Source organism: Rana temporaria, chromosome 5, assembly GCF_905171775.1.
Source record: "Rana temporaria chromosome 5, aRanTem1.1, whole genome shotgun sequence".
NCBI classification, from domain to species: Eukaryota; Metazoa; Chordata; class Amphibia; order Anura; family Ranidae; genus Rana; species Rana temporaria.
The window spans coordinates 429172986-429233933 of record NC_053493.1 but is presented as its reverse complement, the minus strand read 5'-3'; the positions used below and the strand labels follow the sequence as shown (position 1 = coordinate 429233933).

General features: G+C 52.1%; 1 protein-coding gene across 1 annotated transcript; it reads right to left on the bottom strand.

Moving 5' to 3' along the window:
- Positions 1-658: 658 nt before the first annotated feature.
- LOC120941784 (tyrosinase-like) lies at positions 659-28867 on the bottom strand. The gene is made up of 5 exons (XM_040355465.1): positions 28748-28867; positions 7035-7826; positions 3423-3636; positions 1775-1913; positions 659-947 (listed from the first exon to the last, which is right to left on the bottom strand). The coding sequence occupies exons 1-5, from the start codon at positions 28850-28852 to the stop codon at positions 740-742; spliced, it is 1458 nt and encodes a 485-aa protein (XP_040211399.1). The 5' UTR covers positions 28853-28867; the 3' UTR covers positions 659-739.
- Positions 28868-60948: the final 32081 nt, after the last annotated feature.

Sequence of the window (60948 nt, the reverse complement as noted above, 5' to 3'; positions counted from 1 at the left end):
GAGGTGAAGATGGAAGTGAAGATGGAAGTGAAGATGGAGGTGAAGAAGGAGGTGAAGAAGGAGGTGAAGATAGAGGTGAAGAAGGAGGTGAAGATGGAAGTGAAGATGGAGGTGAAGAAGGAGGTGAAGAAGGAGGTGAAGATGGAGGTGAAGAAGGAGGTGAAGATGGAGGTGAAGATGGAGGTGAAGAAGGAGGTGGAGATGGAGGTGAAGATGGAGGAGAAGATGGAGGTGAAGAAGGAGGTGAAGAAGGAGGTGAAGAAGGAGGTGAAGATGGAGGTGAAGAAGGAGGTGAAGATGGAGGTGAAGATGGAGGTGAAGATGGAGGTGAAGATGGAGATGAAGAGGAAGATGGAGGTGAAGAGGAAGATGGAGGTGAAGATGGAGGTGAAGAAGGAGGTGAAGATGGAGGTGAAGATGGAGGTGAAGATGGAAGTGAAGGTGGAGGTGAAGATGGAGGTGAAGATGGAGGTGAAGATGGAAGTGAAGATGGAGGTGAAGATGAGGAAGATGGCTCCAGGCTCCACCATTGGGTAGGTTACATAGTAGGTGAGGTTGAAAAAAGACACAAGTCCATCCTCTGTGAAACCGATGTGTAGGTGTTGAGATGATGATGTTCCTGTCAGAGTCTCGGTGGCAGTTCACGTAACACATTATATATATTATATCAGTTTATTTCCAGCACCGTCGGAGGTAGATGACATAGATCAAGCATACAACATGGAACAAAATCTTCTGCTCATTGATAATTACGGCGCCCCATGGGCGGCTTCCTGAGGAATGAGGAATACTGATAGCCAAACTTAGTTGAGCTATGTATGAAGTCTTTGTTCTTGTAACAAGGGAAATATGGCGTCGCACAATCATTTGGCCCCTGACCCATCAGATTGTTTTCAGGGAAGTCATCAGGAGATTTGTTGTACTTCGTTATCCACGTTTCAAAGATCCTGCACAGAAGATATTACTAGTTTTATTACAGAACCAGATATAGTCTAGTAAGCTCATCCTCTCTCCTGCCTCCCAGTGTATGAACTAATTGAACCCCTTCAGGCCAACAGTACACAAACCTCTCAAAGGGTGGGCCTTGGTGCCGATTGGCCGTATATTTGTGTACCACATAGCAAATACAGCTGTGCTGAGAGCACACGCACTCCTGGCACAGGTACCGGCGGCTAACTGAAAGCTCCCGATCGCTGTTTGTAATATTTTACGGTCATGTGACCGCCATGACAGCCAATCACAGCGATCACATGATCATAAGCCCCACTTCCCGGCATCAGAAACCCCATAAAGGGCCAGGAGGTGCCAGTGCAAAGGGGCAGGGCAGACTCTGATGTAAGGGGTGCTCTGTGTATTGTGATTTAAGGGAGCAGGGGCGGGAGTTGCTGGAGATATGCACAGCAAGCACAGAGTAAACGGGTGCACTTAAAAGAAGGGGGGGCATGATTGCTAGGGGCACTGTAATGTAAAGGGGCACTGTAGTCATTCTCAGTGCCCCTTTACATTACAGTGTGGAGGATCAATTCTGTGAATATCCTTTCACCAACTGCCCCCATAAACACCCCCCCCCCCCCCCCCCACCTTCCCGGGACCTGGAAAAATTGGCTGCTCAGTCTAAAATGCCTGAGCCTATTTTTCTGTCTCCGTCCGGAGTGCTACCACCATTGCAGGTCAGTTTTGTGATTGAAGGGTGTTAAGGGCGGCTGGGAGTGTCTGGAAATGACTTTTATTGCTGTTTCTTTATATGAGTCCCCTGGACATTTCTAATACTTACTTATCGATAAAGCTGTGATGTAGGATGAAGATGGGGTCATTGCTGGAGATGGGGATCTGAGACATGGTGCCCCCCAGATATATGTGGACCAGGTTGTGTAAACTTCTTTTCAGTGTCACCCCATCTGGTGATAAGAACCCTAAAAAAATTGATGGAACGTCTGTAAGTACATTGTATCTTGAGAGGACATTAAAGTGTTAACAAATGAAGCTTACATAAATACATTGTTACAAAGTTATTTAGGTTTAAAAATATCACAAATCCATGGCTGGGAAAGGCTGCAGAGTAACTGGTGCCTAAATGTCAATATTAGCTAGCTATCATTGGGGCCCTTCTATAAGTTGGTGCACAAGAAGCTGCCCCTTTAATTCTGTACACAATAAATGGCTGATGGGTTAGGTAAGAATCTGTCTCTATTGGCATTAACTGTATATAGCACAGGATTAAACTTGGCAGTTCTGCTCACCACTCCTGGAAACAAGCTGCTTGGTGGTCAGTTGTCTCAGAAATCTCAGCCTTCATGATTAGGTCCTTATGATCAGGTCTCCCACAAAGCTCAGTCCTAGCTTTTCAGACTCTCCCCTGGTTCTCCCTCACTATAGGCACACATGACAATGGGTCTCTGCAGTTTTGGGTCCCAGCATGGCAGGAGAGCAATCAGTGTCACAGTCCTCAGCTCCTATCCTCTCACTCTCCGGTAATTTTCCCTCCCCTATATGTAGAGAATCTTGAATATTAAAGTGCACAGCCCAGAGCCTCCAGTGCACAGATCTCATTTTTGGACTACATATCCCATGATCCTCAGTGGCTGCACAGCAAGTCCTCTCTCCTGCTGTTGATTGGCTTAAGCTGCTGCTGCCAAAATGGAGGGGGATCAGGATGGAGGGGGACTTCACACAGCCCACTCTAACAGCATCGAAGCCAGGGGTGAGAGGCGACTGCTACACACAGATCCCAGCGGGGCGAATGAGGGAGATCAAAGCCACACAGAGCAACTCCATCAACAAGCAGCTCTGCTCATGTCTTCAGTAGCGGAGGGGAAAGGAAGGAGAAGAGTGGGTACAGAAGTGCTCAGCTGCTCCTCCTGCTGGCTGACAGTGACGGAGAGAAGGTGACAAAGACTGGCACATACTGCCAGGACAAGGTCATCCAGTGCCCAGGGCAAAAATGTGAAACTGCGCCCCCCTCCCCACCTATCACCCCACCAACCCCTGCTCCCTGTTGGATATATAAAAGGGCGTGGCCAATATATTGGCATGCAACAAAATGTTTGTGGCTTGTAATTAAATAGCACCAATATTTAAAGGTCTAACATATGGGACTAATTGTCAGAATACAACATAATGAGAGGATTTCCCCATCCACATCAAATGTGTGGATGGGTTAATCTGGCTAAACTTCTCTATGGCCAGCTTAAGATGAGTATTCCGATAAGGTCAGTTTTTCCATGAATCCCAAGGGACAGGCTGATGTAAATAGACTCTTGTCTTTTTACACCCCTATCTCCGAATCCATCCAGGTCTGGAAAAAAAATGGAAAAAATACTTTTGTGAACCTAAACGTGACACATCGGAGGTAGCCTGACAGACACCATTATTTATTATCCTGTGGAGGCCTGATATATAACCCCATGAGATATTGGCCATACCTTCCAGGGAATTCCGAAAGCTGCGTCGCGATGTCTCATTAAAGGGAGGAGTATCCATTTCTTCCAGCTTCAACGCATTGTCTACATCCTCGTAGGTGGGCAGGTTGGGCGCGTAGGGCGTGGTTCCCGGTTTTCGGTGTAGTCTTTCCAATTTATATTCTTCATCAGCCAAAGGACAGTATTCATCAGGGAAATCAAAGCCACTGCAAATAGCCTTCAATAATAGAAGATACAGAAAATATGGCAGATATTATTGAGGTCAAGGTGCTTCATTTCATTCAAAGTGCGTGTATGAAAAATGTGACTGAGGACAAGTTTCTCACTCTTGGTGAATGTGTCCCCACGGAGGAGATTCACCCTCTATATGTGCACTGGTGACTACTATCACTGGAGAAGACATTATTAGGTCACCTACAATCTGAAGGTTGTCCCCAGAACAAGAGGTAAGGGTAAGAGCCGGTTCACACTGGGGCGACTTGCGATCCGACTTCATGTCGCCTCAAGTCGTCCCAAGTCGCGCTGTAGAGAAAAACAATGGAAGTGAATGGGAGCGGTGTTAATACACACGACTCAAGGCGATCCGGCTTCAGAAAAGGTTCCTGTACTACTTCAATCCGACTTGTAGGCGATTTGTACCCATTGATTTCAATGGAAGTCGCCTCAGAAGTCTGATCACTGTCTTAACTGAAGCGACTTTCCAGGAAGATAACATACATTTCTCAGGCAAACCTCCCCCTCCCTCTCCCTCTCCCAGAGCTGATTGTTGTTTGATTGGCCACTGGAAAGTCTCCTGTCCTGGAGACGACTTCAAGTCGTGTTGTAAATCGCCCCAGATCGCCCTGTGGTTCATGCTCAAGTTATGTCGGAGTCGCCTCTGAAAGTCGCGCTGGAAGTCGTGTCGCCCTAGTGTGAACCGAATCTTCTGTTGGGGATACTTGTTCCAGGGACAAGAGAGGAACTCCACTCACGTTGGGAGATTTCCTCTAACTTCTTCTTGTATCTCTGTGACAAAAAGTGAATGGAAATCTCCACAATGGTACACAGCACAACATGACCTGCCATGAAATCAGAAGCACTTCCTATTCCAAACTTTAAAGTACCAAATAAAGGAAAGAAGATACAATAGACATGGACTATACATAAGTACAGTATGTTCCTAAACCCATGGACACCCCCACATTCAACTCTTTTGGGTTGATGCCAAGGAGCCATTTGTTTGGGTTCCAGAGTGTTCTTGAGATCCCCCATCACCAAATCTATGCCCTGCACCACAGTCCCACAGAGAAGATCATGGTGAACCCGGAGGTATAATCCAATTAGGAACGACATTTACCAAAGTGGGGCCTTGGGCTCTCTCTCACCCCCCTCACAGTCACCGGCACACCTATGGCTGCTTAGCTGCTGTCCCTCCATCTAGCCTAAGCTTCTTCCAGCTCTCTCCTGCACTTTGTGTGCACCTCTCCATGGTAAGGTGACCAGATTTTTAAAATGAAATCCAGGGACATATTTTTTCTTTACTAGTAATGGCGACAATCAGCGACTCTCTGCCCGTCGCGGCCGCCTCACAGCCTCTCAAGTCTTACTCTTCGGGCCCCGGCTACTACTGGATGGGGAGCGGAGGAAGATCACTCCGCCAGGGAAGGCAAGGAGATAGGCAGGTGGGTGGCCGGGATTTGAGCCAAGGCAGAGGAACATGCGAGCGAAGCTGAATGGGCATGCACCCGAAACTGAAGAAATATTCCCTCCACTCCGACCAGCACATGATCATCAGAAAGGGGCACAGATAATGGGAAAATACAACCCCCCTATGCGAGCAGGCACGGAGGAGTGGGGGGGATGTAATTAAAAAAAATATATTTTAATTCTGCACTGACTGTCTTTGAAATTGCCCCTGCCCCCTATTAAATCCAATCTGGGGACAAAACCAGGGACAGACTTGGTCCGGGGACAGTGTCCTCAATCAGGGGACTGTCCCCTGAAACTGGGGATGTCTGGTCACCCTACTCCATGGTATCTATACAACGTAGGTTTGCTGAAGCATTCGGGGGAGAGTCCTCTGGGTCACTGAGGATGACATGATCTGCAGCCACCTCATCCCAGCCACGTAAAAGTCCACGTGTTCCTTGGGACTGTAAATGATCCCTTGAAGACTGCTGCTGATGCTGAATGATAGGCTCCACCTCCATGCTGACACAATCCTCCTCCTCCTCCTCCTCTTCCTGTGTTCCAGGTGGGCAAGCAGGAACACGGTCTGGATAAAGGGGGCCTTGAGAGGTAAGGAAGTCCTCCTCTTCCTCCCTCTGTTCTGCCTCAAGGACCCTGTCCATTATTCCACGTAGGGTGTGCTCCAACATGTGAATAAGCGGGACAGTCTCACTGATGCATGCACTGTCACTGCTCACCATCCTCGTGGCCTCCTCAAATGGTGACAGGACAGTGCATGCATCCCTGATCAAGGCCCACTGGCGTGGGGGGAAAAAGCTCCTCTGAGCCAGTTCTGCTGCCATATTGGCACAGGTACTCATTGATGGCCCTCTGCTGCGTGTGCAGCCGCCTGCTTGTTCTATCTACCTAGAAAAAAGACACTCTCTTTCTCTCTCTCTGTCTCTAACCGCAACACAGTACACAAGGCCGACCTGCAGGCGGCCTTTTATAGTGCGGGGCGTGTACTAAACCCCCTGAGCCATAATTGGCCAAAGCCACCCTGGCTTTGGCCAATTATGGCTCTTCGTTTTTTTGCGCGCTGTGATTGGCCAAGCATGCGGGTCATAGTGTATGCTTGGCCAATCATCAGCCAGCAATGCTCTGCGATGCCGCAGTGAATTATGGTCCGTGACGCGCCACTCGAATTTGGCGCGAACGGCCCGTAACGTTGGTATTTCGATGAATGGTCGAACATACAATGTTCGAGTCGAACATGGATTCGACTCAAACACAAAGCTCATCCCTACACAGGAGTATTTCCTGTTTACACGGCAGCCTCTGTAATATGAGAGTCCCCTCTCCGGCGCTGCCATTGGACGACTGTTCTGTCCAAAGGAGGCAGGACTTTTTTATTAAAGAGGCTTGCAGAGAAAACAGGAGTTTCTCCTGTATGTTATATCTTTTGGCGTTCGTCCCACCCCCTCCAAGGCTGCAGATTTATGGGCATCAATCAGGCTGCACTGTTGGCAATGGTGGGTGCTGCATTCCTGGTAGTGGTGGGTGCTGCATTCCTGGCAATGGTGAGTCTGCATTCCTGACAATACTGGGTTATGCATTCCTGACAATACTGGGTTATGCATTCCTGACAATACTAATAAATAGTATTAATTAATAATACATTTTAATGGTTCAAAGAATGTCAGGCAAAAATGGTCGGCCCTCATGCATTTTCACTTTATCAAATCTGGCCCTCTTTGAAAAAAGTTTGGACACCCCTGCTCTACAACCTCAACTAGTAAGGCAAAAGCAATAATACAATTTTTAAAAAGACTGGAATGTTTTCTTGTAGCTAATAATATCCAAAAGTTGAATGGCTAAAGATGAAAGATATATTTTGGTCCAGGGGATTGAGCCGAAGTACCTTGGAGGGTCATAAAGTTGAAGGTGGAACTTGAAGATACGACTTACCTTCCAGAAAGAGAAGTGGGAATACGGACTCAGCACCCCCTGAGCATCATTGGTGCCCAGCAGTTCATCTGTACAGATGGAGCAGTTCTTCTCTCCTCGCCAGTCATAATATGGAATAGCGAAATCTTCATCTCCCGTCATCAGCTGAATTTGTCTCTCCAGGAAGAGGAGATTGAGGCGATGCCACCCTGGAAATATTGGGCCTTGGTGGGCAAAGTTTTTATGAGGGTTAAATGTACCATTTATAAGGATGGGTTTCATGGAATAATAATGCATCCATGCAAACACATTATACAGAGAGGCATCTACAAAGCGGTAAGTCTCCTGGTGGAAGCGGTCTCCGGTGCTCAGGATAACAAAGTCACGGCATTTGGTGGTCTTTGCTAGAGCCAAGTAACTGAATAATCTTTTCTGCTCTAGAAAGGTCAGTTCCCGGAGCTCCCGCCGCACCACCACTTTTTTCCGGTCACATTTCTCTCCATGATGGCCAAATTTACAGTCTCCACAGTCAAAGCCGCTGTAGTTTCCATGGCACTCACACGTATTTTCATAGTAGTACCTTGGCCAGTCTAGACGATCATCGTTATTCAGGGGAATCTTATTTCCATATAAAGTCGACCAGTTTCTACATCTTCCTCGGCCTGACAAAGAACCGCACGGGCTTTTGTCCCTCCAAAGAGGACAGCAAGTCTTGGTGTGAAAGGCGGCTTCCGTAGAGCAGACTCGTGGGAACTGTCCGTCCACAGCAGAGAGGCAGAACGCCAGGAGGACGAGGAGGATCACCATGACTTCCTATGAATGGAGGACAAAGATTAGAAGGTTTAACAGAAGAATGGCTATTATTTCAGGGTTCTACATATATTATGGGGATCATTAAGTTTATTTGTGGACTTATCCATAAATTTATAAAAGAGCCACGCACATGCCCACACGTGCCATCAGTATGGCAATTCCCAGCATACCTTAACATTGCACAGAAAACACATTTTCCATGCCATAGCGAAATATCCTTTCATGGTAAACCTTAGTGCATCTAAACTGAAGAACAAAAGTTTATATATTGCAGCTTAACAGTCCTTAGATGTGGTGGTTGCTTTTTTTAATTTACTTTATTTTCACCTCGTGACCCGGCAAGTAATACATTTACTGTCTTAGGGAGTCCCCACTCACTTTTCCACTGTATCTCTGGAGGAGCAGGGCAGCCACTCTTCAACATCAGCATTGTCAGATAGACTTTACTAGGTGGTGCCTCTGCTGTTCCTGAGGAGTGATAGTGAAGCCCCATTGGGTTACTGTATTGGGAAGTTATGCCGCCATCCTATGGGTACTAAATGTCAGGAGTGGAGTCATCCAGGTCCTGAGCTCAGGTCTCCCACAGACTGGAGCATGACTTCTGTGTTCTGCCACGTCAGCCTCTGAATCAATAATTGGAATCGTCAAAGTTCTGCAGAACTGAATTGCATTAAGTCTCACCTGAATCTGATCAAAAGGCCAATCAGGGTGATAGACCAGCTATATAAGTCCTCCCTGTAACGGACGTATGAACTATTCTGCCGGGACATCCTATAATACTCCTACAGTGAGGTCTACAAAGAACTGCATGGCTCGTTACAATTGGATTTACCACATTTTATTCTGAGCTCAAAGGGTTAATTATACAAGGGACTTTTTCACTGCTGAATGCTAATATTCCCTTTGCATAGCTAATGGACTCTCCTTTGTGAGTGTGTAATTGTTTTAAAGGTTAATTGAATTCTATTGTCTGATCAAGTCATGTTAAATGTCAGCTTGGAGCCAAAAACGTCTAGAGACTGATTGATTCAAGGGAATGTCATTATTTCAAAGTATGTGTGTGAAGGGGGGGGCGGAGAGTGTCATTGTTCATGTAAGCTTGTAACCATATAAAAAGTGAGGTGAAATGTGCAATAAAAGTCAGTCTTGTTTGACCCTTCAACACGCAGCCTTGTCTCGTTCGGGAAGGGGAACCCTCTCTCTCTCTCTGGATCTATTGGACGGGGATACCGGCGGTACTTGCATATTGCAGCTTGCCAGGGAAAAGGACGTCTCCAACGGCTGAGACCCTCTCCCTAGCTGGGTAGACGTTACATTGGTTGGCAGCGGTGGGATGGTCCTTTTATCCAAAGAGCAAGTGCTGAATGGAGTCGCAGTACGCCAGGCTGAAAATATCCACACTAAAAGATCTATTGGAGAGTCGTGGTAGGAGCGCCAGCAACAGACCACGGAGGGAGCTGATAGCTGACCTGCTGGAGATGGACGAAATGAATGGATCCATGGAAGGAACTGAGCCCCTTGCACCGGTCAGCGGGGAAGATGTAATTACTGGGATTGTACAGCGGAGATTATCCTTGTATCCAGAAACGTCCGTGGAACTAATCAACCAGCTGTTCCGGGAAGCAAGGGAGGAGATACAAACGAAGAGGGGACAAGAACTGGAACTGGTAAGAGCGAGACAGCCCATTACACATGCAGTTCCTACTCCCCCACCCGTGGCTACAGGAAAGAAAATACCGTTCACTGCATTTAAAGCTTTTGTAGAAAGTGAGGAGGAAATCGATGGATATTTGGCGGATTTTGAGAGGCAGTGCTCACTACACCAGGTACCACCAGACCAATGGGTCACTATTTTGTCGGGGGAATTGTCGGGCAAAGCCAATAAAGCCTTTCGGGCTCTCGCTCCAGAGGATATTTTACAATATCAGCAAGTTAAAAAGGCGCTGCTAACCCGATATGCCGTAACGCCAGAAGCCTACCGCCGGCGCTTCCGGGAGTCCTAGAAGAAGGCTGTGGACTCCCACATGGAATGGGCCAACCAGTTACAAAGGGTGGCATCCCTTTGGGTCCAAGGGTGCAAGGCCAACACCGGGGAGGAAGTATTGCAGCTGTTCCTAATGGAACATTTCTTCCAAGACCTGGCCGCAGACATACAAGACTGGGTACGAGATCGCCGTCCCGCTAACTTAAACAAGGCGGCTTGGCTAGCAGATGAGTACACGGAGACAAGGAAAGTAAGCCAGGGTACTACGCGGCTGGCTCAGAAGGTAGAACCGCGTACTCCAACCGTCACCCCACGCCCAGAGTTTCGGGCTCCAGTCCCACCACGTCCTCAGGGGCCTAGCAACTACCCCCGGGATTCGCCTAGGGTGACGTGCCATCACTGCAGCGACACGGGACATATTGCTCGTTATTGCCATTTGGGAGCTACAAATAACAACTGGAGACGCACAACACCCAACACAGAGGTCACTCCATCACGTCCCTCTGCGGCCCACTGCCTGGAGACCGAGGGGGGCCCTGAGGAATGTCTGGGAATTTGGTATGAGGCAGACCCAATACAAGCTGCCTCTCCGGATAACCGTCAGCATCACCGTCAGGAGGTACGGGTGAATGGACAAGTAGCACAAGGCCTAAGAGACACTGGGACTACAATCACGTTGATTCAAAAACATCTGGTAAAGCCAGAGAACGTGTCCACTCGCACAGTTGCCGTCCGGGTCGCAGGGGGTGCTGTATTTCGCGTACCCACCGCCCGGGTGCACTTAGACTGGGGAGCCGGGTCAGGAAAGACCACAGTTGATATCATGGACAACCTACCTGCCGAGGTGGTGCTGGGCAACAACATTGGCCCTCTGACTTCGGCTTATTTACATACACCTGCTGCTGCTTGGCCCGGGACCACCCGCGTTGCTGGAATCAACTCGCTTGCTGCTGAGAACCGGGTAAGACTACCTTCCCCGACATGTACTGTAGATCCGGCACAATATCAAAGTCTAAAATGGGAATGTGACAAGTTGGCCAGCGAGAAATCAGAGATGCAACGACACTATGTCATGTATTATGAGATGTCCCGTGGCTTGAACATTGAAATACACAAACAGGCGGAAATTGTCAAAAGATTAAATGGGCTTTGCATCCAGGTGGTGCCCTATCTCTCCCAAGAGCATCAGCAACAGGTTTTGGGAGCCATTGAGAGAGCAAAGCAAGTGACTGTTCCAGAACTGAATGCTATTATTCACCGTCACCATCAGCTACCGACCTGGTAAGCCAATGGGAAGGCCGACGGACTGTCCAGGCAAACGGAACTTTTACCCTAACAGCAGACCGGACATCCCCAAGTTGACCCGAAAAGGATCAATCCGGGTCTGCCGGAGTGTTCCACAAAAGGGGAGCAGTGTAACGGACGTATGAACTATTCTGCCGGGACATCCTATAATACTCCTACAGTGAGGTCTACAAAGAACTGCATGGCTCGTTACAATTGGATTTGCCACATTGTATTCTGAGCTCAAAGGGTTAATTATACAAGGGACTTTTTCACTGCTGAATGCTAATATTACCTGCATAGCTAATGGACTCTCCCTTGTGAGTGTGTAATTGTTTTAAAGGTTAATTGAATTCTATTGTCTGATCAAGTCATGTTAAATGTCAGCTTGGAGCCAAAAACGTCTAGAGACTGATTGATTCAAGGGAATGTCATTATTTCAAAGTATGTGTGTGAAGGGGGGGGGGGGGGGGCGGAGAGTGTCATTGTTCATGTAAGCTTGTAACCATATAAAAAGTGAGGTGAAATGTGCAATAAAAGTCTGTCTTGTTTGACCCTTCAACACGCAGCCTTGTCTCGTTCGGGAAGGGGAACCCTCTCTCTCTCTCTGGATCTATTGGACGGGGATACCGGCGGTACTTGCATATCGCAGCTTGCCAGGGAAAAGGACGTCTCCAACGGCTGAGACCCTCTCCCTAGCTGGGTAGCCGGTACACTCCCTCTTTCTGTGCCACACGTAATCCTGCTTGCTGTCTTGTGATACCTCTATTGCTACTTGTAACCGACCTCATCTTATGACCCCAATGCTAATTCTTTGCTGCCTGAAGCGACCCTTTCTTGTGACCTTAACGCCAACTGTATTGCCGACTCTCTGCCGCCTGAAATGACCCCAGATTGTGATCTGGATGCTGACTCTTTTCCCCTGAACCCACTCTGGATTGTGACCTCAACGTTGACTTTACCCTCCAAACCCACTCTGGATTGTGACCTCAATGTGGACTTTTCCCCCCGAACCCACTCTGCATTGTGACCTCAACGTTGACTTTACCCCCTGAACCCACTCTGGATTGTGACCTCAAAGTTGACTTTACCCCCTGAACCCACTCTGGATTGTGACCTCAAAGTTGACTTTACCCCCTGAACCCACTCTGGATTGTGACCTCAACGTTGACTTTACCCTCCAAACCCACTGTCAGGACCTGGACTTGAACCTGGGACCTCATCTGTGTCTGGCAGTGAACCTTCTCACTGAGCTATCTGTGATGCTGGACAGCTCCCTGTCTGATCTGCTGGACAAACCCATCTGATCCATTGAACATTCCTGCCTTGTGTCTTGATTGCATTGAACCTTGAACCCCTTGCTCCTCCCACAGACTTCCTATAAAAGCCTTGTCTCTGCACTTCCTCTTTGCCAGGTTATTGTGCCTTCCCAGCCAGTGCCTTGCGATTTGTCTGCTCTGCTGCCATTGTATCTGCAACCACCTGTGTTTGACCCTCGGCCTGTTCCTGGACTTCTCTATTGCCTGATCCCAATCTGCAACCACCTGTGTTTGACCCTCGGCCTGTTCCTGGACTTCTCTATTGCCTGATCCCAATCTGCAACCACCTGTCTTTGACCCTCGGCCTGTTCCTGGACTTCTCTACTGCCTGATCCCAATCTGCAACCACCTGTGTTTGACCCTCGGCCTGTTCCTGGACTTCTCTATTGCCTAATCCCAATCTGCAACCACCTGTGTTTGACCCTCGGCCTGTTCCTGGACTACTCTACTGCCTGTATACCTGTTCTGTCACTGCTATAGCAATTGGCCTCTGAGCCTGACTCCAGACCGTGACAGAATAACCTGGCCTAAAACATGGAGGCCGCTATAGCAGGCCTGTGGCTCCTCTCAGGCACCAACTTTTGGAGCTCCAGCAAGAAGTTCTGTTACTGAAAGGTACAGTAGGCCCAGCCCTGGAACCAGCATGCCCTGAGCCATTTGTGGTGATGCCAGAGAGGTTTGATGGTAGCCGTGCATCATTCTTGTGCTTCAAGGTGGATTGCGAGCTGTTGTTTGCTCTTAAGCCTAGGACCTATGCCACCGATTATATAAAGGTTCGCGCTACTATCAACCTGCTCACTGGACCAATCAAAGCATGGGCTCATCAGGTACTACAGGAAAGGAGTCCAGTCTTGGACAGCTGGGAAGCATTTATGTTAGCTCTGGACTCTCACTGTACTGTTGCCAAGAAAACCAGGGTTCCCAAGTCTGCTCCTAGCTCATGTGGCCTACTGGAACCCAGGGACAGGAATACCCGGTACAGATACGACTCTGAGCCATCCCAGTATGTGCCAAGCCGTGAAGCCCTAACACCACAAAGCCTTGGCATTCCTGTGGATATACACACACCTATCCTGGAAGATGTGGAACCAATGGAGATCGGGGTCATCCAGACCAAGCTGTCTAAAGGTGAAAGAGAGCGGAGGAGAGGCTATGGCCTTTGTTTCTATTGTGGAGAAAGAGGTCACCTTATCTCCCTCTGCCCAACTCGCCCACCTCGACCAAAGGTTCTTCAAGTGTGTACTATTGGGACTCATCATGCTATTCCTGCTGTTCGGCCTGTGAACTGCCAAGGTTGCTTTAAGGCCTGTCCGTGTTCGATGGCACAAGTGGGTTCCCAGACTACGGTGGTCAACGATACCAGTGCCCCTCTTGAACCTGCAACCAATACCCCTGTAAAACCCCTACCATCTGGCCTAAAGGCAACTATGCATCTTCCTGACAACAGATCAGTTCCAGTAGTCAACCCACACTCCACAGTGGTAAATACAGTAACATCACCCTGTCCTGCCAAAGAACCACCTCCTGCTCCAGAAACATCTTCGCTACTTCTTAAGAAAACGCCTGTTCCTGATACCGTCACCACTTCCGTAAAGTCTGGTTTCATCACTAATTCCTGTCCTGCCAAAGAAGTTCTACCACCTGACTGTATGTATGCCTCGAATGGCACCCTTATCCGTAAGCAGGAGCTGGAGATGTTTGAAAAAGCCTTGCAAGCGAGGAGAATCTCCCGGGCAGGAACTTCTGAAGCAATAATAAGGTTCACTCCCTAGATTAACAAAAGTATTCCACCAGATGTTTCCTCACAAGCCAAGTCCTAGGACGTCCGGAGGACATCCTGAGAGGAGGGGAGTACTGTCAGGACCTGGACTTGAACCTGGGACCTCATCTGTGTCTGGCAGTGAACCTTCTCACTGAGCTATCTGTGATGCTGGACAGCTCCCTGTCTGATCTGCTGGACAAACCCATCTGATCCATTGAACATTCCTGCCTTGTGTCTTGATTGCATTGAACCTTGAACCCCTTGCTCCTCCCACAGACTTCCTATAAAAGCCTTGTCTCTGCACTTCCTCTTTGCCAGGTTATTGTGCCTTCCCAGCCAGTGCCTTGCGATTTGTCTGCTCTGCTGCCATTGTATCTGCAACCACCTGTGTTTGACCCTCGGCCTGTTCCTGGACTTCTCTATTGCCTGATCCCAATCTGCAACCACCTGTGTTTGACCCTCGGCCTGTTCCTGGACTTCTCTATTGCCTGATCCCAATCTGCAACCACCTGTCTTTGACCCTCGGCCTGTTCCTGGACTTCTCTACTGCCTGATCCCAATCTGCAACCACCTGTATTTGACCCTCGGCCTGTTCCTGGACTTCTCTATTGCCTAATCCCAATCTGCAACCACCTGTGTTTGACCCTCGGCCTGTTCATGGACTACTCTACTGCCTGTATACCTGTTCTGTCACTGCTATAGCAATTGGCCTCTGAGCCTGACTCCAGACCGTGACACCCACTCTGGATTGTGACCTCAATGTGGACTTTGCCCCCCGAACCCACTCTGGATTGTGACCTCAACGTTGACTTTACCCCCTGAACCCACTCTGGATTGTGACCTCAAAGTTGACTTTACCCCCTGAACCCACTCTGGATTGTGACCTCAACGTTGACTTTACCCTCCCCCCCACGAACCCACTCTGGATTGTGACCTCAACGTTGACTTTACCCTCCCCCCCACGAACCCACTCTGGATTGTGACCTCAACGTTGACTTTACCCTCCCCCCGAACCCACTCTGTATTGTGACCTCAACATTGACTTTACCCTCCCCCCGAACCCACTCTGGATTGTGACCTCAACGTTGACTTTACCCTCCCCCCGAACCCACTCTGGATTGTGACCTCAACGTTGACTTTACCCCCTGAACCCACTCTGGATTGTGACATCAACATTGACTTTACCCCCTGAACCCACTCTGGATTGTGACCTCAACATTGACTTTACCCCCCGAACCCACTCTGGATTGTGACATCAACATTGACTTTAACCCCTGAACCCACTCTGGATTGTGACCTCAACGTTGACTTTACCCTCCAAACCCACTCTGGATTGTGACCTCAACGTTGACTTTACCCCCTGAACCCACTCTGGATTGTGACCTCAACGTTGACTTTACCCCCTGAACCAACTCTGGATTGTGACCTCAACGTTGACTTTGCCCCCCGAACCCACTCTGGATTGTGACCTCAACGTTGACTTTACCCCCTGAACCCACTCTGGATTGTGACCTCAACGTTGACTTTACCCCCCCCCCCCGAACCCACTCTGGATTGTGACCTCAACGTTGACTTTGCCCCCCGAACCCACTCTGGATTGTGACCTCAACGTTGACTTTCCCCCCCCCCCTGAACCCACTCTGGATTGTGACCTCAACGTTGACTTTGCCCCCCAAACCCACTCTGGATTGTGACCTCAACGTTGACTTTGCCCCCCGAACCCACTCTGGATTGTGACCTCAACGTTGACTTTGCCCCCGAACCCACTTTGGCTTATGACCTCAACGTTGATTTTGCCACTTGAACCCACTTTGGCTTGTGACCTTGCTGCTAATCCTCTGCCACCTGAGCCGACCCTGGCTTGTGACCTCAACGCCAACTCTCTGCTGCCTGAAATGACCCCAGCTTCTGAGCTGGATGCTGACTTTTTGCCGCCTAAACCTACTCTAGCTTGTGACCTTACAACTAATTCTCTGGCATCTGAAGTGACCTTGGCTTGTGACCTTGATGCTGATTCTGTGCCTGGTAATCTGGACTATGTGCTTTGGCTTTCACTAAGAACTGTACCTAGCCTGAAGTTTCCGGCCACTGGTCTCCACCACTCTCTATAGAAACATTCTTACCACAAAATCACTTTCCCTTTCTGGCTAAGAAAACAAACTGATAAAAGTTGAGGACAGCAGATCCTCATGGTGACCTTCTGTAGAGACATCTTTTAGGGTTAAAAGAAAAATATATCATTTATTAAAAAAAAATTACAAATAGGTAATCACTGCTAAGAAGCCGTGTATAGTTACATAGTTACATAGTTACATAGTTAGTCAGGTTGAAAAAAGACACAAGTCCATCCAGTTCAACCACAAAAAAAAAAACACAGTACAGTATAGGTTGCTGTTCATGGATCTGTCATTGAATGGTCACCCCAAGGACAGGAAGTGCCCATAATTCAAGGTGGGTGTCACAGAAAGTCTGATCGCCCCCAGGGGGTCAGGAAGGATTTTTTTCCTCTGCCACGGCACATTGGCATAGCACGGACAGGGGTTTTTCGCCTTCCTCTGGATCAAACAGGAAGGTAGGATTCAACGAATCGTCACTCCCATCATTACTGAACCCCCCCCCCCTATCAGACATCTACCCCCCTGGACGGTAGTGACTATGAATAATCTGAGATACTCGGAAGCAACCATTCGGGGACTAAAGCCGTTTGCCTCAATATTACTGGTCATCAACAAAAAAGCCTTAAGGACTGAACGACTGTTTAGAATCGATCGACACTCAAACACCACATCCCCTTATCCCAACCAAAGCGCATATCATGCTCTGGTTAACACAAGATCGGTAGTAAGACACCGACTAGAAATCCATGATCTCATCCTACAATGCGATTTAGACCGCCTCTAATCAAATTCATTATTATTAAATATGCCCCTTCAATAAAAAAAATCAAAACCAGTGACAACACACTGGACGAGATCTCAGAAGAAGCTCCACTCGGAACTCTTCAAAACAACATTAGGGAACAAAATAAAAACAATCCAACTACATCAAACAGCCACAGAAACCCTGAATGCTATCAACACGGCCCTACTACAGTCAGTCGACCTAGTAGCGCCAAAACGCAAAACCTGCATCCGGAAAAACAACTCCAGCTGGTTTAACGACCAGCTGTCGTTGCTGAAGCAAGAGCGCAGAAGAGCGGAAGCCGCCTGGAAAAGATGCTCTTCAGAGGAAAACCACACCATCTACAAGGTAATAACAAATAAATACCACAAAGAGATCTTCAAAGCCAAAAAAAAACATTTTTCCAATGCCATCACAAATGCCCTAAACCGCCCACGCGAACTCTTCAAGCTTGTCACCCAGACCATGAATCCAGTCTGTCTTGAACCCCCCAATTCAGATACCCAAGAATTTTGCAATGAATTATCGGATTATTTCATTAACAAAATTGAGAGAATCCGTGAAAGCATTCAGCAAAACAGTACCCCCCTCAACCCCCCATCAAGCATTCGCCCAATACCCATATAAATTCACAGCAATCAACAAAGTTCACTCTTAAACCCATCTCCATCGATGCCACAAAAAATATCATCGGTACTCTGCAAAATAGCACAGCGCCCAATGATATCATTCCCACTAAACTGCTGAAGGAATGTGCCGATATCCTGGCACTGCCTATCATGCAGCTTATAAACCTGTCCTTCAAAGAGGGCATAGTGCCCTCCCAGCTGAAACAAGGCATAATCAAACCCATCTTAAAGAAACCCACCCTCGACCCCAAAGACCCAACACACCGTCGTCCCATAACAGGTCTAAACGTCCTCTCCAAGGTAATGGAGAAAGTAGTGGTACAACAGCTGCAACAGCATCTAGACACCCATAATTTGCTCGATCCATTTCAATCAGGTTTTCTGTCCCGGGCACGGGACGGAAACAGCATTGCTCAAAATATGGGATGACGCTCTCGAGGCCGCAGATGAAGGAGAATCTTGTCTTCTAGTACTGCTGGACCTAAGCGCAGCTTTTGACACTGTAGACCACAAACTATTACTGACTCGGCTAGCTGAAGTAGCAAAAGTCACGGAAGGTGATCTAGCTTGGTTCTCCTCCATTTTGGAAAACCGATCAAAAGTAGTGAAATTGGGACCGTTCACTTCTGAAAAACGCACAGTGTCATGCGGAGTCCCTCAAGGATCACCTCTGTCGCCGGTTCTGTTCAATTTCTATCTCCGCCCTCTCTTTGAAATCATCAGCAGCCAAGAGTTACTTTACCACTCGTATGCAGATGACACACAACTCTATTTTCGCATCTGCAACAAAAAGGATCATCATCTCGATCTAGAGAAATGCCTCTCTTTGATTGACAACTGGATGACAAAGAGTTATCTTAAACGAAAACAGAACTTCTCCTGTTTCAGGCCAATCGAAAGAATCAACTGGCAACAACTTGGACACCCCCATTCTGGGCAAAATCATCTCCCCTAGCTCCAAAGTCAAAAGTCTCGTAGTCATCTTTGACACCTACATGACAATGGACGCACAAATAGGGTCGGTATTCAGCGGATCTCACCATCTGCTGCGCCTACTACGCAGACTTACTCCTTTTATTCCCAAAGAAGACATAGCAGTCGTGGTGCGAGCAATTGTTAGTTCCAGATTGGACTATGCAAATGCCCTTTACCTCGGACTCCCCAAATACCAAATCACCCGTCTGCAAGTCGTACAGAATACGGCTGCTAGACTTGTGACTGGGAAAAACCATGGGAATCAATCTCACCTTCACTGAGATCCCTTCATTGGTTGCCAGTAAAAGACAGAATCACTTTCAAAGCACTCTGTCTGACATAAGTGTATTCTGGGAAATGCCCCCCAATATCTATGCGACAAACTAAAAGCCTATAATACCAATCGCATTCTGCGATCCACCAATCAAAATCTACTCCAAATACCCAAAGCCAGATACAAGTCCAAAGGAGAGCGAAGATTTGCGGTCCAAGGTCCCAGACTATGGAACGCTCTACCAACCAGCATTCGGTTGGAGGAGAATCACTTGGCCTTTAGGAGAAAGGTCAAAACCCATCTCTTTTGAGTCCAAAGGAGACAGGAACAACGAGCGCCCAGAGGCGATTCAGTTCGCATGTGCAGCGCTATATCAATTTTTCACTCACTCACTCACTGTGTCAGTCCCGTATTGATGGAGATTGTCCATCCACGGTGATGATGTCACGCTGACACGTTTCACCCGCCAATGAGCTGTGATGAGTGTTTATTTGAGGAGTGTGTGCCGAGGACATACGAAAAATAATATACACATATATAACAAAGCGCAAACGGCAGATGGAGGAAATATACTAACTAGGGGACAACGACCAGATAGATAGAAAGAACTCGCGTTCACCACCAGGTGTCATAGGGGCCTATCTATTTCCTTATTGGTTACATTTCTAAAAATGCAGACAGATTACATTCTGTATTTAACCCATTTGGCATAAGCGTTACCCCAACGGAAATCCACATTTTCTCTTTTTGTGTGAGTTTAGTATGAAAGTCCCCTCTTCAAAGCATAGAGTCCTTTAACTTTCAACCCATCTGGGTTACCATCATGAAACTGTAGAAAATGCAAAGCTAGCGGACGTTCATCGTCCTTCTTTCTAATACAATGTTTTCGCCTATTCTGAGTTTTTACTACAGAATGTAATCTTTCTGCATTTTTAGAAATGTAACCAATAAGGAATTCAATATTTTCAGGCCCCTATGTCACCTGGTGGTTGTCGGGGACTTGAACCGGACGGCTGGCTATCCCCCACTCGGAATTCCGGGAACATCCCACACAAGATGACATCAAAGTGTGATCATTGGGGAGATCCCTTGACTTCATACAAAATAAAAGAAGGATGGATTTCAATACATTGGGGTTTAGTTACAGAGAAAATGGACGGCAATTCTAAGAGAAGGAGTTTATCTCCATAAGACGTTCAATCTTTATCTCCGCCCCCTCTCCTCATCAGTAACCAGAATTTACTCTACCATTCCTACGCGGATGACACCCAACTCTACTTTCGTATCGGCAACAATAAGGATCATTATCTCGGACTAGAGAAATGCCTCACTCTGATAGAAAATTGGATGACGGAGAGTTACCTTAACCACTTGCTTACTGGGCACATATACCCCCCTCCTGCCCAGGTGAAATTTCAGCTTCCGGCACTGCGTCGCTTTAACTTACAATTGCGCGGTCGTGCGACGTGGCTCCCAAACAAAATTGACACCCTTTTTTTCCCACAAATAGAGCTTTCTTTTGGTGGTATTTGATCACCTCTCCTGTTTTTATTTTTTGCGCTATAAACAAAAAAGCAACAATTTTGAAAAAAAAATCAATATTTTTTACTTGTTGCTATAATAAATAGCCCAATTAAAAAAAAAAAAAATTCTCAGTTTAGGTCGATACGTATTCTTCTACATATTTTTGGTAAAAAAAAAAAACGCAATAAGCGCTTACAAAATATGGGACAGAATTATTATTATTATTATTATTATTATTATTATTATTATTTTTTTTTACTAGTAATGGCGGCGATCTGCGATTTTGTATTGGGACTGCGACATTATGGCGGACATTATGGTGTACCTGTATTGTGTTCTAACTGTGGGGGGAGGGGGTGACTGGGGGAGGTGACCGATGCTTTGTCCCTATGTACAAGGGACACAGATTGGTCTCCTCTCTCCCCTGACAGGACGTGGAGCTCCGTGTTTACACCCCATTATTACACACAGAGCTCCATGTCCCTGCTCTGTCATTACCGATCGCGAGTACCTGGCGGACATCGCGACCGACAGGCACGCGCATCGGCATCTCAGGGACACGCCGGGCGCGCGCGCCGCCGCCTGCGCGCTTGCGCGCCCCTCAGTGGCCGGAGGAATCCAGGACGTCATATGACGTCCTGTTGGATTTTCAGAGCCACAATGAAGCCGTCATTTTCGGGGCTCAGGTGGTTAAACTCAATGGTTCAAAAACAGAACTTCTTCTGCTTCACGCCAATCGAAAGTCGCCCAGAATACGACGACACAACAGGAAAAACACCCTGGGAATCGATCTCCCCCTCCCTGAGATCCCTTCTCTGGTTGCCAGTAAAAGACAGAATTACGTTTAGGGCCCTCTGCCTGACGCACAAATGTGTACAAGGACGTGCCCCCCAATATATATGTGAAAAATGTAAATGTCACAACCCCAATCGCGTTCTCCGATCCACCAACCAAAATCTACTCCAGATACCCAAGGCCAGATACAAGTCCAAAGGAGAACGAAGATTGGCAGTCAGAGGACCGCGACGGAACGCTTTACCAACCAGCATCCGAACGGAAGGGAATCACCAGGAAAAAACTCAAAACCATCTATTCTGAAGGCAAAATACAGTAGGGAACGGATACCAAGCGCCCCGAGGCGATCCATGTGTCGCACTATACGAGTTTCTCACTCACTCTCAGGATATTTTCATGGAACGTTCTCACACCGGCCACACAAATCTATTCTGAAGGCAAAATACAGTAGGGAACGGATACCAAGCGCCCCGAGGCGATCCATGTGTCGCACTATACGAGTTTCTCACTCACCCTCAGGATATTTTCATGGAACGTTCTCACAATACGCTGGCCACACAAATCTATTCTGAAGACAAAATACAGTAGGGAACGGATACCAAGCGCCCGAGGCGATCCATGTGTCGCACTATACAAGTTTCTCACTCACTCTCAGGATATTTTCATGGAACGTTCTCACGCCGGCCACGCGAATCTATTCTGAAGGCAAAGTACAGTAGGGAACGGATACCAAGCGCCCGAGGCGATCCATGTGTCGCACTATACGAGTTTCTCACTCACTCTCAGGATATTTTCATGGAACGTTCTCACGCCGGCCACACAAATCTATTCGCCTCAACATTTCTATCAACACAAATCCAAGGCAGGAAATACAAATGAGATGGAAATATTCCGAATAGAAAGATCATTGCCCTTCCGGGGAAGACGCGTTCTTTCTATCCGTCTCGTTGTCCTTTTATGATATCTGTGTATATTATTCTTCCGTATATTTGTCTGTTTTACTTCTTTTTTATACTTTTGACTATCTAATGTTCTTTTTCTTTATTGAGAGATATATACAATTACAAAGTCGTTATTCAATAGATCTTAGGATTTAGGAAATACTCTCTCTACAGAAGTGATGAGTGTTTATTTCAGGAGTGTGTGCCGAGGACATCTGGTGGTCATACGCAAGTACAACATGATAGGAATGGGTATTTAAAGTGGAGTTCCACCCACTGATCCGGTTCCCCCCCCCCCCGCTGTCACATTTGGCACCTTTCAGGGGGGAGGGGACACCTATCTAATCCAGGAATTTGGTCCCACTTCCGGTAAAAGATCGCCGCAGTATCCGTGGCGATCTACGCCATGTCGGGCCCCTCCTCCGCCCCCCGGTGTCTTCTGGGAGACATACAGGTCCCAGAAGACAACAGGAACCAATCAGAACATGCAGCACAACTCGCACATGCGCAGGAGGGAGACTGCAAGGCTTCACTTCCTGATTCCCTTACTTAAGATGCCGGTGCATCCACCCGGAGCCAAGGAATGGGTCGGCTTCGGGTGAGAACATGGCGGGTGCCCTGGACCTTGAATGATGGGCACATCCTGTCCATGGGGGGGCCATTCAATGACAGATCCATGAACAGCAACCTATACACGGCTTCTTAGCAGTGATCACCTATCTGTAATCTTCATTGTGCGATCGGTGCTTCACACCAATCGGCTCCATTGAAGTTCAGTCCCTTCCCCCCATGTCCTGGTGGTGTGAATGAAAGACCACCATGATGGAGATGCCAGGAGCTCCATTGAAGTTCAGTCCCTTCCCCCCATGTCCTGGTGGTGTGAATGAAAGACCTCCATGATGGAGATGCCAGGAGCTCCATTGAAGTTCAGTCCCTCCCCCCCCCATGTCCTGGTGGTGTGAATGAAAGACCCCCATGATGGAGATGCCAGGAGCTCCATTGAAGTTCAGTCCCTCCCCCCCATGTCCTGGTGGTGTGAATGAAAGACCTCCATGATGGAGATGCCAGGAGCTCCATTGAAGTTCAGTCCCTCCCCCCCCATGTCCTGGTGGTGTGAATGAAAGACCTCCATGATGGAGATGCCAGGAGCTCCATTGAAGTTCAGTCCCTCCCCCCCCATGTCTTGGTGGTGTGAATGAAAGACCTCCATGATGGAGATGCCAGGAGCTCCATTGAAGTTCAGTCCCTTCCCCCCATGTCCTGGTGGTGTGAATGAAAGACCTCCATGATGGAGATGCCAGGAGCTCCATTGAAGTTCAGTCCCTCCCCCCCATGTCTTGGTGGTGTGAATGAAAGACCTCCATGATGGAGATGCCAGGAGCTCCATTCACCCACATTGACAACGTTGTCCTTCTTATTGCAATGGTGGTAGTGCGGGATTCGTATCTTAATGGAACTTTTTGCTACATTGTTTTCAATAAAGTTTATATTTTTCCTGTAGATTTCTCTACAGAAGGTCTCTCTGAGGATCTGCTGTCCTTTTCTATGTGCGTTTCCTTTAAAGAGACGACACCGGATGTGACCCGGGGGGGAATCCCGTGGATTTAGTGATCCTCCATCTCAGGATGTGACGAGTTTTACTAGAAGAAAACCAAGTGGTCAAAGTGTCCTCTCCCGTCACTGCTGGAACTACAAGTTCTGACAACATTATGGAATTCCACGTGCGATAAATATCACAAGGGGGCCACAAGGGGGTCACAAGGGGGTCACAAGGGGGCCACAAGGGGGTCACAAGGGGGCCACAAGGGGGTCACAGGGGGGTCACAAGGGGGTCACAAGGGGGTCACAAGGGGGCCACAAGGGGGTCACAAGGGGGTCACAAGGGGGCCACAAGGGGGTCACAAGGGGGTCACAAGGGGGTCACAAGGGGGCCACAAGGGGGTCACAAGGGGGTCGCAAGGGGGCCACAAGGGGGTCACAAGGGGGTCACAAGGGGGCCACAAGGGGGTCGCAAGGGGGTCACAAGGGGGTCACAAGGGGGTCACAGGGGGGTCACAAGGGGGTCCTGACTGGGCATCCTAGTCAGGGCGAGTCTCCTGTGAATGGGAACAGATCAGCTACAGAAAACACCCCCAAACATGGGAACAAGCTGGAGGACCACCCAACACACAATCCAACACTCACCACCCAACACACAATCCAACATTTACCACCCAACACACAATCCAACAATCACCACCCAACACACAATCCAACACTCACCACCCAACACACAATCCAACATTTACCACCCAACACACAATCCAACAATCACCACCAAACACACAATCCAACAATCACCACCCAACACACAATCCAACAATCACCACCCAACACACAATCCAACACTCACCACCCAACACACAATCCAACATTTACCACCCAACACACAATCCAACAATCACCACCCAACACACAATCCAACAATCACCACCCAACACACAATCCAACAGTCACCACCCAACACACAATCCAACAATCACCACCCAACACACAATCCAACAGTCACCACCCAACACACAATCCAACAATCACCACCCAACACACAATCCAACAATCACCACCCAACACACAATCCAACAGTCACCACCCAACACACAATCCAACAGTCACCACCAAACACACAATCCAACATTTACCACCCAACACACAATCCAACAATCACCACCCAACACACAATCCAACAGTCACCACCCAACACACAATCCAACAGTCACCACCCAACACACAATCCAACAATCACCACCCAACACACAATCCAACAATCACCACCCAACACACAATCCAACAATCACCACCCAACACACAATCCAACAATCACCACCCAACACACAATCCAACAGTCACCACCCAACACACAATCCAACAGTCACCACCAAACACACAATCCAACATTTACCACCCAACACACAATCCAACAATCACCACCCAACACACAATCCAACAGTCACCACCCAACACACAATCCAACAATCACCACCCAACACACAATCCAACAATCACCACCCAACACACAATCCAACAATCACCACCCAACACACAACTCTCAGACTCTCTGTACTCCCTCTACTCTCAGACTCTCTGCACTCACTCTATTCTCAGACTCTCTGCACTCCCTCTACTCTCAGACTCTCTGCACCCCCTCTACTCTCAGACTCTCTGCACTCCCTCTACTCTCAGACTCTCCGCACTCCCTCTACTCTCAGACTCTCTGCACTCCCTCTACTCTCAGACTCTCCGCACTCCCTCTACTCTCAGACTCGCCGTACTACCTCTACTCTCAGACTCTCCGCACTCCCTCTACTCTCAGACTCTCCGCACTCCCTCTACTCTCAGATTTTCCTCACTCCCTCTACTCTCAGACTCTCTGTACTCCCTCTACTCTCAAACTCTCTGTACTCCCTCTACTCTCAGACTCTCCGCACTCCCTCTACTCTCAGACTCTCCGCACTCCCTCTACTCTCTGACTCTCTGCACTCCCTCTACTCTCAGACTCTCTGCACTCCCTCTACTCTCAGACTCTCTGTACTCCTTCTACTCTCAGACTCTCTGCACTCCCTCTACTCTCAGACTCTCCGCACTCCCTCTACTCTCTGACTCTCTGCACTCCCTCTACTCTCAGACTCTCTGCACTCCCTCTACTCTCAGACTCTCTGCACTCCCTCTACTCTCAGACTCTCCGCACTCCCTCTACTCTCAGACTCGCCGTACTACCTCTACTCTCAGACTCTCCGCACTCCCTCTACTCTCAGACTCTCCGCACTCCCTCTACTCTCAGACTCTCTGTACTCCCTCTACTCTCAGACTCTCTGCACTCCCTCTACTCTCAGACTCTCTGCACTCCCTCTACTCTCAAACTCTCCGCACTCCCTCTACTCTCAGACTCTCCATACTCCCTCTACTCTCAGACTCTCTGCACTCCCTCTACTCTCAGACTCTCCGCACTCCCTCTACTCTCAGACTCTCTGCACTCCCTCTACTCTCAGACTCTCCGCACTCCCTCTACTCTCAGACTCTCCGCACTCCCTCTACTCTCAGATTTTCCTCACTCCCTCTACTCTCAGACTCTCTGTACTCCCTCTACTCTCAAACTCTCTGTACTCCCTCTACTCTCAGACTCTCTGCACTCCCTCTACTCTCAGACTCTCCGCACTCCCTCTACTCTCAGACTCTTTGTACTCCCTCTACTCTCAGACTCTCTGCACTCCCTCTACTCTCAGACTCTCCGCACTCCCTCTACTCTCAGACTCTCCGCACTCCCTCTACTCTCAGACTCTCTGCACTCCCTCTACTCTCAGACTCTCTGTACTCCCTCTACTCTCAGACTCTCTGCACTCCCTCTACTCTCAGACTCTCTGCACTCCCTCTACTCTCAGACTCTCCGCACTCCCTCTACTCTCAGACTCTCTGCACTCCCTCTACTCTCAGACTCTCCGCACTCCCTCTACTCTCAGACTCTCTGCACTCCCTCTACTCTCAGACTCTCTGTACTCCCTCTACTCTCAGACTCTCTGCACTCCCTCTACTCTCAGACTCTCTGCACTCCCTCTACTCTCAGACTCTCCGCACTCCCTCTACTCTCAGACTCTCCGCACTCCCTCTACTCAGACTCTCTGTACTCCCTCTACTCTCAGACTCTCTGCACTCCCTCTACTCTCAGACTCTCTGTACTCCCTCTACTCTCAGACTCTCCGCACTCCCTCTACTCTCAGACTCTCTGCACTCCCTCTACTCTCAGACTCTCCGCACTCCCTCTACTCTCAGACTCGCCGTACTACCTCTACTCTCAGACTCTCCGCACGCCCTCTACTCTCAGACTCTCTGTACTCCCTCTACGCTCAGACTCTCCATACTCCCTCTACTCTCTGACTCTCTGCACTCCCTCTACTCTCAGACTCTCTGTACTCCCTCTACTCTCAGACTCTCCGCACTCCCTCTACTCTCAGACTCTCTGCACTCCCTCTACTCTCAGACTCTCTGCACTCCCTCTACTCTCAGACTCTCTGCACTCCCTCTACTCTCAGACTCTCTGCACTCCCTCTACTCTCAGACTCTCCGCACTCCCTCTACTCTCAGACTCTCTGCACTCCCTCTACTCTCAGACTCTCCGCACTCCCTCTACTCTCTGACTCTCTGTACTCCCTCTACTCTCAGACTCTCCGCACTCCCTCTACTCTCAGACTCTCTGCACTCCCTCTACTCTCTGACTCTCTGTACTCCCTCTACTCTCAGACTCTCTGTACTCCCTCTACTCTCAGACTCTCTGTACTCCCTCTACTCTCAGACTCTCCGCACTCCCTCTACTCTCAGACACTCCGCACTCCCTCTACTCTCAGACTCTCTGTACTCCCTCTACTCTCAGACTCTCCGCACTCCCTCTACTCGCAGACTCTCCGCACTCCCTCTACTCTCAGACTCTCTGCACTCCCTCTACTCTCAGACTCTCCGCACTCCCTCTACTCTCAGACTCTCCGCACTACCTCTACTCTCAGACTCTCCCCACTCCCTCTACTCTCAGACTCTCCGTACTCCCTCTACTCTCAGACTCTCTGTACTCCCTCTACTCTCAAACTCTCCGCACTCCCTCTACTCTCAGACTCTCCGTACTCCTTCTACTCTCAGACTCTCTGTACTCCCTCTACTCTCAGACTCTCCGTACTCCCTCTACTCTCAGACTCTCCGCACTCCCTCTACTCTCAGACTCTCTGCACTCCCTCTACTCTCAGACTCTCCCCACTCCCTCTACTCTCAGACTCTCCGTACTCCTTCTACTCTCAGACTCTCCGTACTCCTTCTACTCTCAGACTCTCCGCACTACCTCTACTCTCAGACTCTCCGCACTCCCTCTACTCTCAGACTCTCTGTACTCCCTCTACTCTCAGACTCTCCGTACTCCTTCTACTCTCAGACTCTCTGTACTCCCTCTACTCTCAGACTCTCTGTACTCCCTCTACTCTCAGACTCTCTGTACTCCCTCTACTCTCAGACTCTCTGTACTCCCTCTACTCTCAGACTCTCCATACTCCCTCTACTCTCAGACTCTCCGCACTCCCTCTACTCTCAGACTCTCTGTACTCCCTCTACTCTCAGACTCTCCATACTCCCTCTACTCTCAGACTCTCCGTACTCCTTCTACTCTCAGACTCTCTGCACTCCCTCTACTCTCAGACTCTCCGCACTCCCTCTACTCTCAGACTCTCCGCACTCCCTCTACTCTCAGACTCTCCATACTCCCTCTACTCTCAGACTCTCCGTACTCCTTCTACTCTCAGACTCTCCGCACTCCCTCTACTCTCAAACTCTCCATACTCCCTCTACTCTCTGACTCTCTGCACTCCCTCTACTCAGACTCTCTGTACTCCCTCTACTCTCAGACTCTCTTCTCCAGGTAGTCTGTACATTCTCATGCAATCTTTATGCCTTTGGCTCTGTAGATTTGCTTCTCTTTCTGTCTTTCGGCATTCAATCTTTATTCAGAGAATTTCTGTACTTACCGGATCAGCTGCTGGAAGGATTCTGTTAGTTGTCTCTTTTGGAAGGTCGGGTGATGGGCTTGTCAGTTTATAAGATGCTTGGCTGGGAGGTGATAGGCGTGTCATTGGAAGAGCTCAAGGCGTCACAAGAGATCTTCCCTCAAGTCTTGTGAAATTTCTGCTTCAGATAATTCCTCGGATTAGTCACTTCGAGGAGCCAAATGTTTTACTGACTTGTCTGAGACGTGAATTCGGCTCTTCTCATTATCTCCGATTTGTCTTTCCTATCCATGGAATATTATTATTTCCCGTCCAATCGGTAATAATTTACCTGCTATAAGAGTGGAGAGGCCACATTAAAGGAAATATCTCTGATTCTAATATTGATAACATTCGCTATGTGAGAACATTGGATGGGGTCAGAACTGAGGAAGAGACAATTCCGCCACAAAGCCACGTCTGACATGTGAATTACTGATAGATATTAGAACGCTTCCATCAACCACCTAAACCACAATCATCTTCTACATTGATCAATAGATCTTTCTATACAAATGTTGCTGTATTATTGGCCGTGTCCTCGTATTTCTCCTCTCCCATGTTGGCCGTGTCCTCGTATTTCTCCTCTCTCATGTTGGCCGTGTCCTTGTATTTCTCCTCTCTCATGTTGGCCGTGTCCTCGTATTTCTCCTCTCCCATGTTGGCCGTGTCCTTGTATTTCTCCTCTGTGATGTTGGCCGTGTCCTCGTATTTCTCCTCTCCCATGTTGGCCGTGTCCTCGTATTTCTCCTCTCCCATGTTGGCCGTGTCCTCGTATTTCTCCTCTGTGATGTTGGCCGTGTCCTTGTATTTCTCCTCTCTCATGTTGGCCGTGTCCTTGTATTTCTCCTCTCTCATGTTGGCCGTGTCCTCGTATTTCTCCTCTCTCATGTTGGCCGTGTCCTCGTATTTCTCCTCTCCCATGTTGGCCGTGTCCTCGTATTTCTCCTCTCCCATGTTGGCCGTGTCCTTGTATTTCTCCTCTGTTATGTTGGCCGTGTCCTTGTATTTCTCCTCTGTTATGTTGGCCGTGTCCTCGTATTTCTCCTCTCTTTTTTTTCAAAGGTAAATTTTTATTTTGAAATTTTTGTACATACAAAACAGACAATACAAGAAACACACATCCTAGGCGAACATCGCCCGGTACATCATTTTACAAAACTTTGGTAGCTGGTACACATTGAGCATTTTCATAAAAACACACAGAGAAAGGTGGGAGAAAAACAACAGAATCGTTAATTTACTCACTTAGTTCTATTCAACGGGCAGAGGTATCAGCCATCAGTCAAAGTCCAAGGAGCAGGAGGTATGGGGCAACGGGCAGAGGTATCAGCCATCAGTCAAAGTCCAAGGAGCAGGAGGTATGGTGCAACGGGCAGAGGTATCGGCCATCAGTCAAAGTTCAAGGAGCAGGAGGTATGGGGCAACGGGCAGAGGTATCAGTCATCAGTCAAAGTTCAAGGAGCAGGAGGTATGGTGCAACGGGCAGAGGTATCAGCCATCAGTCAAAGTTCAAGGAGCAGGAGGTATGGTGCAACGGGCAGAGGTATCAGCCATCAGTCAAAGTCCAAGGAGCAGGAGGTATGGTGCAACGGGCAGAGGTATCAGCCATCAGTCAAAGTCCAAGGAGCAGGAGGTATGGTGCAACGGGCAGAGGTATCGGCCATCAGTCAAAGTTCAAGGAGCAGGAGGTATGGTGCAACGGGCAGAGGTATCGGCCATCAGTCAAAGTCCAAGGAGCAGGAGGTATGGTGCAACGGGCAGAGGTATCGGCCATCAGTCAAAGTTCAAGGAGCAGGAGGTATGGTGCAACGGGCAGAGGTATCAGCCATCAGTCAAAGTTCAAGGAGCAGGAGGTATGGTACAACGGGCAGAGGTATCAGTCATCAGTCAAAGTTCAAGGAGCAGAAGGTATGGTACAACGGGCAGAGGTATCAGCCATCAGTCAAAGTTCAAGGAGCAGAAGGTATGGGGCATCGGGCAGAGGTATCGGCCATCAGTCAAAGTTCAAGGAGCAGGAGGTATGGGGCAACGGGCAGAGGTATCGGCCATCAGTCAAAGTTCAAGGAGCAGGAGGTATGGGGCAACGGGCAGAGGTATCAGCCATCAGTCAAAGTCCAAGGAGCAGGAGGTATGGTGCAACGGGCAGAGGTATCGGCCATCAGTCAAAGTTCAAGGAGCAGGAGGTATGGTGCATCGGGCAGAGGTATCAGCCATCAGTCAAAGTTCAAGGAGCAGGAGGTATGGTACAACGGGCAGAGGTATCAGTCATCAGTCAAAGTTCAAGGAGCAGAAGGTATGGTGCATCGGGCAGAGGTATCGGCCATCAGTCAAAGTTCAAGGAGCAGGAGGTATGGGGCAACGGGCAGAGGTATCGGCCATCAGTCAAAGTTCAAGGAGCAGGAGGTATGGGGCAACGGGCAGAGGTATCAGCCATCAGTCAAAGTCCAAGGAGCAGGAGGTATGGTGCAACGGGCAGAGGTATCGGCCATCAGTCAAAGTTCAAGGAGCAGGAGGTATGGTGCATCGGGCAGAGGTATCAGCCATCAGTCAATGTTCAAGGAGCAGGAGGTATGGTACAACGGGCAGAGGTATCAGTCATCAGTCAGAGTTCAAGGAGCAGGAGGTATGGTGATCTCGGAATCAACCCAAGAGCCCCAGACCTTGAAGAATGGACACCCTCTGGCCTCATATGTCATCTTATACAGCGGTATAGCACGATTGATGGTGGTGAGCCAGAAGGTAATGGTAGGTAAGGATGGAGACTTCCAGTGGAAGGTTATAGACTTCATAGCATAGAACAGTACTATCCGCAGGAAGGTTTGCATATTCTTAGATATAGTCTCATCATCAATGTGGCCCAGTAAACACCTCAGAGGATTACATATATTGGGTATCTCAGTCAGCGAGCTAATGAAGGCCGTGACCTCCGACCAGAACTTTCTAATCGGAGCACACTCCCACATCATATGAAAGAACGTGCCATCGGCCGCACCGCATCGGGAGCATAGCGCTGAGGGGATTCTGCTGAGTTTGAACAGTAAGCATGGTGTGAAGTAGGATCTATATAACAGTTTGGTCTGTATTACCTTGTCACGGGACGAAATGACAGAAGGGACCTGGAGGGGCAATACCTCCTGCCAGATCTCCTCCGTCAGTTCAGGGATGTCGGCTCTCCAGCTAGCAGCCGCTTTGCTCAGCCTTTGAGTCGTAGTGTGCAGGAGAGACCCATAATATGTGGAGACTAACTTGGCGTGCGAGGGGTCAGTTAGTAGTCGCTCCAGCCGAGAAAGCTGGACGACTATGTTACGAAGGCCAAACTGCGTTGCTGCAGTGTGGCGTATCTGTAGGTAAAGGAAGTAAGCCGTGCGTGGCAGATTATAGTCTCTACGAAATTCCTCAAAAGTACGAAACACATGGCCTGAGAACAGATGTAAAATAGTTTTTACCCCCCTTTTCGACCAGTATCCCCCATCCGATCTACGGAAAAATTCCGGAAGGTTCGGATTCCCCCACAGTGGAGTGTTCGGTGAGTATGTATTACTGCTGGAGGGGACTTGCAATTTAGTGAGTTTAATAATCCGTAGAGTCATAGCTATAATACTCGTTCCCTCCCGCCCCCCAAGGGACATACGATGAATCAAATTTTGCAGGGATTCATAGGAGGTGAGGATGGCTGCCTCCAATGCAGTGGCTGCATTGTTGGCTTCGGGGTAAAACCACCAGTGTACGTGGGCCAATTGAGAGGCAATATAATACATTTGAAGGCAGGGGAGGGCCAATCCGCCCTCCAGTACTGGTAACTGAAGGGTGTCCTTGGCAATCCTGACCGCCCCCCCTCCCCACAAAAAGGAGGTGAGGATGGAATCTATCTCTTTGAATTTATTTTTTGTGACATACACTGGCGAATTACCCAAAACATAAAGAAATCGTGGCAAGAAAATCATCTTAAAAATATTAATTCTACCCAGTAATGTTAATGGAAGATTAGCCCAGGTTTTGAAAGTAGTTTTCAAGCGCCCTATGAGGGGGTCTAAATTAGTCTTGACATAGGAGGCCATGGGATGTTGTATTATGACTCCTAAGTACCGGAAGGAGCTGACTATCTGTAGTGGACAAAGATGGTGGTAGCCGGACCGACGTCGCCTGGTCCATCATAAACAGAATGGACTTGTCCCAATTAACCTGGAATCCCGAAAAGTGGCCAAACCTCCCAATGAGATCCAGCAGGGCCGGGGGGGACGACTGGGGGTCCGACAAGTATATTAACATGTCATCAGCGTAGAGAGATACCTTGACTAGTGTAGATTAGATAGTCCAACCTTTTCCTCCCACCTTTTAGCACCCCCAAATTCTTTAAACATTTTCCCATTTCCCATTAACAAGATAGGAGTTGGAGTAAAGTCGGCCACGACAGCCTATTTTATTTTCAAACCAAATTAAATATTTAAATCCAATTAAATAATTCCAAGTAACCAAAACTTTATTTATTAACATTTAACCCAAATAACTTTATTAACACCCGTCCAATTTGATCTTTGACAGCAACCCCACTTAAACCTTTTATTTTCCATTACACTGCGTTACCATCACCATATCCGGCCCCCAGCCGACCCAGCTCGGAGACACCCCCTTTTACACCGCAGTGTACCATAACCGTATTCCAGCGGACACCGTTCCACTGGAATAACACCATACGGGGGCCATCCCACTGATGAGCCCCCCCACCATTTCCATTCCATCTGTTAGCTGTCACCATCAAAGACCAAAGGACACCGCCACAGGCCGGAAGTGGAACCCCCTTTCCCTTACGGACCCCTCCACACCCGCAGGGCCCTCTATATCCCTTCCTGCAAACCTAGTACCCCCAATCCATACCCACAACGGTTAGGTGAACACCATCCCCAATCAGGTAGAGACCCACATTAACCTCCATCTCCGTGTGACGAACAACCAAAACCCCCGTGCTAAGCCACAAACCACCCCACCACCTTGTGCCCCTTGACAGCCACTGACCTTGCCCTACGCCAGATGGTCCGAGCGACTATGTCAGACCACACCCGCAACAGCCCTATAAAAGCTGCCCTGAACGTGAGTACGTCCGCCTAAATGGCGGAGATCAAATCCCCCATTGTCCGAACCCCCATGTCATTGCCCCCCAAGTGTAAAAAACTGACCCGTCGGTAGGCCGGTCTAGCCGGGCATAGCGCTGCACCCCAGGCAGCATCCTGCCCCACCCCCATCCCAGGAAACCCCCAGCCAATGAATTCTCAACTTCCGCCTGGAAATCCCCAACTGTCTACCTTTTTGGGCCTAGCAACCGCTCTCCTTGCTCCCCCCTGCAAACAAAAGAATGCCCCATGGTCCACACGAGGACGAGTGGCCTCCATCTGAAAACAAATAACAACAGTGATAATCATGCCACAACCCTCCGGAATATCATGAACCCACAACCTCCAGTCCATACATCACCACCCCTTCTCAATCCAGCGCCATGTATGGGCGCACAGAAGAACGAAATCTTCTAGATTACCCCAACACCCGATCCTTTTTGACCGCCACCTCATCCAACCCCCACCGGGCCGCCCCAGTAGCCGCCCCGATGCGGAAGGCGTGCGAGATCATTGTAACTCAGTAAACCCAGCTGGTTTCAGACATATCCTAAACACCTGTCCCAACTGAAACCGTGACACAAAAACAAACCATCCCCATGCATAAAGAAGGCCCCCCTAACCCAGGGCGTATCGCTGAAAAACTCCCGCACCGTCCCTACCACCTCTCTGAAAGGGCCAACCAACACCACCCCAAAACCATAAAGATTAAAACCCACCCCATACTGGATGAACAGATGTCCCCCCAAAAACGCCACACTCTCCTGCAAAACCCAAAAATCACTGGTCTCCGCCCGTCCCTGAGACTTTTCCGTAATCCTTACCCGCCTATCTTACCCAAAAACTTTTTGTCAAGATGGCCCAGACTTCCCACTTAAACAAAAGGCTATACCCATCTGACCAGACACAAAATTACACCACCAACCAACCCCAGCTCTACCTCCCTCGTCACGACATCCGCCCTCCATTTGAACACAGACCATTCGTTCCCCCACCTTTTTTGTATGCCGCCCCACCTCGGCCCACTCACCCACCTACTGACCCAGCTTGCAGAGATCACAACGCAATGCCCCACATCTACCCAGGGCCAGGGACCCTGTCTCTTTCTGCCAGCTCTCTGACTTGTCCCCACTGAAAACCAAGACAGGGCGTCAGCGAGTCCGCAGTCTACCCCCGGAATGTGCCCAGCATACAGACAAACGGTCCATTGTAAACAGCGCAACACGAAGTACCGCAGCAACCGAACCCCCGGCAACGAGGATCCAGAAACTCGGTTGGTAACTGGCACCACCCCCATATTGTCACAGCCACCCCTGATTTTACATCCCTGTACTCCTCCCCCCCACAGATCGAACGCCATCACCACATGAAAAGAACTGCAGCAGCACCAAGTTCCTTTTAGAACCTCCGCCGCCACCCGGGACTCAGGCCATGCCTCCCCCTCCATCGTCACCTCGAAAAAAGACCCGTAAACGTGCTAACTTTTCAGAGTGTCCCACGTGCGCCCCCGCCCCCCTTTATAAAGGGGCTCCTCCTACCCAGTCACCAGACCTCCTACAGCCACTCCCCTGAAAACACCTCCTTCCTTCCTTAACCCTCTGTTGCACTACTCCTCACACAGTCATGCCCAGCCCTCCGTTATTTGTCTTTTGTCATGTCACTCCGGGCTTCCCTTCTCCTCTAGACCCCCAATCGTCAGTCCCGTGACTGCCCCGCAGGACCTCACCAATGCCGCCAGAGGCTCTATTGCCAGCGCAAAGAGCAGCGGCGACAGAGGGCACCCCTGTCTGGTGCCTCTCTTTATTGGAAAGGGATCAGATATGGCTGCGTTCACTCTTAGTCTAGCAGTGGGCTTCGAGTACAGTAGTTGCACCCACCTGATAAAGGTATTGCCGAATCCAAACTTCGCCAGGACCTCCAGCAGGTAAGGCCATTCGACCGAGTCAAATGCCTTATGTGCATCTAAGGACAGAACGGCCCTAGAGCCCATCTCTTCATGGGTTGCCTGCAGATTAGTGAATAATCTACGTAGGTTGATGGTGGTCGATCGCCCCGGGATGAACCCGGTTTGGTCTGCACCAATAATGGTAGTAATGACCGTGTTCAGTCGCCGGGCAAGTACCTTTGCTAGAATTTTTACGTCCGAATTAATGAGTGAGATCGGCCTGTAAGATTCACAGAGGAGGTGATCCTTGTGTGGCTTAGGAATAAGGACAATCAGTGCCTCTGACATAGAAGGCGGCAGCTGCCCCGTCCTGATAGCAAAATCATACACCCTGCCCAGATGAGGCACAAGCAGATCCCTGTACTGCATATACCACTCGATGGGGAAACCATCCAATCCCGGTGTTTTGTTTCTGGCAAAGGATTGGATAGCCTCCCCAATTTCCTCAGCCGTCAGAGGAGCGTCAAGGAGTGTCGCCTGTTGGGCCTGAAGCCTAGGCAGTGAGATTTCAGAAAGATAGTCATCCAATTCCACAATTGTGTAATGTGCTCTAGTAGCATAAAGGGAAGAATAAAATGTGACAAAGGCCTCCATGATCTCCTTATTCTGTTCTACTACAATTCCCCCGGAATCCTTAATCCTAGGTATACTACAAGGCTGGTAGTCCGGTCTGGAGAGATACGCCAGGAGGCGACTGTTTTTATCCCCAAACTCAAAGATCCGCTGATTCTGATACAGCAGCTTCTTCTGAGTACGCTCCAAAAGCACCAGGTCCAGTTCCCTGGCCCCATGCTTCCAAGCGGCGTGTGTCTCAGGAGAGGGGGTCGCTGAATAAGCGGCCTCTGCCTCTCTGAGAGACCTCTCTGCATCTGTCAGTCTCGATAGCGAGGCCTTGCGCGTCTGACCAATGGCCGCAGCAAAAGAGCCACGTGTGGTGGCCTTAAAGGCGTCCCACACCATCGGAACTGAGGCGCTCTGCCTGTTAGTCACCCAGTAAGAACCCATCTCTGTCATACACTGGTTCACCACAACCTCATCCGCCAACCATAATGGGCTCAGTCGCCACACTCGATAGGAGGAGGGAGAGGTGCCCAGGGCGAGGTCCACCAACAAAGGGGAATGATCAGACACCGCCCTAGGGAGGTACTTGACCTCAGTCACCGAATTCAACAGATCTGACGAGACCAAACATAAATCAATACGGGATAAAGTACCGTGAGACTCAGAATGACAAGAATACTCCCTCCCATCCGCATGCTTCCACCTCCAGACCTCCACCAAGTCAAATTGAGTTAAAAAGGATCCCAAGGGGGTGGGAGGTAGTGTAGAGCAACGCAACCTATCTATGGAATTATCCAATACTGTATTGTAGTCACCCGCTATCAATAAGGGACCCTCCGCTATCGCCAATATGGAGTTCATTACCCGCTCAAAGAATACTTTAGTGAATGGGGGCGGAGCATATAAGCTAGTTACCGTATATGGTTTACCCATGAATTCCATAACGACAATCACAAAGCAACCATTAGGATCAAGCTTAACATGTTTAATGCTAACTGGTGCAGATTTGGCAATAAGGATGGAAGTGCCCCTGGCATAAGTAGAGTGGAGAGCATAAGCGATTTTTGCCCGCTTAAGGGCCATTACTCTAGAGCCCTGGAGGTGGGTTTCCTGGAGTAGGATCACATGCGGATTATGACGTGCCAAATATTCAAACATCAACGATCTTTTCACTTTTGAATTAAGCCCCCGTACATTCCACGACACAAAACGTAATTTAGACATGAAAAAGCATGTAGTGTATGGCTGGAGGAACCCATTCCTCGCCGCACGCCGGGAGTGGCCAGAAACTGGCGCCCGACGCACCACGAGGGATGCGTACACTAAGGAGTAAGTCAGAAACATATAACCATGCTCCAGCAATACATAGTATCAGGTGCATAGTAGCAAGGCCAGCTAGTCCGGCCCATAGATAGACATGCAACAACAAGTACCAGCATTTCCGAAAAAGTGCAAGAAACACAAAAACAGTCCCGAACAAAAGTCCCTGAACAGCCCAACCCACCCTAACCCTCCCGGCTCCCAAACCCAAACATAGGAGAGCTTTGTTCCCAAAACCAAAATTGCAAGGCGGGGTGGCCATGACTCAAACCCCCCAACAACAATCCCTGAGAAGTGGTAGAGGTCCTTAGACGCTGGCTGCCGTCCGCAACCGCACAGAACAAACATATCAGGTGATCCCGAATCAGGATGGAGGATTCAAAAAACAGCAGGTAAGGTGTTCAAAAAAATGGGGGTAGAAAAGGCAAAGAAAATAATAGTAAATGCATCAGCAGGAACAGGATGACCACAGCCCTCCAGGCTGGACAAATAGTGTGCAAACAATGGCACAGGGGAGTACCCCACCACCCCAAAATATTTGAGAGAAGGGTTGTCAAGGAAAGTACACTCAGCATGTTCACTTTCAGTGTGGGGGCGACCTTCGGTCCTGGTTCCTGCGTTCCTGACGTCCCAGGGTGTCCACCCAGTGGGATGCCTCCTTAGGATCAGTAAAGAAGTAGGCCTTGCCCTGGTAGATGATTCTCAGACGAGCAGGATACAGCATGCCGTAGGGAAGCTGAAGCTCACGGAGCCTGCGTTTAATGGCGATGAAGGTGGCCCGTTGCTTTTGTGTGGCTACTGAGAAATCAGGAAAAATGGTTATTCCGCTTCCATTAAAGGACACTCTTCCCTTCTCCCTGGCAGCTCTGAGAACAGCCTCCCTGTCCCTGAAATGAAGCAGCTTGATGATCATGGCCCGTGGTGGGGCCCCAGGAGGAAGGGGGCGCATGGGGACTCTGTGTGCCCGTTCAATGGCGAATAGTGGCGAGAAGGTGGGAGCGCCAAACGTGGAGATCAGCCATCTTTCCATAAACATTTCTGGGGTCCTACCCTCAGACCCCTCTGGGAACCCCAGGAAACGAAGGTTACTCCTCCGTAAACGGTCTTCCATTTCAGTGAGTCTATCTGTAGTGTGTTCCTGGGCCTGGCGCAGCTCCCTGACAGAGCCCTGCAATGGATGGATCTCATCCTCTAGTGTACTGATGCGTTGTTCAGCATTAGACACTCTATGGCTGAGGTTGTGGACATCCTGCTTCAGAAAGGATAAGTCAGTTTTCATAGAATCCAGGGTTAGGGTTCTCATGTTGGCCGTGTCCTCGTATTTCTCCTCTTGTGGGGTTAGGGTTCTCATGTTGGCCGTGTCCTTGTATTTCTCCTCTCATGTTGGCCGTGTCCTTGTATTTCTCCTCTCTCATGTTGGCCGTGTCCTTGTATTTCTCCTCTCTCATGTTGGACGTGTCCTCGTATTTCTCCTCTCATGTTGGCCGTGTCCTCGTATTTCTCCTCTCTCATGTTGGCCGTGTCCTCGTATTTCTCCACTGTGATGTTGGCCGTGTCCTTGTATTTCTCCTCTCTCATGTTGGACGTGTCCTCGTATTTCTCCTCTCATGTTGGCCGTGTCCTCGTATTTCTCCTCTCTCATGTTGGCCGTGTCCTCGTATTTCTCCTCTCTCATGTTGGCCGTGTCCTTGTATTTCTCCTCTCATGTTGGCCGTGTCCTCGTATTTCTCCTCTCCCATGTTGGCCGTGTCCTCGTATTTCTCCTCTCTCATGTTGGCCGTGTCCTTGTATTTCTCCTCTCTCATGTTGGCCGTGTCCTCGTATTTCTCCTCTGTGATGTTGGCCGTGTCCTCGTATTTCTCCTCTCTCATGTTGGCCGTGTCCTCGTATTTCTCCTCTCATGTTGGCCGTGTCCTTGTATTTCTCCTCTCATGTTGGCCGTGTCCTCGTATTTCTCCACTGTGATGTTGGCCGTGTCCTCGTATTTCTCCTCTCATGTTGGCCGTGTCCTCGTATTTCTCCTCTCATGTTGGCCGTGTCCTCGTATTTCTCCTCTCTCATGTTGGCCGTGTCCTTGTATTTCTCCTCTCTCATGTTGGCCGTGTCCTTGTATTTCTCCTCTCATGTTGGCCGTGTCCTCGTATTTCTCCTCTCATGTTGGCCGTGTCCTTGTATTTCTCCTCTCATGTTGGCCGTGTCCTCGTATTTCTCCTCTCATGTTGGCCGTGTCCTTGTATTTCTCCTCTCTCATGTTGGCCGTGTCCTTGTATTTCTCCTCTCTCATGTTGGACGTGTCCTCGTATTTCTCCTCTCATGTTGGCCGTGTCCTCGTATTTCTCCTCTCTCATGTTGGCCGTGTCCTCGTATTTCTCCACTGTGATGTTGGCCGTGTCCTTGTATTTCTCCTCTCATGTTGGCCGTGTCCTTGTATTTCTCCTCTCTCATGTTGGCCGTGTCCTCGTATTTCTCCTCTGTGATGTTGGCCGTGTCCTCGTATTTCTCCTCTCTCATGTTGGCCGTGTCCTCGTATTTCTCCTCTCATGTTGGCCGTGTCCTTGTATTTCTCCTCTCATGTTGGCCGTGTCCTCGTATTTCTCCACTGTGATGTTGGCCGTGTCCTCGTATTTCTCCTCTCATGTTGGCCGTGTCCTCGTATTTCTCCTCTCATGTTGGCCGTGTCCTCGTATTTCTCCTCTCTCATGTTGGCCGTGTCCTTGTATTTCTCCTCTCTCATGTTGGCCGTGTCCTTGTATTTCTCCTCTCATGTTGGCCGTGTCCTCGTATTTCTCCTCTCATGTTGGCCGTGTCCTCGTATTTCTCCACTGTGATGTTGGCCGTGTCCTTGTATTTCTCCTCTCATGTTGGCCGTGTCCTCGTATTTCTCCTCTCTCATGTTGGCCGTGTCCTCGTATTTCTCCTCTGTGATGTTGGCCGTGTCCTCGTATTTCTCCTCTCTCATGTTGGCCGTGTCCTTGTATTTCTCCTCTCATGTTGGCCGTGTCCTCGTATTTCTCCACTGTGATGATGGCCGTGTCCTCGTATTTCTCCTCTCTCATGTTGGCCGTGTCCTTGTATTTCTCCTCTGTGATGTTGGCCTTGTCCTTGTATTTCTCCTCTGTGATGTTGGCCGTGTCCTTGTATTTCTCCTCTGTTATGTTGGCCGTGTCCTTGTATTTCTCCTCTCATGTTGGCCGTGTCCTCGTATTTCTCCTCTCATGTTGGCTGTGTCCTCGTATTTCTCCTCTCATGTTGGCCGTGTCCTCGTATTTCTCCACTGTGATGTTGGCCGTGTCCTCGTATTTCTCCTCTCATGTTGGCCGTGTCCTTGTATTTCTCCTCTGTGATGTTGGCCGTGTCCTTGTATTTCTCCTCTGTGATGTTGGCCGTGTCCTCGTATTTCTCCTCTCTCATGTTGGCCGTGTCCTTGTATTTCTCCTCTGTGATGTTGGCCGTGTCCTTGTATTTCTCCTCTGTGATGTTGGCCGTGTCCTCGTATTTCTCCTCTCATGTTGGCCGTGTCCTCATATTTCTCCTCTGTGATGTTGGCCGTGTCCTTGTATTTCTCCTCTCATGTTGGCCGTGTCCTCGTATTTCTCCTCTGTGATGTTGGCCGTGTCCTCGTATTTCTCCTCTCTCATGTTGGCCGTGTCCTTGTATTTCTCCTCTGTGATGTTGGCCGTGTCCTTGTATTTCTCCTCTCATGTTGGCCGTGTCCTCGTATTTCTCCACTGTGATGTTGGCCGTGTCCTCATATTTCTCCTCTCTCATGTTGGCCGTGTCCTTGTATTTCTCCTCTGTGATGTTGGCCGTGTCCTTGTATCTCTCCTCTGTGATGTTGGCCGTGTCCTTGTATTTCTCCTCTGTGATGTTGGCCGTGTCCTCGTATTTCTCCTCTCATGTTGGCCGTGTCCTCGTATTTCTCCTCTGTGATGTTGGCCGTGTCCTCGTATTTCTCCTCTCATGTTGGCCGTGTCCTTGTATTTCTCCTCTCATGTTGGCCGTGTCCTTGTATTTCTCCTCTGTGATGTTGGCCGTGTCCTCGTATTTCTCCTCTCTCATGTTGGCCGTGTCCTTGTATTTCTCCTCTGTGATGTTGGCCGTGTCCTTGTATTTCTCCTCTCATGTTGGCCGTGTCCTCGTATTTCTCCTCTGTGATGTTGGCTGTGTCCTCGTATTTCTCCTCTCTCATGTTGGCCGTGTCCTTGTATTTCTCCTCTGTGATGTTGGCCGTGTCCTCGTATTTCTCCTCTCTCATGTTGGCCGTGTCCTTGTATTTCTCCTCTGTGATGTTGGCCGTGTCCTCGTATTTCTCCTCTCATGTTGGCATTGTCCTTGTATTTCTCCTCTCATGTTGGCCGTGTCCTTGTATTTCTCCTCTGTGATGTTGGCCGTGTCCTCGTATTTCTCCTCTCATGTTGGCCGTGTCCTTGTATTTCTCCTCTGTGATGTTGGCCGTGTCCTCGTATTTCTCCTCTCTCATGTTGGCCGTGTCCTTGTATTTCTCCTCTCTCATGTTGGCCGTGTCCTCGTATTTCTCCTCTCTCATGTTGGCCATGTCCTCGTATTTCTCCTCTCTCATGTTGGCCGTGTCCTCGTATTTCTCCTCTCATGTTGGCCGTGTCCTTGTATTTCTCCTCTGTGATGTTGGCCGTGTCCTCGTATTTCTCCTCTCTCATGTTGGCCGTGTCCTTGTATTTCTCCTCTGTGATGTTGGCCGTGTCCTCGTATTTCTCCTCTCTCATGTTGGACGTGTCCTTGTATTTCTCCTCTCTCATGTTGGCCGTGTCCTTGTATTTCTCCTCTCATGTTGGCCGTGTCCTCATATTTCTCCTCTGTGATGTTGGCCGTGTCCTTGTATTTCTCCTCTCATGTTGGCCGTGTCCTCGTATTTCTCCTCTCTCATGTTGGCCGTGTCCTTGTATTTCTCCTCTCTCATGTTGGCCGTGTCCTTGTATTTCTCCTCTCTCATGTTGGCCGTGTCCTCGTATTTCTCCTCTGTGATGTTGGCCGTGTCCTTGTATTTCTCCTCTCATGTTGGCCGTGTCCTTGTATTTCTCCTCTGTGATGTTGGCCGTGTCCTTGTATTTCTCCTCTCATGTTGGCCGTGTCCTCGTATTTCTCCTCTGTGATGTTGGCCGTGTCCTCGTATTTCTCCTCTCTCATGTTGGCCGTGTCCTTGAATTTCTCCTCTCCCATGTTGGCCGTGTCCTCGTATTTCTCCTCTGTGATGTTGGCCGTGTCCTTGTATTTCTCCTCTCATGTTGGCCGTGTCCTCGTATTTCTCCTCTGTGATGTTGGCCGTGTCCTCGTATTTCTCCTCTCTCATGTTGGCCGTGTCCTTGTATTTCTCCTCTCCCATGTTGGCCGTGTCCTCGTATTTCTCCTCTCTCATGTTGGCCGTGTCCTTGTATTTCTCCTCTGTGATGTTGGCCTTGTCCTTGTATTTCTCCTCTGTGATGTTGGCCGTGTCCTTGTATTTCTCCTCTCATGTTGGCCGTGTCCTCGTATTTCTCCTCTCATGTTGGCCGTGTCCTTGTATTTCTCCTCTGTGATGTTGGCCGTGTCCTTGTATTTCTCCTCTGTGATGTTGGCCGTGTCCATGTATTTCTCCTCTGTGATGTTGGCCGTGTCCTTGTATTTCTCCTCTCATGTTGGCCGTGTCCTCGTATTTCTCCTCTCATGTTGGCCGTGTCCTCGTATTTCTCCTCTCATGTTGGCCGTGTCCTCGTATTTCTCCTCTCATGTTGGCCGTGTCCTCGTATTTCTCCTCTCTCATGTTGGCCGTGTCCTTGTATTTCTCCTCTGTTATGTTGGCCGTGTCCTCGTATTTCTCCTCTCTCATGTTGGCCGTGTCCTCGTATTTCTCCTCTCATGTTGGCCGTGTCCTCGTATTTCTCCTCTCATGTTGGCCGTGTCCTCGTATTTCTCCTCTCTCATGTTGGCCGTGTCCTTGTATTTCTCCTCTGTTATGTTGGCCGTGTCCTCGTATTTCTCCTCTCTCATGTTGGCCGTGTCCTTGTATTTCTCCTCTCATGTTGGCCGTGTCCTTGTATTTCTCCTCTCATGTTGGCCGTGTCCTCGTATTTCTCCTCTCTCATGTTGGCCGTGTCCTCGTATTTCTCCTCTCTCATGTTGGCCGTGTCCTTGTATTTCTCCTCTCATGTTGGCCGTGTCCTCGTATTTCTCCTCTCTCATGTTGGCCGTGTCCTTGTATTTCTCCTCTGTGATGTTGGCCGTGTCCTCGTATTTCTCCTCTCCCATGTTGGCCGTGTCCTCGTATTTCTCCTCTCATGTTGGCCGTGTCCTTGTATTTCTCCTCTGTGATGTTGGCCGTGTCCTCGTATTTCTCCTCTCATGTTGGCCGTGTCCTTGTATTTCTCCTCTCTCATGTTGGCCGTGTCCTCGTATTTCTCCTCTGTGATGTTGGCCGTGTCCTCGTATTTCTCCTCTCTCATGTTGGCCGTGTCCTCGTATTTCTCCTCTCATGTTGGCCGTGTCCTCGTATTTCTCCTCTGTGATGTTGGCCGTGTCCTCGTATTTCTCCTCTCATGTTGGCCGTGTCCTCGTATTTCTCCTCTGTGATGTTGGCCGTGTCCTCGTATTTCTCCTCTCTCATGTTGGCCGTGTCCTCGTATTTCTCCTCTCATGTTGGCCGTGTCCTTTTATTTCTCCTCTGTGATGTTGGCCGTGTCCTTGTATTTCTCCTCTCATGTTGGCCGTGTCCTCGTATTTCTCCTCTGTGATGTTGGCCGTGTCCTTGTATTTCTCCTCTGTGATGTTGGCCGTGTCCTCGTATTTCTCCTCTCATGTTGGCCGTGTCCTCGTATTTCTCCTCTGTGATGTTGGCCGTGTCCTTGTATTTCTCCTCTGTGATGTTGGCCGTGTCCTCGTATTTCTCCTCTCATGTTGGCCGTGTCCTCGTATTTCTCCTCTCTCATGTTGGCCGTGTCCTTGTATTTCTCCTCTGTGATGTTGGCCTTGTCCTTGTATTTCTCCTCTGTGATGTTGGCCGTGTCCTTGTATTTCTCCTCTGTTATGTTGGCCGTGTCCTTGTATTTCTCCTCTCATGTTGGCCGTGTCCTCGTATTTCTCCTCTCTCATGTTGGCCGTGTCCTCGTATTTCTCCTCTCTCATGTTGGCCGTGTCCTCGTATTTCTCCTCTCTCATGTTGGCCGTGTCCTCGTATTTCTCCTCTCATGTTGGCCGTGTCCTTTTATTTCTCCTCTGTGATGTTGGCCGTGTCCTCGTATTTCTCCTCTGTGATGTTGGCCGTGTCCTTGTATTTCTCCTCTGTGATGTTGGCCGTGTCCTTGTATTTCTCCTCTGTGATGGTGGCCGTGTCCTCGTATTTCTCCTCTGTGATGTTGGCCGTGTCCTTGTATTTCTCCTCTCTCATGTTGGCCGTGTCCTCGTATTTCTCCTCTCTCATGTTGGCCGTGTCCTCGTATTTCTCCTCTGTGATGTTGGCCGTGTCCTTGTATTTCTCCTCTGTGATGTTGGCCGTGTCCTTGTATTTCTCCTCTGTGATGGTGGCCGTGTCCTCGTATTTCTCCTCTGTGATGTTGGCCGTGTCCTTGTATTTCTCCTCTCTCATGTTGGCCGTGTCCTTTTATTTCTCCTCTGTGATGGTGGCCGTGTCCTCGTATTTCTCCTCTGTGATGTTGGCCGTGTCCTTGTATTTCTCCTCTGTGATGTTGGCCGTGTCCTCGTATTTCTCCTCTCATGTTGGCCGTGTCCTCGTATTTCTCCTCTCATGTTGGCCGTGTCCTTGTATTTCTCCTCTGTGATGTTGGCCGTGTCCTTGTATTTCTCCTCTCATGTTGGCCGTGTCCTTGTATTTCTCCTCTGTGATGTTGGCCTTGTCCTTGTATTTCTCCTCTGTGATGTTGGCCGTGTCCTCGTATTTCTCCTCTCATGTTGGCCGTGTCCTCGTATTTCTCCTCTCTCATGTTGGCCGTGTCCTTGTATTTCTCCTCTGTGATGTTGGCCTTGTCCTTGTATTTCTCCTCTGTGATGTTGGCCGTGTCCTTGTATTTCTCCTCTGTTATGTTGGCCGTGTCCTTGTATTTCTCCTCTGTGATGTTGGCCGTGTCCTTGTATTTCTCCTCTGTTATGTTGGCCGTGTCCTTGTATTTCTCCTCTCTCATGTTGGCCGTGTCCTCGTATTTCTCCTCTCTCATGTTGGCCGTGTCCTCGTATTTCTCCTCCCATGTTGGCCGTGTCCTCGTATTTCTCCTCTGTGATGTTGGCCGTGTCCTCGTATTTCTCCTCTGTGATGTTGGCCGTGTCCTCGTATTTCTCCTCCCATGTTGGCCGTGTCCTCGTATTTCTCCTCTGTGATGTTGGCCGTGTCCTCGTATTTCTCCTCTGTGATGTTGGCCTTGTCCTTGTATTTCTCCTCTGTGATGTTGGCCGTGTCCTCGTATTTCTCCTCTCATGTTGGCCGTGTCCTCGTATTTCTCCTCTCTCATGTTGGCCGTGTCCTTGTATTTCTCCTCTGTGATGTTGGCCGTGTCCTTGTATTTCTCCTCTGTGATGTTGGCCGTGTCCTTGTATTTCTCCTCTGTTATGTTGGCCGTGTCCTTGTATTTCTCCTCTGTGATGTTGGCCGTGTCCTTGTATTTCTCCTCTGTTATGTTGGCCGTGTCCTTGTATTTCTCCTCTCTCATGTTGGCCGTGTCCTCGTATTTCTCCTCTCTCATGTTGGCCGTGTCCTCGTATTTCTCCTCCCATGTTGGCCGTGTCCTCGTATTTCTCCTCTGTGATGTTGGCCGTGTCCTCGTATTTCTCCTCTGTGATGTTGGCCGTGTCCTCGTATTTCTCCTCTGTGATGTTGGCCGTGTCCTTGTATTTCTCCTCTGTGATGTTGGCCGTGTCCTCGTATTTCTCCTCTGTGATGTTGGCCGTGTCCTCGTATTTCTCCTCTGTGATGTTGGCCGTGTCCTTGTATTTCTCCTCTGTGATGTTGGCCGTGTCCTTGTATTTCTCCTCTGTGATGGTGGCCGTGTCCTCGTATTTCTCCTCTGTGATGTTGGCCGTGTCCTCGTATTTCTCCTCTCATGTTGGCCGTGTCCTTTTATTTCTCCTCTGTGATGGTGGCCGTGTCCTCGTATTTCTCCTCTGTGATGTTGGCCGTGTCCTTTATTTTCCCGGAACCTTCCTCTGTCCCACTGACCACTAAGAAGAAATCCGATCCGCCCAACGTTCTCGGCGCTCCTTCCTCCCGCCCACAGAGGAGTGTCCGGAGTTGGGATTACTGAGGAGGGGAATTCCCTTCAGTTCTCTCCATGTGATGATAAGAGGCCAATAAAATCCGTCTGCCGACACCTGAAATGTGGAAATCTTCTCTCCTTGAGATTTATATGACATTTCATAAGACCTTCCTAATCCCGTTGTGTACAATCCGCTCCGTCTGCCAACCATAATGACTTCCTAATCCTCTCCGAGATTTCACACTTCATGAAGAGGTGACGAGATTCACTGTGATGTCATCGCGGCGACTGGATCCGTGCCGGAGGAGGCCACTCCAGGAGATATGCCAGATGAAACCATAAAACGAAGAAACAACCCTAAGCCACTGTGCATGCCCATCCCCAATGCCCACTCCCAATGCCCACTCCCAATGCCCACTCCCAATGCCCACCCCCAATGCCCATCCCCAATGCCCACCCCCAATGCCCACCCCCAATGCCCACCTCCAATGCCCACTCCCAATGCCCACCTCCAATGCCCACTCCCAATGCCCACCTCCAATTCCCACCTCCAATGCCCACCCCCAATGCCCACTCCCAATGCCCACCTCCAATGCCCACTCCCAATGCCCACCCCCAATGCCCACCTCCAATGCCCACCTCCAATGCTCACCCCCAATGCCCACCCCCAATGCCCACTCCCAATGCCCACCTCCAATGCCCACTCCCAATGCCCACCCCCAATGCCCACCTCCAATGCCCACCTCCAATGCTCACCTCCAATGCCCACCCCCAATGCCCACTCCCAATGCCCACCTCCAATGCTCACCCCCAATGCCCACCCCCAATGCCCACTCCCAATGCCCACCTCCAATGCCCACTCCCAATGCCCACCCCCAATGCCCACCCCCAATGCCCACCTCCAATGCTCACCCCCAATGCCCACCCCCAATGCCCACTCCCAATGCCCACCTCCAATGCCCACTCCCAATGCCCACCCGCAATGCCCACCCCCAATGCCCACCTCCAATGCCCACCTCCAATGCCCACTCCCAATGCCCACCCCCAATGCCCACCTCCAATGCCCACCTCCAATGCCCACCTCCAATGCCCACCTCCAATGCCCATCCCAATGCCCACTCCCAATGCCCATCCCCAATGCCCATGTGCAATATATATGAGGTGGTATCAAGTTTCGGGAGGAGCTGTGCAACTGGTGCTATCCTGACCACACACGTCCCCCGTCTGATATTTCATGGACAGCGAGTTAGAACAAAGCATGTGAAAGCTGAAATTCTGTGTGAAAGCTGAAATTCTGTGTGAAAGCTGAAATTCGTCAAGTTTCCAGCGAGGCTTCCAGTCCTTCGATCATCATGCCGATCGATTCTGACATTCTGGGCTGAGCTCCTTGAAGGTCTTCCTGATCTCTCGTTGTCTTCCAGTGGCAGAGTCCATCTTGGTAAAGCTGCCGAGTTTCACACAGAATTTCTTCTTCGCTCGCTGTCCACGATGAAATGTCAGATGTGGAAACACACGTGGTCAGAAGAGCACCAGATGCACAGCTCCCGATGTACACAGATGGGCAGATTCAGAAAGAGATACGCCGGTGTATCTCTGAGTCCGGCCGTCGTATCTCTGAGTCCGGCCGTCGTATCTCTGAGTCTGTCCGTCGTATCTCTGAGTCCGGCCGTCGTATCTCTGAGTGCGGCCGTCGTGTCTCTGAGTCCGGCCGTCGTATCTCTGAGTGCGGCCGTCGTATCTCTGAGTCCGGCCGTCGTATCTCTGAGTCCGGCCGTCGTATCTCTGAGTTCCGGCCGTCGTATCTCTGAGTGCGGCCGTCGTATCTCTGAGTCCGGCCGTCGTATCTCTGAGTCCGGCCGTCGTATCTCTGAGTTCCGGCCGTCGTATCTCTGAGTCCGGCCCTCGTATCTCTGAGTGCGGCCGTCGTATCTCTGAGTGCGGCCGTCGTGTCTCTGAGTCCGGCCGTCGTATCTCTGAGTCCGGCCGTCGTATCTCTGAGTCTGTCCGTCGTATCTCTGAGTCCGGCCGTCGTATCTCTGAGTGCGGCCGTCGTGTCTCTGAGTCCGGCCGTCGTATCTCTGAGTGCGGCCGTCGTATCTCTGAGTCCGGCCGTCGTATCTCTGAGTCCGGCCGTCGTATCTCTGAGTTCCGGCCGTCGTATCTCTGAGTGCGGCCGTCGTATCTCTGAGTCCGGCCGTCGTATCTCTGAGTCCGGCCGTCGTATCTCTGAGTTCCGGCCGTCGTATCTCTGAGTCCGGCCCTCGTATCTCTGAGTGCGGCCGTCGTATCTCTGAGTGCGGCCGTCGTGTCTCTGAGTCCGGCCGTCGTATCTCTGAGTGCGGCCGTCGTATCTCTGAGTCCGGCCGTCGTATCTCTGAGTCCGGCCGTCGTATCTCTGAGTTCCGGCCGTCGTATCTCTGAGTCCGGCCGTCGTATCTCTGAGTCCGGCCGTCGTATCTCTGAGTGCGGCCGTCGTATCTCTGAGTCCGGCCCTCGTATCTCTGAGTCCGGCCGTCGTATCTCTGAGTCCGGCCCTCGTATCTCTGAGTCCGGCCGTCGTATCTCTGAGTCCGTCCCTCGTATCTCTGAGTCCGGCCCTCGTATCTCTGAGTCCGGCCGTCGTATCTCTGAGTCCGGCCCTCGTATCTCTGAGTCCGGCCGTCGTATCTCTGAGTGTGGCCGTCGTATCTCTGAGTCCGGCCGTCGTATCTCTGAGTCCGGCCGTCGTATCTCTGAGTCCGGCCGTCGTATCTCTGAGTACCGCCGTCGTATCTCTGAGTCCGGCCGTCGTATCTCTGAGTCCGACCGTCGTATCTCTGAGTCCGGCCGTCGTATCTCTGAGTCCGGCCGTCGTATCTCTGAGTCCGGCCGTCGTATCTCTGAGTCCGGCCGTCGTATCTCTGAGTCCGGCCGTCGTATCTCTGAGTCCGGCCGGTCGTATCTCTGAGTCCGGCCGTCGTATCTCTGAGTCCGGCCGTCGTATCTCTGAGTGCGCTCAGTCGTATCTCTGAGTCCGGCCCGTCGTATCTCTGAGTCCGGCCGTCGTATCTCTGAGTCCGGCCCTCGTATCTCTGAGTCCGGCCGTAGTATCTCTGAGTGTGGCCGTCGTATCTCTGAGTCCGGCCGTCGTATCTCTGAGTCCGGCCCTCGTATCTCTGAGTCCGGCCGTAGTATCTCTGAGTCCGGCCGTCGTATCTCTGAGTCCGGCCCTCGTATCTCTGAGTGCGGCCGTCGTATCTCTGAGTGCGGCCGTCGTATCTCTGAGTCCGGCCGTCGTATCTCTGAGTCCGGCCGTCGTATCTCTGAGTCCGGCCGTCGTATCTCTGAGTCCGGCCGTCGTATCTCTGAGTGTGGCCGTCGTATCTCTGAGTCCGGCCGTCGTATCTCTGAGTCCGGCCGTCGTATCTCTGAGTGTGGCCGTCGTATCTCTGAGTCCGGCCGTCGTATCTCTGAGTCCGGCCGTCGTATCTCTGAGTGTGGCCGTCGTATCTCTGAGTCCGGCCGTCGTATCTCTGAGTCCGGCCGTCGTATCTCTGAGTCCGGCCGTCGTATCTCTGAGTCCGGCCCTCGTATCTCTGAGTCCGGCCGTCGTATCTCTGAGTCCGGCCGTCATATCTCTGAGTCAGCGGGGATCATCCGTATTGATCCGCCCCGCGTGTTTGTCGGCTCAGCGGGGATCATCCGTATTGATCCGCCCCGTGTGTTTGTCGGCTCAGCGGGGATCATCCGTATTGATCCGCCCCGTGTGTGTCCGTCGGCTCAGCGGGGATCATCCGTATTGATCCGCCCCGCGTGTGTCCGTCGGCTCGGTGGGGATCATCCGTATTGATCCGCCCCGTGTGTTTGTCGGCTCAGCGGGGATCATCCGTATTGATCCGCCCCGCGTGTGTCCGTCGGCTCAGCGGGGATCATCCGTATTGATCCGCCCCGCGTGTTTGTCGGCTCAGCGGGGATCATCCGTATTGATCCGCCCCGCGTGTGTCCGTCGGCTCAGCGGGGATCATCCGTATTGATCCGCCCCGCGTGTGTCCGTCGGCTCAGCGGGGATCATCTGTATTGATCCGCCCCGCGTGTGTCCGTCGGCTCGGCGGGGATCATCCGTATTGATCCGCCCCGCGTGTGTCCGTCGGCTCAGCGGGGATCATCCGTATTGATCCGCCCCGTGTGTCCGTCGGCTCAGCGGGGATCATCCGTATTGATCCGCCCCGCGTGTGTCCGTCGGCTCAGCGGGGATCATCCGTATTGATCCGCCCCGCGTGTGTCCGTCGGCTCAGCGGGGATCATCCGTATTGATCCGCCCCGCGTGTGTCCGTCGGCTCAGCGGGGATCATCCGTATTGATCCGCCCCGCGTGTGTCCGTCGGCTCGGCGGGGATCATCCGTATTGATCCGCCCCGCGTGTGTCCGTCGGCTCAGCGGGGATCATCCGTATTGATCCGCCCCGCGTGTGTCCGTCGGCTCAGCGGGGATCATCCGTATTGATCCGCCCCGCGTGTGTCCGTCGGCTCAGCGGGGATCATCCGTATTGATCCGCCCCGCGTGTGTCCGTCGGCTCGGCGGGGATCATCCGTATTGATCCGCCCCGCGTGTGTTTGTCGGCTCAGCGGGGATCATCCGTATTGATCCGCCCCGGGTGTGTCCGTCGGCTCGGCGGGGATCATCCGTATTGATCCGCCCCGCGTGTGTCCGTCAGCTCAGCGGGGATCATCCGTATTGATCCGCCCCGTGTGTTTGTCGGCTCAGCGGGGATCATCCGTATTGATCCGCCCCGTGTGTGTCCGTCGGCTCGGCGGGGATCATCCGTATTGATCCGCCCCGTGTGTGTCCGTCGGCTCAGCGGGGATCATCCGTATTGATCCGCCCCGTGTGTGTCCGTCGGCTCGGCGGGGATCATCCGTATTGATCCGCCCCGTGTGTTTGTCGGCTCAGCGGGGATCATCCGTATTGATCCGCCCCGCGTGTGTCCGTCGGCTCGGCGGGGATCATCCGTATTGATCCGCCCCGTGTGTGTCCGTCGGCTCGGCGGAGATCATCCGTATTGATCCGCCCCGTGTGTGTCCGTCGGCTCAGCGGGGATCATCCGTATTGATCCGCCCCGCGTGTGTCCGTCAGCTCAGCGGGGATCATCCGTATTGATCCGCCCCGTGTGTGTCCGTCGGCTCAGCGGGGATCATCCGTATTGATCCGCCCCGCGTGTGTCCGTCGGCTCAGCGGGGATCATCCGTATTGATCCGCCTCGCGTGTGTCCGTCGGCTCAGCGGGGATCATCCGTATTGATCCGCCCCGTGTGTTTGTCGGCTCAGCGGGGATCATCCGTATTGATCCGCCCCGTGTGTGTCCGTCGGCTCAGCGGGGATCATCCGTATTGATCCGCCCCGTGTGTGTCCGTCGGCTCGGCGGGGATCATCCGTATTGATCCGCCCCGTGTGTTTGTCGGCTCAGCGGGGATCATCCGTATTGATCCGCCCCGCGTGTGTCCGTCGGCTCGGCGGGGATCATCCGTATTGATCCGCCCCGTGTGTGTCCGTCGGCTCGGCGGAGATCATCCGTATTGATCCGCCCCGTGTGTGTCCGTCGGCTCAGCGGGGATCATCCGTATTGATCCGCCCCGCGTGTGTCCGTCAGCTCAGCGGGGATCATCCGTATTGATCCGCCCCGTGTGTGTCCGTCGGCTCAGCGGGGATCATCCGTATTGATCCGCCCCGCGTGTGTCCGTCGGCTCAGCGGGGATCATCCGTATTGATCCGCCCCGTGTGTTTGTCGGCTCAGCGGGGATCATCCGTATTGATCCGCCCCGTGTGTGTCCGTCGGCTCGGCGGGGATCATCCGTATTGATCCGCCCCGTGTGTGTCCGTCGGCTCGGCGGGGATCATCCGTATTGATCAGCCCCGCGTGTGTCCGTCGGCTCGGCGGGGATCATCCGTATTGATCCGCCCCGTGTGTGTCCGTCGGCTCAGCGGGGATCATCCGTATTGATCCGCCCCGTGTGTGTCCGTCGGCTCGGCGGGGATCATCCGTATTGATCCGCCCCGTGTGTGTCCGTCGGCTCGGCGGGGATCATCCGTATTGATCCGCCCCGCGTGTGTCCGTCGGCTCAGCGGGGATCATCCGTATTGATCCGCCCCGCGTGTGTCCGTCGGCTCAGCGGGGATCATCCGTATTGATCCGCCCCGTGTGTGTCTGTCGGCTCGGCGGGGATCATCCGTATTGATCCGCCCCGCGTGTGTTTGTCGGCTCAGCGGGGATCATCCGTATTGATCCGCCCCGCGTGTCCGTCGGCTCGGCGGGGATCATCCGTATTGATCCGCCCCGCGTGTGTCCGTCGGCTCGGCGGGGATCATCCGTATTGATCCGCCCCGCGTTTGTCCGTCGGCTCGGCGGGGATCATCCGTATTGATCCGCCCCGCGTGTGTCCGTCGGCTCAGCGGGGATCATCCGTATTGATCCGCCCCGCGTGTGTCCGTCGGCTCGGCGGGGATCATCCGTATTGATCCGCCCCGCGTGTGTCCGTCGGCTCAGCGGGGATCATCCGTATTGATCCGCCCCGCGTGTGTCCGTCGGCTCGGCGGGGATCATCCGTATTGATCCGCCCCGCGTGTGTCCGTCGGCTCGGTGGGGATCATCCGTATTGATCCGCCCCGCGTGTGTCCGTCGGCTCAGCGGGGATCATCCGTATTGATCCGCCCCGCGTGTGTCCGTCGGCTCGGTGGGGATCATCCGTATTGATCCGCCCCGCGTGTGTCCGTCGGCTCAGCGGGGATCATCCGTATTGATCCGCCCCGTGTGTGTCCGTCGGCTCGGTGGGGATCATCCGTATTGATCCGCCCCGTGTGTGTCCGTCGGCTCGGTGGGGATCATCCGTATTGATCCGCCCCGCGTGTGTCCGTCGGCTCGGCGGGGATCATCCGTATTGATCCGCCCCGCGTGTGTCCGTCGGCTCAGCGGGGATCATCCGTATTGATCCGCCCCGCGTGTGTCCGTCGGCTCGGCGGGGATCATCCGTATAGATCCGCCCCGGGTGTGTCTGTCGGCTCAGCGGGGATCATCCGTATTGATCCGCCCCGCGTGTGTCCGTCGGCTCGGCGGGGATCATCCGTATTGATCCGCCCCGCGTGTGTCCGTCGGCTCGGCGGGGATCATCCGTATTGATCCGCCCCGCGTGTGTCCGTCGGCTCAGCGGGGATCATCCGTATTGATCCGCCCCGCGTGTGTCCGTCGGCTCAGCGGGGATCATCCGTATTGATCCGCCCCGCGTGTGTTTGTCGGCTCAGCGGGGATCATCCGTATTGATCCGCCCCGCGTGTGTCTGTCGGCTCGGCGGGGATCATCCGTATTGATCCGCCCCGTGTGTGTCCGTCGGCTCGGCGGGGATCATCCGTATTGATCCGCCCCGTGTGTGTCCGTCGGCTCGGCGGGGATCATCCGTATTGATCCGCCCCGCGTGTGTCCGTCGGCTCAGCGGGGATCATCCGTATTGATCCGCCCCGTGTGTTTGTCGGCTCAGCGGGGATCATCCGTATTGATCCGCCCCGTGTGTGTCCGTCGGCTCGGCGGGGATCATCCGTATTGATCAGCCCCGCGTGTGTCCGTCGGCTCGGCGGGGATCATCCGTATTGATCCGCCCCGGGTGTGTCCGTCGGCTCAGCGGGGATCATCCGTATTGATCCGCCCCGCGTGTGTCCGTCGGCTCAGCGGGGATCATCCGTATTGATCCGCCCCGTGTGTGTCCGTCGGCTCAGCGGGGATCATCCGTATTGATCCGCCCCGCGTGTGTCCGTCGGCTCAGCGGGGATCATCCGTATTGATCCGCCCCGCGTGTGTCCGTCGGCTCGGCGGGGATCATCCGTATTGATCCGCCCCGCGTGTGTCCGTCGGCTCAGCGGGGATCATCCGTATTGATCCGCCCCGCGTGTGTCCGTCGGCTCAGCGGGGATCATCCGTATTGATCCGCCCCGTGTGTGTCCGTCGGCTCGGTGGGGATCATCCGTATTGATCCGCCCCGTGTGTTTGTCGGCTCAGCGGGGATCATCCGTATTGATCCGCCCCGTGTGTGTCCGTCGGCTCGGTGGGGATCATCCGTATTGATCCGCCCCGCGTGTGTCCGTCGGCTCGGCGGGGATCATCCGTATTGATCCGCCCCGTGTGTCCGTCGGCTCAGCGGGGATCATCCGTATTGATCCGCCCCGCGTGTGTCCGTCGGCTCAGCGGGGATCATCCGTATTGATCCGCCCCGCGTGTGTCCGTCGGCTCAGCGGGGATCATCCGTATTGATCCGCCCCGCGTGTGTCCGTCGGCTCGGCGGGGATCATCCGTATTGATCCGCCCCGCGTGTGTCCGTCGGCTCAGCGGGGATCATCCGTATTGATCCGCCCCGCGTGTGTCCGTCGGCTCGGCGGGGATCATCCGTATTGATCCGCCCCGCGTGTGTCCGTCGGCTCAGCGGGGATCATCCGTATTGATCCGCCCCGCGTGTGTCCGTCGGCTCAGCGGGGATCATCCGTATTGATCCGCCCCGCGTGTGTCCGTCGGCTCAGCGGGGATCATCCGTATTGATCCGCCCCGCGTGTGTCCGTCGGCTCAGCGGGGATCATCCGTATTGATCCGCCCCGCGTGTGTCCGTCGGCTCAGCGGGGATCATCCGTATTGATCCGCCCCGTGTGTGTCCGTCGGCTCGGTGGGGATCATCCGTATTGATCCGCCCCGTGTGTTTGTCGGCTCAGCGGGGATCATCCGTATTGATCCGCCCCGTGTGTGTCCGTCGGCTCAGCGGGGATCATCCGTATTGATCCGCCCCGCGTGTGTCCGTCGGCTCAGCGGGGATCATCCGTATTGATCCGCCCCGTGTGTTTGTTGGCTCAGCGGTTATCATCCGTATTGATCCGCCCCGCGTGTGTCCGTCAGCTCAGCGGGGATCATCCGTATTGATCCGCCCCGCGTGTGTCCGTCGGCTCAGCGGGGATCATCCGTATTGATCCGCCCCGTGTGTTTGTCGGCTCAGCGGGGATCATCCGTATTGATCCGCCCCACGTGTGTCCGTCGGCTCGGCGGGGATCATCCGTATTGATCCGCCCCGTGTGTGTCCGTCGGCTCGGCGGGGATCATCCGTATTGATCCGCCCCGTGTGTGTCCGTCGGCTCGGCGGGGATCATCCGTATTGATCCGCCCCGTGTGTTTGTCGGCTCAGCGGGGATCATCCGTATTGATCCGCCCCGCGTGTGTCCGTCGGCTCGGCGGGGATCATCCGTATTGATCCGCCCCGCGTGTGTCCGTCGGCTCGGCGGGGATCATCCGTATTGATCCGCCCCGCGTGTGTCCGTCGGCTCGGCGGGGATCATCCGTATTGATCCGCCCCGCGTGTGTCCGTCGGCTCGGCGGGGATCATCCGTATTGATCCGCCCCGCGTTTGTCCGTCGGCTCGGCGGGGATCATCCGTATTGATCCGCCCCGCGTGTGTCCGTCGGCTCGGCGGGGATCATCCGTATTGAAAAAAGTCAGCAGCTACAAATCCCGTAGAAATCCTGTAGCTGCTGATTATGATTCAGACACTTACCTGTCCAGGGATCCCGCCGTGTCTTAACCCGAGACCATTTTTCAGAAGTGGGTGCAGGTACCTGTCAAAACCAGCCCCCCCCCCCCCCCGAAAGGTGAAAGTGTGGCAGTGGAGGGGGGCAGGAGGCAAATAAGCAGAGCTTCCCCTTTTGGGTCCATTATTATATGTGATCCTACTATGGAGACTCTGCGCCCCTCCCCCTGCACTCCTCTCTGGAGACCACGTGGGCATTTGTACCCTTCATACCTTTACAAATTCTTCCCGGATTTCTCCATTTCTCAGTCACAGTTTTTGTATTTATAAGGCGGGAGAAGCGGTTGGGAATCTAGAAGTGCGATAAACTGGCCTGGAGGAGTCCATCATGACCGCTCGTTTCCTCTACACCAGTGGTCCTCAAGTACCCCCAACGGGCCACGTCCTCAAGTACCCCCAACGGGCCACATCCTCAAGTACCCCCAACGGGCCATGTTTTCAGGTTTTCCTTTAATTTGCACAGCTGCTTTAAATCAATGACATGGTAATGATAAGAGCTTCTAACGGAAGCTCCCAAATCACGGCCCGTTGGGGGTAGTCAAGGACGTGGCGCGCTGGGGGTAGTTGAGGACGTGGCCCATTGGGGGTAGTTGAGGATGTGGCCCATTGGGGGTAGTTGAGGATGTGCCCATTGGGGGAAGTTGAGGACGTGGCCCGCTGGGGGTAGTTAAGGACGTGGCCCGTTGGGGGTAGTTGAGGATGTGGCCCGTTGGGGTAGTTGAGGGCGTGGCCCATTGGGGGTAGTTGAGGACGTGGCCCGCTGGGTGTAGTTGAGGACATGACCCATTGGGGGTAGTTGAGGATGTGCTCATTGGGGGTAGTTGAGGATGTGGCCCATTGGGGGTAGTTGAGGGCGTGGCCCATTGGGGGGAATTGAGGACGTGGCCCATTGGGGGTAGTTGAGGATGTGGCCCATTGGGGGTAGTTGAGGGCGTGGCCCATTGGGTGTAGTTGAGGACGTGGCCCGCTGGGGGTAGTTGAGGACGTGGCCCGCTGGGCGTAGTTGAGGACATGACCCATTGGGGGTAGTTGAGGATGTGCCCATTGGGGGTAGTTGAGCATGTGGCCCATTGGGGGTAGTTGAGGACGTGGCCCGCTGGGGGTAGTTGAGGATGTGGCCCATGGGGGGTAGTTGAGGATGTGCCCATTGGGGGTAGTTGAGGACGTGGCCTGTTGGGGGTAGTTGAGGACGTGGTCCGTTGGGGGTAGTTGAGGATGTGGTCTGTTTGGGGTAGTTGAGGACATGGCCCGTTGGGGGTAGCTGAGGACATGGCCCATTGGGGGTAGTTGAGGACGTGGTCCATTGGGGGTAGTTGAGGATGTGGCCCGTTGGGGGTAGTTGAAGATGTGCCCGTTGGGGGTAGTTGAGGACGTGGTCCATTGGGGGTAGTTCGGACGTGGCCTGTTGGGGGTAGTTGAGGATGTGCCGTTGGGGGTAGTTGAGGATGTGCCGTTGGGGGTAGTTGAGGGCGTGGCCCATTGGGGGTAGTTGAGGACGTGGCCCATTGGGGGTAGTTGAGGATGTGGCCCATTGGGGGTAGTTGAGGGCGTGGCCCATTGGGGGTAGTTGAGGACGTGGCCCGCTGGGGGTAATTGAGGACGTGGCCCGCTGGGCGTAGTTGAGGACATGACCCATTGGGGGTAGTTGAGGATGTGCCCATTGGGGGTAGTTGAGCATGTGGCCCATTGGGGGTAGTTGAGGACGTGGCCCGCTGGGGGTAGTTGAGGATGTGGCCCATGGGGGGTAGTTGAGGATGTGCCCATTGGGGGTAGTTGAGGACGTGGCCTGTTGGGGGTAGTTGAGGACGTGGTCCGTTGGGGGTAGTTGAGGATGTGGTCTGTTTGGGGTAGTTGAGGACATGGCCCGTTGGGGGTAGCTGAGGACGTGGCCCATTGGGGGTAGTTGAGGACGTGGTCCATTGGGGGTAGTTGAGGATGTGGCCCGTTGGGGGTGGTTGAGGATGTGCCCGTTGGGGGTCGTTGAGGACGTGGTCCATTGGGGGTAGTTCGGACGTGGCCTGTTGGGGGTAGTTGAGGATGTGCCGTTGGGGGTAGTTGAGGACGTGGCCCGTTGCGGGTAGTTGAGGACGTGGCCCGTTGGGGGTAGTTGAGGACGTGGCCCGCTGGGTGTAGTTGAGGACATGACCCATTGGGGGTAGTTGAGGATGTGCTCATTGGGGGTAGTTGAGGATGTGGCCCATTGGGGGTAGTTGAGGGCGTGGCCCATTGGGGGTAGTTGAGGACGTGGCCCATTGGGGGTAGTTGAGGATGTGGCCCATTGGGGGTAGTTGAGGGCGTGGCCCATTGGGGGTAGTTGAGGACGTGGCCCGCTGGGGGTAGTTGAGGACGTGGCCCGCTGGGCGTAGTTGAGGACATGACCCATTGGGGGTAGTTGAGCATGTGGCCCATTGGGGGTAGTTGAGGACGTGGCCCGCTGGGTGTAGTTGAGGATGTGGGCCATGGGGGGTAGTTGAGGATGTGCCCATTGGGGGTAGTTGAGGACGTGGCCCGTTGGGGGTAGTTGAGGACTTGGCCCGTTGGGGGTAGTTGAGGATGTGGTCTGTTGGGGGTAGTTGAGGAAGTGGTCTGTTTGGGGTAGTTTAGGACGTGGCCCATTGGGGGTAGCTGAGGACGTGGCCCGTTGGGGGAAGTTGAGGACGTGGTCCATTGGGGGTTGTTGAGGATGTGGCCCGTTGGGGGTAGTTGAGGATGTGCCCGTTGGGGGTAGTTGAGGATGTGCCCGTTAGGGGTAGTTGAGGACGTGGCCCATTGGGGGTAGTTGAGGACGTGGCCCGTTGGGGGTAGTTGAGGACGTGGCCCGCTGGGTGTAGTTGAGGATGTGCCCGTTAGGGGTAGTTGAGGACGTGGCCCATTGGGGGTAGTTGAGGACGTGGCCCGTTGGGGGTAGTTGAGGACGTGGCCCGTTGGGGGTAGTTGAGGACGTGGTCCATTGGGGGTTGTTGAGGATGTGGCCCGTTGGGGGTAGTTGAGGATATGCCCGTTGGGGGTAGTTGAGGATGTGCCCGTTAGGGGTAGTTGAGGACGTGGCCCATTGGGGGTAGTTGAGGACGTGGCCCGTTGGGGGTAGTTGAGGACGTGGCCCGCTGGGCGTAGTTGAGGACATGACCCATTGGGGGTAGTTGAGCATGTGGCCCATTGGGGGTAGTTGAGGACGTGGCCCGCTGGGGGTAGTTGAGGATGTGGCCCATGGGGGGTAGTTGAGGATGTGCCCATTGGGGGTAGTTGAGGACGTGGCCCGTTGGGGGTAGTTGAGGACTTGGCCCGTTGGGGGTAGTTGAGGATGTGGTCTGTTGGGGGTAGTTGAGGAAGTGGTCTGTTTGGGGTAGTTTAGGACGTGGCCCATTGGGGGTAGCTGAGGACGTGGCCCGTTGGGGGAAGTTGAGGACGTGGTCCATTGGGGGTTGTTGAGGATGTGGCCCGTTGGGGGTAGTTGAGGATGTGCCCGTTGGGGGTAGTTGAGGATGTGCCCGTTAGGGGTAGTTGAGGACGTGGCCCATTGGGGGTAGTTGAGGACGTGGCCCGTTGGGGGTAGTTGAGGACGTGGCCCGCTGGGTGTAGTTGAGGATGTGCCCGTTAGGGGTAGTTGAGGACGTGGCCCATTGGGGGTAGTTGAGGACGTGGCCCGTTGGGGGTAGTTGAGGACGTGGCCCGTTGGGGGTAGTTGAGGACGTGGTCCATTGGGGGTTGTTGAGGATGTGGCCCGTTGGGGGTAGTTGAGGATATGCCCGTTGGGGGTAGTTGAGGATGTGCCCGTTAGGGGTAGTTGAGGACGTGGCCCATTGGGGGTAGTTGAGGACGTGGCCCGTTGGGGGTAGTTGAGGATGTGGCCCGCTGGGTGTAGTTGAGGACATGACCCATTGGGGGTAGTTGAGGATGTGCCCATTGGGGGTAGTTGAGGACGTGGCCCGTTGGGGGTAGTTGAGGACGTGGCCCGCTGGGTGTAGTTGAGGACATGACCCATTGGGGGTAGTTGAGGATGTGCCCATTGGGGGTAGTTGAGGACGTGGCCCGTTGGGGGTAGTTGAGGACGTGGCCCGCTGGGTGTAGTTGAGGACATGACCCATTGGGGGTAGTTGAGGATGTGCCCATTGGGGGTAGTTGAGGACGTGGCCCGTTGGGGGTAGTTGAGGACGTGGCCCGTTGGGGGTAGTTGAGGACGTGGCCCGCTGGGTGTAGTTGAGGACATGACCCATTGGGGGTAGTTGAGGACGTGGCCCATTGGGGGTAGTTGAGGACGTGGCCCGCTGGGTGTAGTTGAGGACATGACCCATTGGGGGTAGTTGAGGATGTGCCCATTGGGGGTAGTTGAGGACGTGGCCCGTTGGGGGTAGTTGAGGACGTGGCCCGCTGGGTGTAGTTGAGGACATGACCCATTGGGGGTAGTTGAGGATGTGCCCATTGGGGGTAGTTGAGGACGTGGCCCGCTGGGTG

Excerpts from the sequence above, each read along its gene's own strand:
- LOC120941784 (XM_040355465.1), bottom strand. The coding sequence starts at position 28,852 with ATGACACGCCTATCACCTCCCAGCCAAGCATCTTATAAACTGACAAGC. Across the intron at positions 7,827-28,747 it reads TCCTTCCAGCAGCTGATCCG|GAAGTCATGGTGATCCTCCT; the intron begins GTAAGTACAGAA and ends CTCCATTCATAG. Across the intron at positions 3,637-7,034 it reads CCCACTTCTCTTTCTGGAAG|GCTATTTGCAGTGGCTTTGA; the intron begins GTAAGTCGTATC and ends CTATTATTGAAG.